The following is a 58,468-nucleotide window of genomic DNA, read 5'->3' on the forward strand; positions in this document are numbered from 1 at the left end:
ACCTCTTCATTCATTCTCATTTCCTCTCTGAACAGCATGAATAGAGCTCATTGTGAAACCTGGGGCCCTGATCCTCAATCCTGTGATGGGCATCTTTTACATCTGCGTGACACTCACTCCACATGTTAAATAAATGTCAAAAATTCAAAAGGTAGCATATTAAAACCACAAAAGAAGTGGAGGACTGGGCACAAAACCCTGTATTCTAACGATGCCTTTCATCCACTGCTTTCCATTTTAATTTCTTTTTTTAATGCATAAATGTGTACGACTACTATCCATCTGTGCTGGAAGAAAAAAGCTAAACGGCACCACACAAATAAAAGTGTTTGTCATCCTGTGACAGGCTAACTCCACGTAAAAATTCTCTCAAGTAAAGAATGTAAAGGTGATGCTAACTAAAAGTAGCACATCTATCAGTTAAAAATTTACCACATGTTGAATTTCCCCTATAGGTTATTCATTTTGAGTCTATTTCAGAAAATCATGTTCATAATTGGGACTGTTATATAGCTTCGTTGCAAACGGGCCGATACATTTCAAGCATTTATTTCTTCAAATTTTGTTAGGTGTAGCTTACAGGAGATGACAAGCCTACATTTAGTATCTTGGGAAACTTAAATATTACTTTAGCCACAACAGCAACAAAATATGTCAGACTGCTGAGTATGAACACGTAGAGCATTCAGTACTTTATATCCCATAGTTCTGCACTGAGCCAAGGCTCGGTTTTCCACAGATCCACAAGGTGTTAATGTTCAAGGTTTTATCAAAAAATACAGTTCCTCATTAAAGTGCCCCTTCTTATGGTTTTTTTTTAAGTTAATGTGGAACATGGAGTGGTGGAATAGGCTTTAAGGGATATGAAACGGAGAGTCAAGGACAGTGTTGCATTCGGGAGATTTGCATGGAGCTTAGAGGGTTTTGTGTTGGAGAGTTACTTTTTGGCAGAGGCCATTCATCTTTACAATAGTATTTTTTTTCAATGTAATTTTGAAAAAAGGTTTAACACATAAATGTAAAATCATGCTAATTAGACACAAAAAGCTGAGATGGCCCCTCTTTAAATCCCTGAAACGTGGCAAACAGTGATGTAGAAGTAGAGGAGCAACAGGCAGAAAAAAGAAGTTAATGAAAATAAGGACAAACAAGGAGAGAAATCACATGATGAGGAGGCTTTGACAGTGAAGAGTTAATGGAGAACAATCAGAAGGAAGAGAAGAAGCACCAGAAAATACAGCAACAGATGGAAGAAGAGTCCTAACAAAAACATGGATTGAGGGGAAATAGAGGACCAGGAACTGGAGGGGAGCAATTGGAAATGGATGAAGAGTAGAGGAAGGAGATCAGGAGATCATTAGCACCTGTCTCAACGGCATTCAAATCAACAAGTTCCCAATCAGAAGCTCTGGGTAAACACTCATGTACATCACATGACGTGTGCTTGCTCCCTTGCATCTGAATCTGGCAGAGTGCTGGAGTACAAAGCTGTGAAATATGTACTGGGAAAAGCCATCATAAGAAACACTACAGAGAGAAGCTAGGCAGCTTCTTCTCTGCTATGGACTCTGAGCGGATGGGCCAAGGTCTGCAACACATCACAGACCACAGAACCATTACATCAGCTAAAGTGCATGAAGCACTGAGGAAGATCAACCCTAGAGGGCAGACAACATCCCTTGGGGGCCCTCAAATCATGTGCTAACGAGCTGGCCGAGGTTCTCACCTCCATTTTCAAACTCACTCAGCCTGATCATCGTTCCCCTGTGTTTGAAGACCACAACCATTGTTCCCCTTCCCAAGAAGCGCCCCTGCCACCTGCCTGAATACTGGCCAGTAGTGCTCATTCATCACAAAGTCTTTTGAGAGAGTGGTGTTGGTGCACATGCAGAGTAATTAACCGGACCCATTATACCACTGACAGTATGCCTATCGGCCACCACTAGTCTCTCTCCCACCTGAAAAATAAACACTCCTACATCAGGATACTCTTTGTAGACTAAAGCTTTGCCTTCAACGCGGTCATTCCCAACAAACTCACCCATAAACACTTGGTCTATACCCCACCCTCTCGGTCTGGCTTCCTCATTTGATCAAGGTCGGTGACAGAACTTCAGCCAGCATCATCGCAAACACTGGCACCTCACAAGAGTGCATCCTCAGCCCCAACCTCTACGTTCGTCCGCGACCGTGCTGCCTCCCACACAGGCAACATCTTCCTGAAGTTCATGGATGACTGTCAAGGTCATAACGGCTGACCCGAGGAAAGCGCCGGGTCTGTCGTCATGGTGTGATGTGAACAACTCTCACCTTCAACACAGACCAAACAAAGGAGATGATATTGGACTCGCAAAAGGAGAGGAGACCTCATCGGCCATTCTACATCCAGGAAGTTGAGATGGTGAGCAACTTTAGTTGAGAGTACACATCAGTGGACCTTTAACATCACACACCTGATCAAGAAGGCCCAACAACATAATTTTTCAGGAAGCTGGAGAAGGTGAGGATGTCATCAAAAAACTCAACTTTTACAGATTCATTGTCATGATCACCCTGACCGGCTGCAGCAAAACTGCAATGGACAGTTAAGGCCTGCAGAGAGTGGTGATGACTACTGAGAAGATCACCAGAACTCTGCAGAGCATCTACCAGCATAGAGTCCTCAGGAGAGCTGCCTCCATCCTTAGCTGCACCCCACCTCCTGCCAATACTGTCCACACTTCTACCCTTAGGTCAGAGCTACAGTGTGAGAAGCAGGATCAAGAAAGAAGAATGGTGTCCCACAAGGCTCCATTCTCTACCCAATGTTGCTCAACATCTACATTCAGGAACTGCCAGGAACAACCTCTACCAACAAAACTGCACAGACTACTTGACCATCATGCTATGATGGAGTTCCTGCAAGCCCTCAACTACCTTGGCGTACACGTGGATCGGACACTGTACTACAAGCAACACCTGGATGAAGTGAAGGCCAAGATTATAGCAAGGGTTTCACTCAGCCATCGCTGCCTGGCAGGATCAACTTGGGGAGCATCCTCCCAGGTCCTACCCGTATCCATACAAGCCCCTGTCCGCATACTGTACCCCTGCAAGGAGCAGAAGTCCACATGCTGCAAGATAGCTGCCATTAACAGGGCCCTCTGGATAATAACGGCATGTCTGAAACTCATCTTTGTGTCCCAACCGCCAGTCCTTGCTGGATTCACCTTGGCCAATCTTTGGTTGGATGCGGCTACCTTCAGCCTGGCAAGAAAAGCCCAGAAGTATGACTAGTACATCCTGCACAGAGCCGCAATAAACCTAGGACTACTACAATAACTAACAATGGCACTAACAGGCACTTACGTCTTGTTATCCCTTCAAAAAGGCAGCTCAAGAAATGCTATAGTCTATCCCTCAGGACTCTTCCAGAGATGCCTGGGTGGCTGCATCATCATTTGAAAATGGAGCATTGTGTCGCTACCTACCGTATCTATGCACTCCAAAAGAAATCCAATCAATGGACTGTAATATGTAAACCAATGTTTACATGCAGCGAATTATATCATTCATGAAGAGCATGTGAAGGCATCAGATTGTTACTATTATCAGGTTTTCATGGTCATGCTCTGTTGGCCTTTATTTATACAGTGTCAAAACTGTCTCTAGGCGCTTTACAGAAACCCAGGACCTTACCCCCTGCAAGCAACAGTATCAAAGATGAAGTAATTTAACAGGACTAATAGTGCTGTTGCTGCATAGAAAGGATGACCTTGGACAACTATAAACACAATTTGATGTCCTATTGCATCATTCACAACTGACTATGATGTATAAATTGGATTTGCTGCTATTTCTTAGATGTCCATGTTTCTTTGTGTTCACCTTAGCCATCGTCTACGTATGTTCAGTTAAAAGGTCCTGGCCATGTAACCCACTCCTGGCCCAGCATTGATTTGTCCTATCAGAACATTGAGGCAAATTTAAAAGATGGATGGTCCACAGACACTTTTGACCTTAGGTCTTAGGTTATTGTAGTACCTTAAAGTTATTGGAATAATGTTAATGTGAACCAATAGCTTATTTTGCAAGATTTTTTTTCCCCCAGGAATAATAAATTGGATGTGTTTCCAGCTATGCAAATGCATCATAAAAGGAGTAATTTCAGTTACTTATTTTAAGAACAGTAAAGTCATTACTCAGCTATAATTTGACCTGTTTGAATTGAATTCATGTTACATAAATCTGCTAAATAGTTAGATTTTTTTGATGTTGTTGCAGCTGCTTTTGCTCTTTGGTTACTTAAATCTCGATCAAATCATGATTAGGATCAAATTTGTTTTAATATCTGCCCATCTTAAATGTTTTGAATCGAAATCTTTATTATCATGTCTGATTTCTGGTTTTTCTGCATGACTGCATTCCTAGCAACCCTATAAATCCTCTGCGGTCGTCTTTACAAATCACAAACTTTACAAAAAACACTTTTTGAAAAGAAAGGAGCACCAAAAGCCATGGCCTTTAAAGGTAAAGTGACAAAAGCTCTAATGCACAAAAGTGTCCAGAAGCTAATTCCATCTAAAGCCGTGAGAAATGAACTGCATTGCTACCTGTGAGAGAATAAAACTATAACCTGCACTAATAGAGAAACATTGGCATCATATGCATATTGTGGCACAGATAATGTATCATCATCTGAGCCTTTGAGCCTTTATGCCATTGATGTACTCAATGTGTTCTTTGTAAAAGAAGCCTTACTTCACTGAAACGTGTACGTACACTTTACTGGAGGTTTAATTAAAACCCACAAGCCTACAATTCATGGTTGGATGGAGGTGAGCGGCAGTCACAAAGCCCAAGGTTTCTCTGAAGGGCCAGAACACACTTGCTGTCGCACTGCTGATGCTGTGCTTCAGGATGCTAAACACCAGTCCAAAAAACAAACTCGCTCAGGTTTGTGTTATTGTTGTACCAAGTAATAATTATAATTACTCCTTTTATTTAAGATGCACCAAGGTCAGAATTTCATTAATCAAACTGGTTTCCTGTATTCAGGACCCAATTTTTCTGTCAATTTACCTCTCAGGTTCTCCCTGATACAGTTTACAAAGCGTGCAAACGCTTCCACCGGCAAGTCTTTTTCCAACCAGCTTGATTTGAGACACATAATTGTAAGGTTTGATGGGAGCATTAACAAGGTTTCTACTATCCAGTTCATTACAAAGAACTCATCTGCCATGTTTCATACTGGGGTGGCCACATTATTAGAACACCTGACTCTTCTGAAAGTTGAGGCCTTTTTGTCTCCATGACTTCATTTCATAGGGTCCATGAAATATGCTGACATTGCTCAAGAAATAGCACTTAAAGTAACTCCTCTTGTTTTAATCCACTGTTTTAAACCTAAATATTATTTATGTCCCCTTTTCGTAGCAGTTACCTCAGAGCATCTCTGAGGAAGCCAAAAGACTTTATTTGAATGTACCGAAGATCTGTTTATTTTGTTACCCAACCCACATTTGTTTTGGTGGTCTAGAGGGGACTGGACTGGAGGGGTCAGAGGGTTCAAGCTCTGGAAACTGTACTGTTAGCAGGAGAGGTGCCAAGATATTTGTATTGCAGATGTGCCTTTGAGCAAGGTACCAACCCCCCCAAATACTCAGATGCAGCTTCCTCACTCTCAGACCTCTCCCTTAATGATTGTGAACATGTTTGTTGTATGTTCAAGCTAACTGAACATCTCTGGAGGGCAACAGCCAGTGTGTAAAAACAGGAATATCCCCTCTGCAGGACTAATAAATCCCCGCTGTAACACAGATTGTGTTGGAACCACCAAAGAAGTTTTTCTTGGACTCATCTTAACTAAAACGCTAGTGGACTGCTGTTTGTTACATTCTCAGTCTGATTAGACAGCTAACAGCACCCACAAAGGGGCACATTTGGCATCTGACCTCACCGTCACCCCCAACCTATCTCCCTCCTCTGTCATTTCAAGCACACAGATTAGAAATGGTGCACATGTTAGAAGGTTCTGGCTAAAGCCGTATATACTGTAGCTTACTGGACACATTTATCTCCAATCAACAGTAGTTTAGCACCTTTGAGAATTCGGGTTCTGAATGACCAGAGACCATGTTTGCACAAGCTAGTGCTGACATCGTACCTTCGTGAATAATAAATGTGCAATTGCATTGTAGCCTGCTTGCCACTAACCCTGTATGAAGCCCGGGCAGTGGCAGTATTAATAAAACATCAGGAAACCAGGTGGGGTCAGATTTGCGGTCAGACTATTGACCTTAAGGTCAACATCCTGTGTGTTTTATGGTCCTGTTGTGTGTAGCACACCTCTCCACAAATTTGTGATAATTGTTGTGTAATTTTTTCCTCTACGTGATGCACATGTGAATCACCCATGAGAAGGTATGTTTGCATGCATCAAAATGTTTTACACACACATACACACACACACACACACACACACACACACACACAAGCTTCCATGTGGAATGCTGGGTCTAGCTAGCTGGCCTGGCTGCAGTGTCGGATTGCAGTAGGTTTGTGACCCTGGCATATCTGTGTTTGTTTTATGTCACAGCCCCTCCCTCCGGGGAGATGACAGTCCAGCGGTGCCCGAAGGATGAAATCCGAGATGGGTTTAGTGCTCCTTAAGCTAAAAGTTTACAACTCCTTTATGAGGCTGAGGTGGCTGCGTTTAAATTTCTTCAGTAAGGACGTGATGGTTGGAGCCACCGGTACCGCTGGAGCCGCAGGGGTCCAGAAAGCAGCTAATAATGCCACAGCTTTTGTTTGAACTTTTTTCATTTCATTACATTCTAATTCAAACTCAGTGCATTTAAACAAATCTGTTTACTCTTACTTTCAAAAGGACATACATTACAACCACGTTTTCTCCTTAACACCCCCCCCCCCCCCAAAGCCACACTTGCCTCCTTTATCCGATACAAAAAATTGTGTTTTATATATATTTATTCATGTAAGTATAATCAGCTGTGCCTAAAACTAGTCGTAACTCATCTTGATTGAGTATTAAAAGTTGTTGTCATTTCTTTTCTGATGTTTTTTACTCTGACATATCTGAGCCAGCTTAAAGAGTTTTTAGGTCTAATGTTTTTTTCTTTTCTTGTTTTTCTTTTTTTCCCCTGTGGCTTCATCCTCTTCCTCCACTGAATAGAATTTAGGCTCCACTTCTTTTCTTTTGTTGTTGAACGCAGCCCATACAGTCCAGCCCCTTCCCCCTCTCCCTCTCTCTTTTTTTCCACCCATCCTCCCATCTCTCACTCTATCCAGGGTGACGCCAGTCCCTCTCACCCCGCCCCGTTCAACTCAGTCCACTGCGTTCATTTCATTCCTGCTCCCATTCCGCGCATATTTCGCATCCTTGGAGAAACGCTGCGCATTTTACGCGCTCTGCGCACCGCTGCCTTTGATCAACCCGAACCAAGAGGACACCCTGGAGTTGGCCGAGCTTTTGCCGATGCTGTAGTAACTCCGATCCGGGAGAAGTGTGGGAATTAAACCACATAAAGGCGAGGTAAGTTCCAAAGGAGGAGGTCGCCCTCTCAGTGTGTATCCTGAGTGCCCCCGGACATTTCGCTCGCTTCTGAAGTGATCACGTAAAACGAATCATCTCAATTTCGCCGACATTGTGACAAAATCGACACTCTTAAACACGCAAACAAGTGTAAATAAGGTTCCTGACGCGCTGCCGTGTGCGCGTTAAGCGAGGACTGTGGCTTTCCGCGCAGTTTGATCAGTCTTTCTCGGCACCTAAAAAAAAAGAAAACACCCAACAAATCCGGATTCGCATCGATTCTTTCTCCCGTGTAGCACAAAGCGCACATTGTTGCGGGATAGTTGTCTGACAGAGTTGGTGTTATCTTCTGTTAGGCGGAGAGAGAAGCCTTCCGCTGCGGCGCAGGGAGGCAGCTTAACAAAGCTGGGAGTGAATGGGGACTTGTTGCATCGCCGAGGTTTTTTCTTTCCAGGCCCCAGTAGTCACGGGAACAGGCCACAGACTGATAACACGCACTGTTGACCCAGTGGACAGAGAGCATTGTATCCTCAGTGAATCAGACAGGCTGCGGCAGCTTGTGCCACTTTTAATCTTAGCAGATTCGGTTTATTTGCACCGATGCCCCGGTGGATGTAAATGCAGCAAAGGCCGATTAAACTGTTTATTTATGATGTGTTTATGTTGCGCAACATATTCTATTACTTTTCGGAAGTTCTCAGTCGTTTGAAACGATCGAATGGTTTCCTAGATTTACACTTTCTCCGTGATTATCTTCTAATTTGTCAAAGTCGAGTAAGAAGACGCGTCTGATATCATCACATTTGGCTGTGACGCGTAAAACAATGAGCAATAATTCCAATCGTCGTTGCTGGAAGGGAATATTTCAGAGTCATTAATCCAAGAATTAAGTTTTCATTACAAAATGAGCTCGAAAACATTTTAATAATTAATATTTCCCCTATTATTTTTCTTGTTAGGTATTTTATTCAACATAATTAACTTCAAACACGATTTAATTTTAGATATTGTCAAGCTGTGTCAGACTAAAGGTCTCTAAAAATCCCCTTTCAGCAGCCTCTGATAGCTCTGCTGTGTATTTCCTTTTAAATATCGTTCAAAGGATGTCTCCGGTCTTTTACAGCAAGAGATCTGTGGAAATGCAGGACAAACCACAATGTAATTATTGGGGGAAATTATAGCCTGTAGCATGGAACACACTAGCAGCATTACTTCTGGTGTAATTGTCTGTCAGGTAAAGGGAGGGGGGGTCACTTATGATTTCAAAGTGGCAGGAAATTATCCACATCGATTGTTTTGTAAATGGAACGTGGTGAAAATAAAACACATTTAGTAAGGCTGTAAATAGTCATTAAATGGAACAGCAGATTCCAAATTTTGGATCATTTTTAATCACGTGTGTATATACTTATATTTACATATGTACATGTGCTCCACCTGCCTTCAGGTTTATTAGATGTGGGCACAAACATGACAAAGTTAACGTGATACCAGCTGCAGCCTCTATGATGTCATCTTTCCATCTTTGTCATGTCATTGTTCAAAACCTGGTAATAAAGTGTTTACGCCCGAGAGCGAATCATGCTTTGGGTTGTTCTCTCGTTTTTTTTTAAAGTGCTTCAGCAGCGTGATGAATCGGGTCATTTTGTAACTGTTTTTGATTGTCTTTGCTGAGCTGAGTGTACAAAGCTTTGCACAGTCAGTCTGAGCAAACAGACCCCTCCAACCCCCCCAGCGCCTCTTCTCCAGTCCGTTGACATCTGCTTTGAGTACACCATGCACCTGTAGAGACCAGGGGCTTGTGTGTGTGTGTGTGTGTGAGAGAGAGAGAGGGAGAGGAATAAAAGGAGGTGGAGAATGCAAATCCAGGCATTTGTTCTGGGCCTAAGCAACGCAGACTGACGACCATTTGCAGTGTATGTGTGTGTGCACACACACACGCATGTGTGTGTGTGTGTTTGCTTGCCTCTTGGTGTCCAGGCCTATTGTTGTTGCAGCAGCAACAGGCGTTGGTGGATGAAGCCGCACCATATGGCCTCTGTGTGTTTTAGCCACAACTGTGCATATGTTTTTGTGTGTGTGTGAGTGTGTGTGTCTACTTCAGTAATGTGATAACAATATGGTGGAGTTTCGCCATTTCCTTGTTTTGTCATGTCTTCTCTTATTTCTAGACAGAAGGCCAAAATCTGGCAGGCATGTTTGTAGCCATTTGGGAATCTTTCTGGCACCAAATGATGTCTTCTAGCGTCGCGACGCAGCCGTTCTTTGCTTACATTTGCACAAATAATGTAGCCAGTGCGGTGAAAGCAGCTCTTATGCAGTGTTTGTGTGGCTTCTCTGCTCGAATGAATCAACAGGTAATCAGGAAAATACTGGAAAATTTCTGGTGCCGAGAGAGTGGACAGTTCCCTCTGACCTTGTAATTCTATTATTTTTTTAAAGCTGTATGCCTTCATGGTTTTCTGTTTTTATTTGGTTTGTTGGCTTGTTTTTTGGGGGGGCGGGGGGGTGCTATTAGCTATTAGCTTTGTTTTTGTTTTTTCAGTAATTTGGTCTGTGTTGCCTTTGAAGGGAATGAAACCGAAAGTGTGTGAATGAAGGAAAACTCGGGCTTGTATGTAATGAAATTTAGGGAGTCGGTTTATTAGGCTAACAATGCTGAGTGGGCGGGTGGGGGCACTAGGGCTGGGTGGGGAAATGGTGGGTGGTGGTTGGGGAAGGCTTTGTTTAAGAGATGGGAGGACAATAGGCATCCTTCTGGGTGGGTTAGCGGGGGGCTGAAGGGCAGGGGGAGCAGGCCTCTGGCTGCAGGAGGCTGTGGAGCCTGTGCAGGCTTGTCTGCTGAAGCTCCTTTACTCCCCCCCCCCTTTACATTTGTCTCTCTGGTGGCCAAGCTATGACAAGAACATGTGTCAATTTTCCGGCACATCGGTGAAGTTTCGCAGAAGAAAAGTGACCAGTTTGTAACTGTGCAAGACAAGTAGGATGGTGGATACATTACATGTGCGCACAACAGGACTGAAAGACCATCTCGTGTTTGTTCCTAATATTCCAGGGCTTATTCCCCATCCCCACGTTAAGCTTTAACACGATCTAAAGCAGCAATATATAAATCTGTCCAATGCTTCCTACCAAACGCCTAATTAACATCTGACAGTAACCATGTCAGGATGAGTCAAATGAAATTTTTTATGTTTATGCTGTGACAGATTAAAATCTGGGGTATTTTACAAATATCATCTTATATTTGCCACGGCAGGAGGTAAACCTAGAGACTAGATTTCACCAACTAGAGGAAGTGATGCTAAAAACAGTGCAGACGGCGAGAAGAGGTCCTAGCTTATTTGTGACGAGTCCTGCAGTCCTCCGATGACACTTCCGCACAAACAAAGTGAAAGAATATTCCTTATTCTACCATCAAAGCAGCTTGAGTGCTCTCTAGTTAAAAACTAGACCCTACCTCCACTTTCTCTGTAGTTGGACTTTCAACTGTCTTAAGACTTAAAAGATCCTCAGATACTTTATATTCACGTTGTTTCGTTTTATTTTATTCTTGTCTGAGTCATTCCATTTCCTCTCTGCATCCTCACTTCCTGGTCAAGAGTGAGCAGAATGTGTGTGCAAATGATGTCACCGGGGCAAGATAGCAGCATGCATATCCTGGAAACTGGATCTCAATGTTTATATAATGAGAGGAAGTGGCCACGTGTTGTCTATACTTTAACTCACTGGTCACAATACAGATGACCTAAACTCAGGTTTTAAAATGGATGTGAGTTTAAACTGTTTAGCACTGGGGAGATCATCAGACGAGCCACGTTGAGTCAGATTTGTGTCATGATTTGTTCAGGAGGAAGAAAGGATGACATGAAATGGGTCGACGGGTTGTCGCTTAAACCGAAGGTGGCACTCGAGTGCGTGGAAAATAATGGCGACGCCATCGAAAATTGCCTTGCAATGAAAACAGGAGTTTCAGAAATCTCTGGTTGTACCAGCAGAGCATTAGAATATCAACCACCTACAACTACTGAGTCATTGCCATTTAAGTGCTATTCTTGGTTCTTATGGAGTACTACAGCAGACCAAGGCTCTCGGTGCCTCTTTTTAATGAATATACCACCTCAGTATCACACTGTGTGGTAGTGTTATGATACCTTGGCCGAGTTTGTTTGAATAAAAATGGAAGGTGCAGATAGGAGGCAGCGTTATTACAAATTCAAGATAATAAGACATGTTGAATGTATGTGGCCGAGCGGTTTTAATGAGCTGCGACGTGAGTGTTGTTTGGTGCAGGATATCAGTTCGTTTCCATCCTGGCGCAGCCTTCCTGATCTCACACTTATTAAAGAGTGTTGGAATCGCCACAACCTGGCCCGGGTCTACCGGTGCGTTTCCTGCTCTGCCATCAGGGCTTCTCAGAGTATATAGATGTGAGGCTCCTGCGTTTCCTCCAATCTTTCATTTCATAGTGAAAACCCCAAATTTAAATTCTGTCCATTTGGACCTGTTGGCTACCCACATTGTTCGGTGCTATTTTCTCGGCTTTACACCCCCCCCACCTCGGGGAGGGACGCCTCACGCTGTGAAAACCACCGGTCTATACTGTAAGTGACAGCGAAGGCTCCTTGGAAGTGGGCAGATAATGGCCTCATCTGAGTCAGCACAAATCTCGGACAGGAACAACAGAGAGATGAGCTACTAGCAAAACCGTTCCGCCACCACATTTCCAGGAGGAAATAAGCACTTCACCACATCATCGTGCAATCTGTGTCCAATTACTGCGTGTGCCTAAATGGCAGAGTCTGTGTATAAAAAAAAAACCTGGTGAAATAATGAGGTCGAGTTACTGTGAATCACAGCCTCTTCAATCATAAAGCAACTCTCTCTTTGGTCCACTTTCCCTCTTTCTTGAGTACGTATTAGGGCAGCGGCTGAATGGATGGAGCTTTTTCATTCCCGTAATGAATGGCCTACATTAAAAAACAAAAAAGTATTCAGGTGGAAACTTCTGAAAGCTAACTAAAGGTGTCTTTTCTGCCTCGGCAGTAATGGATTAGTTAAAATTTTTCACTGAAATGAGTCTTGGCGTCGTAAAAAAGCGTGATTTGTCAGTCTCCTGCACTCCTTGTCATTAGCAAGGAGACAAACTGGGGATTTTTCAAAGTTGACACAATTAATTGGAGTTTTAAACGAGATTCTGCCTCCCTTATTGTTACAAATCACAGTGCTCAATCTCCTAATACCATCCTGATGACTTGAACGATGGGAATGGACAATTTAATCCATAAGTAGCAGTAAGACGTCCTGAAGGTGTGACTTGGGGCTGGTATGATTACTTTAGAATTTCATCAACTGCACATGCAAATGGTTCTGTGTCTGGTTACAATCCTTGTATTAGATTTATAATAAGCAAACGTAGTATGATCAGCATACCATGCTTAGAAAGTACTTGTATATGTGTTCAATCAATAAAACATTCAGAAAGGTGTCATTTTTGTGTGTGTGAATAAATAATATAAATATATCACATTTTAAGGTTGCAGAGAAGAACATTGAAACCTTAAAATGAAACAGTCGATCCAGTCTGAAGAACACCATTTTGTACATTAATTAAAAACAGTTTCAGTGTTATTTTCACATTCCTGAAGCACATTTACGGTCGTCTTTCTCCTGTTGTCCTTACTGCTGTTGACAACACCGTGACCTTGTGTTGTGACTGGCAGCTCCGGAGATGAATGCATGAAAAACACTTTTATCTCCCTTCAGATTATCCCGTTATAAACACGCAACCTGATTAAAGGGAAGGCTGATTTTGTAGGCAAATGAAAGTCACAGTGTTGTTCATTACTTTTTATTTAAGCCAAAACAAACATTTTAATGACTTTAGTGGAAATAAAGTGCACGATGCAATTATATTTTCAATCACTGCTGTGACTGTCCCCTGGGAGCCGGGGGCCAGGCTGTGTGGAGTTTCCATGTGTCCTCATGCCTGTGTGGGACATTCAGTTGAGGGAGGGGTGAACTGGCATGTCTACATTGTCCTTAGGTGGGAATGTGAGTGTGTGGTTGTTTGTCTTTGTGTTTTGGCCCTGGGATGAGCTGGCCACTTGTCCAGGGTGGAGCTCGTCTCTCGCCCCAAGGCAGCTGGGAGAGGCTCCAGCCCCCCCACCCCCCACCCCCCGGGAAAGGAGAGAAAAGCGGATAGATACGTTAGGTTTGTTTTGGTTGTGGGCATCGGGGAGCTCCGGGTCGATGCGATGCCGCTTCAGAGAGTCATGCACGTTAATTCTGCGTCAATAGTGTCAGTTCAGTCCGAACTCTTTTACCTGTTGTGGAGGCTGTTTAAGTGGCGAGACAACGAAGCTCCACCTCACCTAAGAACTACTTGAGAATAGCCTTGAGGGACTATTAAAATATGCTAAGACATTGTGAAGTGGGACAATGTTTGCTTTGAAGATTATAAGAAAATCCTCATGTATGTGTGTGTCTGTGTGTGTGTGTGTGTGTGTGTGTCCAGTAGGACTAAAAGGGGCTGACAAACCTGTGACAACGCCATACAGCATAATTGCCTGGTGTTACAAGACACACATGTTTAGAGCGACACAGACGTGGTGGAAAGGGCTGTAGGAAAAGGTGGCAGGATGGCGACACGGAGCAGAAGAACGAGTGTGGGGCAGTGGCGGGACAGCGGCCTTACGAGTTTTCTCCTGAGGACTACACCATGAAGCCTGCTGTCCGGGCCGGAGCAGTCTGGGTCTGCCTGCTGACGGACGAGAGGTGTCCAGGCTGTAGAGGGCGGGGGGGGGAGGTCAGCCAGGGCCGATTGTTGTGTGACTAATGTCTCTGTCCAGCGTCCATCTGCTGTCGCTGGGCCCCTGTCATGCTCATTTTGCATGATCTTCACTGCGGTTCCTTCTGGTGACCCTGAAAGGCGGGGGGGGTGTATTGTGTTCATCATGATGCAGATATGCAACGTCCACAGGTACTTTAGGGTGCGCATTTTCCATGTTCACAGGCACATGTGACTGTGGAGGAAACAAATGTTACCGACAGTCAACTGGTTGAATGAATCCCTGTTTGAATGGAAAGTAGCTTGGGGAGGGCCAGGGGGAATAAAGGAAGAAAAGGAGGGAAGTTGGAGAGGAAGCAGACACGAGAACAGGCGGAATAAGGACGAGGCCACTGACTTTAGCAACAACTGCGCAACTCGTCATCACAACGCGTGGCTGGGAGTCGAAGTCAGCTAACGAGTTGGTGCAGAGTTTTCCCTGAGGTACGGCGCAGCAGTGACCGAGGCTCGGAGGGGGGGGAGATGCCAAAAAAAAGTGTGAATGTGTTAAAATTAGCCAGGCACGCACATACGCCGCCATGGCCTTTGCGCTGCGGGCTTGCGGAAGCTGTGGAAATGGCCAGAGAATGGTAAGTGTGAACAATGGAAGAACAGACCAATGGTTTGTATTTACCCGAGGAGCTGGCACTGTAACTGTGTGTGTGTGTGCGTGTGTGTGTGCATATGCTGCTCTGTGAGGGTGGCGTGCACTGCGCCAGCCCTGCTGTTTACCATGGGGGATTTGAGAACTGTAGGCAGCTGGCGAGCTCCTTCATTTTGTCTTTAAACTCTGGCTGCAGCCGTGTGCAGCAGCGGTCTCTGTCTCAGCCCCTTCTTCACTGCCTCCACTCCTGTTCCTGTCAGGAGTAGCACAGCGGTTCAAGGAAATAGGCTATTTCCTACATGAAAAGAAGCCCAAAAAAAGTCCCAGTAGCAGCTGGGACACAGATTCTTGGTTGCATGAACACAGGTCAGAGAAAACTAAGGGCCTTTCTCCATTTGTTCTCTATTCTGGGGGAGGAAAAAAATCCCATTTGCTTTGTGCTGCTGTCTGTTTAAGAGCAGTGAGCAGCATGCTGTTGTGGGAATAACTGCGTGCTTAAATAAGATGTGCTTTTAAGAAGTTGAGCTTTCGCCGCAGCCTTGACATAAAAGGAATTGAAACAGTGTATCGGAGAGACAATGGCAACAGATCACATTTCATTGGCCTGTTGTGTCTGATTATATACACAGCTTATGCCCTTTATTGTCTTTTTCTTTTTCCTTTCCAGGAGCAGAGAAAAACTTGCTGCCTGTCGTCGGATGTTGGATCACGGCTGTACACACTCTTCCAGCCACTTGACTAACGGCAGTTGGCATTTTATACCGTCATTCCCGAGGCTGCTGTTAGCATTTGCCCTCCTGTTTGTTATTGTCCATTGCTGGCCGTCCCTACTGGGGGTTAATTATTGTCACCAGCTTAAGCTAGAGTAAATTTGCCACTGCATTTTGCCTAAATCACCAACTTAGGGCAGCTGTCCCCGAGCTGTGAGCGCACGCCATCGGCCTGTCAACGCTAGCTGCCAGTATGGAGCGTAACAGCTGGAGCGGCAGTGAGAGTGCAGGGGAGGACATGGACAGACTTAGTGACTCTGGAGGAGATAAGAACATGGACGGGGATCCTGAAGGAGTGTGGAGCCCTGACATTGAGCAAAGCTTCCAAGAAGCCCTGGCCATCTATCCACCCTGCGGAAGGAGGAAGATTATACTGTCAGATGAAGGAAAGATGTATGGTGAGTATGGTAACAGAAAAAGACTGATGAGAACCGCAGCACCGCGGGAAAACACTGTGTGGTCAACTGGACCTGCTCTTATTTAGTCAACAGCATATTGTGTGTGTCTACAATCTAAAATGTAATTTATTCCAGATTTTGACATTTCTTTAAATAGAAATTCCTTAATTTCATCCTCATGGGGGTTTGAAAGCATAGAAGGACAACTTTCAGCTGACTTGCATCCCACAGATTGCACTTTTGTTTATTTATACGGCGATGAACCTTGTGATAAAATGCAAAGTCCCTGCAGAGCGTCGGCTGTTGCCTCCGACATGTGTGTGTGTGTGTGGGGGGGGGTGCTGACGTGTGTCAGACTGTGAGAATTGCTGGATTGACAGCTAGGCTTCGGGTGTCAGGTATACTGGAAAGGAAAGCGGTCTGTAAAACAGAGGAAATAGAGGTGTTCGCTAGAGGTGTGTGTGTGTGAGTGCATGTGAACTAATAGAGTGAGGAACAGATGGTACTCTGGCTGCCACCAGCTGCGCCTCCCTCCCTCTCCCTCCTGCTTTTTTCTCTCTTTGTATCCAGAATGCACTGTGGCGATTTATCCATCAAACTATGTAAATCTTAGCCTTCTGTGCGTCATATATGTTATATGTGTAACGGGTGCGTGTGACGTGCATGTGTGTCCTTGTGCACACCCAGGAACAGGAACATTTGAGAACAAACCATTCTCCTCATGAGCTTCTGTCTCCAGCAGTTTAAAGCCGCCCCGCGATGTCTCTTATTTTCCTCTAATTTTTTTCCCATTCTTGTCTCAAGGATGGTGCGAAAGGTAATTTTAGTTTCACTTTTGAGGGTAGATCTTCGTGCTCTCTGGATTCCCACGTGACTCATTATCACATTTGGAAGCAACACTTTGTTGAAGAAAAGAAGAAAAAAACCTAGCTAACTTTGGCATGCTAATTTCTCTAATATCAAATCCATAAGCTCTTTTAGCTAAACACTAAGTGTTTCTTGTTTCCTTCTATTTGTAGTTTATTTTAAAGCACCTGAATAATATTTCACATGTCTCCCCTCACAGCAGCACCCTACTCTGCCCGTGGGATGTTTAGCCATAAGACTAGCCATGTTTTTTTTCCTACTGGCATTGATAGAGACAAAACAGGAAATTAATACTGGCCTTTTGTCAGGTGATCCGCCCACCGAATGCAACAATTAATGAAACTAAGAGGGTTTAGTATTATGTGAACAGATGGATACTATGATTGGGTTTTGTAAAAACAGCAGCATGTGCTTTAATCGGAACGTTCAAACAAAAAGGTGCTAAGCTGCAGCGAGAACTGTCGCACCACCGACAGGTTTGATTCCACTCAAGTTTCACAGAGGCTGGATCCCTGGCGTTATTGATCAGACACCAATCAATCAGGACCACTGTGTTCTCTGCCTTGGTGGCGTGTTTCACCTGTCTCCAGGTCCACTGTTTACCCCCATTTCAACCTAATTGTGTTAGATCAGGAGTTATAAGAGTGCTTTTAACATATAATCTGGGTGAATCCACCTCATGGAGGAGCGACTTTACAGGTCTTTTGACAACAAATGTACCCCTTCTTGCTTAAAACTCACCGGTGGCTTCCTGGATGAGGATTATTAAGTGTAGAGTTTAGCCTTGACCCACAATCCCAAACAATGAACGACACTTTTAAAATGTTTGATCCCTCTAACAAACCTGACATAGAGCAAAAATTGCTGAGAAGCCAAACAAAATCTCGCCACTCCTATAGGGAGGGTTTAGGGGTCACTTTGGGAGTCATTTTTAATAGAAGTGCTGCTGAAATGATTTTTTTATGCAGGTTACGCAGCGTCTAATTGCAACAGTTATATAAAGTTGTTTGTCTAAGCTTAAAAAATGCCTCCGGTGATTGAATTTTACTGCAAAAGAAAGAGAGAGGAACGACCGGTCACATGTTTCATGGTTTCAATGTTGATTTTGTCATTATTACCGTCATTATTTTTATATTTTATGAATAATATTAAGTAAATGATTACATTTATGGAATCCATCACCAAAATATTTTGCTTTTATATCAATTCTAAATCTGAAACCACTTAAAGTGTTGAAGAAGTTAATGTTTTGGGTAATATTTAGATAACAAACCCACAAGCTTCCTGCAGTGACGTGCATGTTTTAACCATCCTGCCGCCCCGACCTGTTTAAGAGCTGCTTCCAAACGTGTATCAGGATATAATGAACACAGCCAAGAGCAAACAAATGCAGCATTTTGTCTTTTGGGCCATTGTTGTGACCGAGTTTACACCCCTAAAAGTTGCTGTTTTGTCCCGGTGCAGGTTTTCATTTAATTTCTAATAACCTCGTTTTACTTTTTCCGAATGTTTCACCTTTTTGCCAAGTGCACGTTTGACTCTAATGTACATTTGGCAAATCTGTTTGACTTTTGGCTGTAGGGGAAATCCTGGAGGCCCTGAAAAAGGTTTCTACTCTCCAAGTCTCTCCTGCTGTCAACACTTGTAGCAGCAGAGATGTTAGCGGCACCTCACTGCCTGCTGTCTCTCCACTTAGTTACCAATTTAGAGACACTGTGCTGGTAAATTGTGTAATAAATTAACTATTTTCATTACTATTACATGGATCTTTTGAGTCTATCGTATAAAAGTAGAAAAGAATTCTTAATTGGATCCTGTTGCTGGTAGCACCAGTGCATCGTGCAGCATAATGCAAATACATTTTTAAAAAGCTGCACATTTGGATATTTTCATGCGTTATTTGGTTCACTGCAACTGCTGTCAAGCGTCCAGGTGGCCTGCTAGAACTTCAGGGTTTCACGTCTACGAACGGCAGCCTACACGGACACACTCATTTTCCGTTTGCTCCGAGAAATAGACGGGAAGAGAAGCCGATCGGATCCCACCTGCTGCCGTTCTCGAGCACTTGTTCCGCCACTCGGAGCTTCTATGCACTGCCTCAAAATCACAGAGCTGCCGTATTGTGGGCTTGTAAACAGTGTCTTCATCCTGGAGGCAGAGGTGTGCGTCCATGTGTGTATGTGTGTGTCCATGTGTGTGTGTGTGTTTAGTGGGAAGGTAGAGGAAGCAGGAGACAGAAGGGAGATCCATTCGCTGCAAGAGGCACAGAGGGGAAACAGAGACCGAAACAGAGAATGGAGGGATGGACAGAGCGAGCGTGCACGCGCGCATCCCAGTGTGTGTTCGGGATGTGTGCGCACACACCCGTGTGTGTTTGCACGGAGAGTGAGGAAGGTTGGGAGTGAGCCGTGTGTGCCGCAGGGTTCGTGAAGGATGATAATTCACCGTTAAGCCTCCTAGAAAGACCAGCTGGCCCCTCTGGAGTCAGATGTCAGCCTCCATAGCCAGGACTGTGTGTGTGTGTGTGTGTGTGTGTGTGTGTGTGTGTGTGTGCGTGCGTGTGTGTGTGTGTGTGGTGTGTGTGTGTGTTTGTCCTGGCAGTCATGTGTGCGTAAAAGTGTGTGTTATTGCCAGTGGCAGCTTTTGACTGCTAGAAGGAAAACACCTGCACGGGGATCTGTAGATTTTATCAGTCTAAGCTCCCTATCTCAGCGAGAGTGGAACTGGTCAGTGCATACACACACACACACACACACACACCCACACCATCTGCTTGTTAGTTGGGGCTATTGTTAAGAGCCATTTGGATAGTGTGTAGAGGTTTGGCTTTGTGCTGATCTTGACATCAGTTGGCCAGCTGGCCTGACTTTGGTTTTCCACTTGGTTGGAACAAGAAAACAAGGCGAACTAGTGTATTCTGCCACAAACATGTTATTACTAAAGAGAGCAAATGTGAAATGCATTTCAGGTAATGGAGTCGCGGGATGACGTGCGAACAAACTGTTATGAAACCCGGTCTTTGGTTATGAACGTGCACACATTCCTGTCACGGGTTGTAATTGATGTAATTCTTGTGTGTTTTATTTTTGCCTTTTCTTCTCGGCCACTAATCTATAGTAGCCAGGTCATGCTGAGTCTGCTGTGCTCCTCATTGAATGAGTTGAATTATTCAGTGTGTGTGTGTGTGTGTGTGTGTGTGTGTGTGTGTGTGTAAAACCATTGGTACAGCTGGCCTGCTGGTTCCTTTAATCAGGGGATGGCTGGTCTGCATGAATGCTTGTATTGTTGGGTCATGTGTATTCAGGAGTGTTTGTGTGTGCACGGGTGTGCATGTGTGTGTGTATGTGTGTGTGTGTGTGTGTGTGTGTGGTGGGGGGTATGGAGGTGATTACAACACTACTACGTGCAGCAAAACTCCAGAGGGTCGCTGGGTCAACAACACTAAATCTAGCACAGAGTTGTTTTTCGGGGTCACACTTTCTTTTTGAGAAAGAAAGAGTGTGTGTGTGTCTGTGTCTGTGTCTGTGTGTGTGTGTCAGATGGTGAATGTTTCATTGGTGCATTTTGTGTTGTCTTGCAGGTCGAAATGAGTTAATAGCCAGATACATCAAGCTTCGGACAGGCAAGACACGGACAAGAAAACAGGTGTGTGTGTGTGCGCGTGTGTGTGTGTGTGTGTGTGTGTGTGTGCGTGCATGTGTGTGTATCAAAGAAATATTCAATGAAAATTACTTTATTGAAATTAATATGTGTGACAAACATTTTTCTGGAGACCAAAATAACATTAGGCAGAATATAGTCTATGATAATAATAATTATTATTACGATTATAAATAATATATAGAACATTTAAAAATAAATATACATGCATCCTTTTTAGCTAAGACTGGAAATGAATATTTTAAAAATTGCTGTAAAATCTTTCCGATCACAATGATGGCAGAAATGTCTCATTGTTACGATGAGCGTGTTTTTACTCAGTTTGCCAGATCGCGTTAGGCTGGAATCCAAGATGGGATGTAGGACGCATGTTTGGGAAGTTTTACCATTTTATTTGCCAGAGTTGGTACCAGTAGGGACCCAGTAGGACAGGACAGCACTGGAAACATGAGAGGGATCGACGCAGCAGGCACGTGCTGACAGATCCAGATGTTCAGCACCCAGATGTGCTGGCAGCTCTTCCTGATCCTGATCCTGATCCATCCCATTAATGGATCTAGAATTTCAAATGAAATAGTGAAGTGTAGAACGTTAGAGAGCAGCACTGATTGAGTCACGGCTCCTCTTTCAATCCTGATGATTCCGGGAAGTTACTTCTTGTTCTAACAGTGTCAAATTCACACACACACACACACACACACACACACACACACACACACACAGGAGACAGATGAAAGATCGTTTAAAATGATGGTTTGACTCTACCTGCACACATTTCACTCTCTTAAAAGATGTACGTAGATGGTTTATTCACTGTTGTCAGGGGATTAGTGTGTGTGTGTGTGTGTGTGTGTGTGTGTAGATGAGTCTATGTGCACTCTGTAGTCCCTGTCATAACCATGGCAACTCACTGTTTGATCATTCCTCCTTTCTTTTTTACCCTGTAATCTCTCCTCTCCTCTCCTCTAGAAGAGAAGAGAAAGAAGACTCTCCTCTCCTCTCCTCCCCTCGCCTGACTCTCGCCTTCGAATCGCCTCGCCTAGACGATGCCCGAATTCTTAACTAATGCCTCGCCTCTCCTCTCCTCGCCTCTCTCTCCCTCGCCTCTCCTAGCTCTCGACTCGACTAGACTCTCGAGAAGAGAAGAGAAGAGAAGAGAAGAGAAGAGAAGAGCAGGAAGAGAAGCGAAGGGAAGAAAACTCTCCTTCCCTCTCCCTCCTCTCCTATTCCTCTCCTCTCTCTCCTCTCCTTCCTCTAAGCCTCTCTCTCTTCTCTTCTCTTCTCTTCTCTTCTCCTTCTCTTCTCTTCTTTCTATCTCTTCTCTTTTCTTTTCTTTTTTTCTTTTATTCTTTTCTTTTCTTTTCTTTTCTTTTCTTTTCTTCTCTTCTCCTCTTTCAGGTGTCCAGTCACATTCAGGTCTTAGCCAGGAGAAAGTCTCGTGAGCTCCAGTCAAAACTAAAGGTGAGGTTCTTTGTGCTCATTCGTTCCATTATTATGAGCATTATTTTATCCCAGTGGTGTTTCACACACACACACACACACACACACACACACACACACACACACACACACACACACACGGGTGCTTAGAGAGGCTTTTACAACACAGCGACTAGGTTCTTATGAAGGCTCATGCTGTTTCTGAGACCCTCATGCTGACGGTGACAGACAAACACTGAATTCATTGAGATTTCCACCGGTTGCCTGTCACGCTGGTTACAGTATCCTAGGTGTCTAATTAGGCCTCTTCTCCTTCTCCTTCTCCTTCTCTTCCACCTCCCCTCTTCTCTGCCATTCTGGTATTCATGTACATTCAGTCGTTTGTCCCCCCCCTGCCTTCCAGTCACACTGTCAATCTGTGCCCCCCTCTCCGTCCTCGCCGTCTCTTTTATCCTTGCCCGACTATTTACTGTAAATAACTTGTATTGTGACAAAGCAACGCCTGTTTTCCGGTGAGAGCGATGGATTTGTGTTTGTTGTCGCCAAAAAACAAGCGATCCTTGTGTGAAATACTGCAAAAGCAATTGATACATGATGAATAGGCATGTTTGTGTTCACGTCTGTTTGTCCATTCGGGGCTTGTGTTGAACCCTGGTAGAACAATATGCTAGCACCACATCAGCTGAAGCCGCAGCGTGACGACCACCTAGCGGGAGTGTGCCAATGAGGGATATATAAAAAAGATAATTGCTGAGTCATGTTACATCTTTAATGATTGTCCTTTGGGGACGGTCGTTTAGGGAAAAGCAGTAGAAGATAAGCGGCTGGAAACCATAACATATTTTTGTAAATGTCATGTTGTCTTTTTATCAAAATGTTGTGGTTGTTTGTCACTATAATCGTTGCCCCATTATTTGCATTCGGCGCTCTTGTCCAGTAACCATCGTGGGTGAAGCTCAGTGTACTTGGTGGATAAATGCTGCACGTTCTTTTTTTGTGACGCTGCTCATTAAGAATTTAACAGATTGACAACCGCTGTTGAAATTGCAATAAAAGGAACTTAAGCCCCTCCGGCTAGTAAAATATCATCTTTAACTGTTTGATGGATGACATCATGCGTGCCCCCTTTACACTAAAGTGCTATCTTCATACGGTAATCTGGGTCCACACTTAGCAACGGCAAAGAGAAGCCACATTGTTACATTCATGCCTTTGGGTTGCATTTGATTAGTCTAAGAGAAGTTGGTAAAGACAGCGACCTTGTTCACACCCTGGGCAAAGTGAATAACTGATAAAGTCCTAACAGATTTTCCAACTTCTTATGTACATAATGGATTAGCTCATTATCCGCCAGTGTTCTTCCACTTAAATCCAAACACATGTTTTGTTTTTTTTAAAGAAATTAGTTCAGGTCAAGGATGTTATTAAAGCCATATGGCTGCTGATGCTTAATATGGAAATCCATCAGGCTTCCCATCTTTGTACCCCTGTAATGTTATTACCTCCCCTATGAGGAGAGATTTCCCACCGTGCCAATTAAATTGAGAGAAGCTGCCAATTAGCGTTCCTCCAACTATTGCACAGCTAATTCCATTTCATTTGTCTGTTTTCTTCTTCTGAGTTATAGAGTGAGTTAAGAATGGACCCCGTGAGTTAGGACTGATCAAATCCCGCCTAACGGTAGCAGTCCATCCATTAGTGCTTGCGTTTGCCTCTGGTCATGGTCGTTTTGGAGCATCTTCCCCACACCTAGACAGTGTTTTATAGCTCCAGTCTGACCCTCCCACTCCAGTCTGACCCTCCCACTTTGGACAAAGGTTGAATTGTTAAACAGGAGCCTCCCTTTAGCTTTGCATTAGCTAAGATAAGCATCACTAATGACGTTATTTCAAAGCATCTTGTGCACAGCCTGTTCCATCATTATTATGGGTAGGTCCATTTTCTTGAGTGCAGTGTTTTTGTACCCTCTAAACCTCTGCCGTCTACGTGCATGTCCCTGTTGCCGTGCAGGACCAGAACGCCAAGGATAAAGCATTGCACAGCATCTCCTCCATGTCCTCAGCTCAGATTGTCTCCGCCACCGCGATCCACAGCAAGCTCCTGCCTGGAATAGTTCACGCCTCATTCCCCGGTAACGCACAGGTAAGACTTATTTTTCCTGTAAATACTCAAACCTGCAGGAAAGGCCAGGATGACTAATCTTTTATTTCCATCTCTCTATTTCGCTGTAGTTGTGGCAGGGTATGATCCCTGGAGGACAATCCAGCTCCACGGCAGAAGAGTGAGTCATCTTACCCATTCACATCAAACTTACATGACCATATTCACACATCTTATGGCCATATTCACACATGTTATGGCTAAATGTAAAGGAAGCAGCAGCTACTTTAAATCTCCTAACAACGTAATATTAACGTATTCTTTCTCTGCTGTTTTTATACCCAATGAATACCCAAGTCTCTTAAGATGATAGAAGATTAAATTCAGAAAATAGAGTCACCTGCACACTCACATCTGTGACCAGAAGCATACTTCTATGGTTTATACCCTCATTATACAGTGTTAAAGTCACTGAAGTCTAAATAAATAACACACACACGCACACACACACACACACACTTATATATAGGCAGCTATAACTGGAGCATAAGTGTAAGCATCAGTAACTACCCACAACCGAGATATACACTATCACACGTGTGGTCGCATCAAGCCGGTGTTTTGCTATCGGCATCTTTTGTTTCTTCTCACGTCGTTTAAGGCTTAAATGCTCGTTATGCCATCGCCAGCACCGGTTATTTGAGCATTTGTTGATGGGAATAATGGTAGCGGATGAGATTGGTAGGACTTCCAGGGAAGTTAAAGACTCTCTTGACATCTGCGCTCATACGGTTGCTCACCCGAGACGGAACAGAATTCATTTCCGTATAATTTAGGTCCATTGTGACTGTGTCTTGTATTCTTCTAACCTCTTTTTTTTTGTATCTTCGTCTGTGTCTCTGACTCAGTATCAAGCCGTTCTCTCAGCAAGCCTTCTCCATGCAGACAGCAGGGACCACCACAATCTCAGGTGAGAGCGACCAAGGTGTCATTATCTCCTTTCTGTCATGTGAACAGTCAGTCCTGTCCCCCGCCACTTGCTCTCCGCGGGGTGGTTTTTAACTTTGTTTCGGCTCTCGGGTTCACAGCGAACCCTAACATTATCAGGTCAAAGAGAAAAGTGTGAAGAAAAATGTGTCATGGTTTTCTCTGTTTGTAATGGCTTCCTGTTATTATGGGATGATGTGGTAAAGAGGACAATAGTGAAATCAAAAAGATGTCATTTGTGGAGGGTGGAATCATGGAGACGAGGATAAAAGAAAGAACTTACACAAAGTAATGGTGACCAGAATGTCCAGCCCCGAAAGATGATAAAGATGGAATAAAAATATCAGACAGGCCCACAGTCCAAATCACTTTTATATTGACTCAAGTATGGATAACGTGATGTTGTAAAGTTATTGTAAAGTTTTACAAGTTGTCCTTGACAGATTTTCTGGAACACACTATACTTAACTTGCAAGTCGGCAAGGGAGCAAGAGACATGTCCCGCCTCGCTGGTCCTTGGTCAGCGGAAAAAGTGCCCTCAAATGTGCCTGCAGAAAATAATTAATTGACCATATTTAATATTTAGCCATGTATCTTTTTAGACCGCTACTTTAGGCACATCAGTACCTGCGTTCAGCGCGTCTGATGATAGTAGAGGTCTGACTGACAGCAGTGAAATGAAATGTGTGTGCGTTTGTGTGTGTTTGTGTGTGTGTTGTGTGGGGGTCTAGGCTATGAACCTCCCACTGCAGCCCAAACACACAGAGAGCCAGCATGGCAGGACCGCTCCATTGGCACCACCAAACTAAGACTGGTGGAGTTCTCATCTTTCCTGGAGACACAGAGAGACCAAGAGGCAGTAAGTAACACACACACACACACACACACAAACAGGCACTCACAAACACGCACTCTCTCTCTCTCTTCTCTCTCTCTGCGGTCCCAAAGACAGATGACAGATTGACAGATGGTAATGTTAAGAGCCAATTGTATGTGTCTTTTATGAAAACCCTGGCAGGGCTCGCTCGCTCATCATTCTTCTACCTCTCTCTCTCTTTCCTCTCTCTCATCATGCTACAACCTCTCTCTCTCTCTCTCTCCTCTCTCTCATCATTCTTCTACCTCTCTCTCTCTTTCCTCTCTCTCTCATCATTCTTCTACCTCTCTCTCATCATTTTTCTACCTCTCTCTTTCCTCTCTCTCATTATTCTTCTACCTCTCTCTCTCTTTCCCCTCTCTCTCATCATTCTTCTACCGCTCTCTCTTTCCTCTCTCTCTCTCTCTCATATCATTCTTCTACCTCTCTCTCATCATTCTTCTTCTACCTCTCTCTTTCCTCTCTCTCATCATGCTACAACCTCTCTCTCATCATTCTTCTACCTCTCTCTCTCTCATCATTCTTCTACCTCTCTCTCTCTTCCTCTCTCTCATCATTCTTCTACCTCTCTCATTCCTCTCTCACATCATTCTTCTACCGCTCTCTCTCTCTCATCATTCTTCTACCTCTCTCTCTCATCATTCTTCTACCTCTCTCATCATTCTTCTTCTACCTCTCTCTCTCTCTCTTTCCTCTCTCTCTCATCATTCTTCTACCTCTCTCTCATCATTCTTCTTCTACCTCTCTCATCATTCTTCTACCGCTCTCTCTCTCTCTCCTCTCTCTCTCTCATCATTCTTCTACCTCTCTCTCTCTCTCTCTCTCTCACATCATTCTTCTACCGCTCTCTCTCTCTCATCATTCTTCTACCTCTCTCTCTCATCATTCTTCTACCTTTCTCTCATCATTCTTCTACCTCTCTCATCATTCTTCTACCTCTCTCTCTCCTCTCATCATTCTTCTACCTCTCTCTCATCATTCTTCTACTCTCTCTCATCATTTTTCTACCTCTCTCTCTCTTCCTCTCTCTCTCTCACATCATTCTTCTACTTCTCTCTCTCTCTCTCATCATTCTTCTACCTGCTGGGAGCTTCTCGGGGCGGCGGGGGAGAGACAAGTTGCCAGCTCATCACAGGACCAACATAGAAGGACAAACAACCCCTCACACCTAAGGACAATTTAAATTGCCCTCTCATCCAAATGTGTGTCTTTGTTTATTTAGATTATATTTAAGAAACTAGAGGATTGCTTCTACTGAAGCTGCTTTGACACATGCCCCCCCCCCACATGTTGCTAATGTGCTTCAACCTTAATTTTTCATCTATCGTATATATCAAACGAATAGTTTGCACTAAATTTACCATCAGCTTTAAAGCAACAACACAATTCATTCATTAATAAATTGCATTCTTTATCAGGCGTTGGGGGAGGTGGGGTGCTAAGACGCGTAGCTAACTGGGAAACATGCTAAACTCGTGGATGAGAACAGATTTAATAGAAGATTCGACGTTGACCCGGGCTTTTTTCCTCGTGTCGCCCTGCAGTACAACAAGCACCTGTTTGTGCACATCAGCCAGAGCAGCCTCAGCTACAGCGACCCCCTGCTGGAGTGCGTCGATATCAGACAGATCTACGACAAGTTTCCCGAAAAGAAGGGCGGCCTCAAGGAGCTGTTCAGCAAGGGCCCTCAGAATGCTTTCTACCTGATAAAGTTCTGGGTGGGTACATGGCCACGCTTCCTCTCTGCACCATCACTTTGCAGTAATTACAGTTTATGTTTCATCTTCTTGAACGCGTCTTCTCTCTCGGGGGTCCATATGGGCGTAGGCAGGATCCTAGGGTACCTCAAGGGTACCTCTGCAGTGCGCTGAGATGCTCTGGCGCCTCCAACCTACTACCAGAACTCTCCCATTTTTGTCCACACCGGGACTCGAACCGGCAACCTCAAATATTACTCATACGACATAACTTATATACAGTATAAGTAGACTGTATATTTTATTAATAATATTAGTGTTACTATAGACACATAGAGTTCAGCATATTTTATGCAGATGGTTTTCGACCTTGTCTTTGTCTCAGGTCTTTGTGTGTGTGTGTGTGTGTGTGTGTGTGTGTGTGTGTGCGCGCATTATATCGTTCCACCTGGTGTGGAGGTGGTGAAAGCATGAAAGCTCAGTCACTTTGTTTGAACACCTGCTCGTCTCCAGACTCGCGGGCTGTTGTCACGCTGCCGCTTTCTTCACCCTCAACAAACCCCCCCAACAGCAGCAGACACACTCGCTCTTCCCATGTGGGCAGTTTGTTTGAAAATCCCTGGTAACTGGCAAAGGGAAAAAAAATCTTTTTGGTGATGTCTTTTCCAACACATCTGGCTCTCGTGCGTGTGCGGCGGCTGCATTCACAAATGCTTGAAATACTGGAGGTTTGAGGCCTGGTTGATATTCGATTGGGGGCTGTGGGTGTCCCAACAGTTCACACCCAGAGTGCCGAATGCCCCCCACAGGCTTTGACTTTTCTTTCTTCGCTTTGGGCAGGCGGATCTAAATTACAACACGCCAGAGGACCCGGCGGCGTTCTACGGCGTCACCAGCCAGTACGAGAGCTCTGAGAACATGACCATCACCTGCTCCACCAAGGTGTGCTCCTTCGGCAAGCAGGTGGTGGAGAAAGTGGAGGTGAGTGTGGGTTTACAGGCAGGAGAATCACCATTCCTCCCAGTTCCTCCCAGTTCTTCTCACAGCCAGGTATTCCACAACTTCCCGAGGAGCCACATCAAGTCTAAAAATGTATTGTTAGAAAGCAGATTCTGAACGTTTTAGCCAGCGAGCCTCCACAAACACAACAGATGTAAACCCTTGCATGACCTCTTCGCGTCGAATCGGCCGGTTCCGGGCGGACCGGGTCTCGGGCAGCACTGACCTGGGCGTTTCTCTGGCTCTCTCTCAGACGGAGTACGCCAGGTTCGAAAACGGCCGCTTCGTCTACAGAATCAGCCGCTCTCCCATGTGTGAATACATGATCAACTTCATCCACAAGCTCAAGCATCTGCCAGAGAAGTACATGATGAACAGCGTGCTGGAGAACTTCACCATTCTGCTGGTGAGGACCCCCCACTTCCCCTGGTGGTCATGTGACATGACCAGATCCCTTTAACAGCCTTGCTTTATCCACCTGTGTCCAGGTCGTGAGCAACAGAGAAACTCAGGAGACCCTGCTGTGCATGGCGTGCGTGTTCGAGGTGTCCAACAACGAGCACGGCGCGCAGCACCACATCTACCGGCTGGTGAAGGAATAACGCGCACGTGCGCGTCACAGACTTCACTCCAACGGTCTGGAAGCGACTTTCTGCCCAACGCGAGAAGGAAAATGGCCGCGTTTCCTCTGTAATAATTGGATGTTTTTAATTCATGTCGGATCAGAACTGGTGTCCGACGGACTCCTGTCAAGCAGGAGCGACTCGGCACAGAAATATTAACTGGAATATCAGATGCTCATTAGCTGCCTTAAGCACGGCGGCAGCGCAGCCATGCGAGCACATCCCAATCGCCCCCGGCGCCATCGTCGTGCCTCTGATGTCACCAGGAGATGTCAGCACTCCCCGTAATTGGTTTCTCCCCCTTCCTTCAACTAATATATTTGTATCCCGCAACTCCCAGGATGGAAATCAAGGAGTCAAAAGGGCACCCGGGGGGTGGGGGGGGGGAGTCCAGCCCCGCCAGAGACGCATCTTCACGACCCCCCCGTGTGCAACTGCCAAGATGCTGATGGACACCGAAGGTCAGACCCTGTGTGTGGCCAATAACCGGAGAGGGAACAGAGGCCGTTTGTGTTCTACAAAGAGATGTTTTTGTATCCTGCAAATTGTGTGATCTGCATTCTTGCACACAAGACGTGTTTTTGTCCCAAAGAGAAAAAGTAAATTTTTACCCTTTTGTATATTTAATTTTAAAAAAAGAAGAAAAAAAAGAGGCTAGATTCTAAATTTTGTGGGGGGGAGTAGTTTCTTCATTGTAGCATTGACTATATTTTGATTCCGACGCGATCTAAGACCATGAGGACACAGCTGACGGTGGCTGCACTCGTCCTCCCGATTCAACGGCAACCTTGTTCGCTTCTTCGACTCCGACAGGTGGGGGTCAGATTGTTGGGATGCACTGTGAAACCTGCAGAGCTGACACCGTTGGCGGCGTCCTTAGAGCAGAGATTCACCTGGCAACGGCGAGTCTGGCGGCTCCGGCCGAGCCTTCCCTTTAAACCCGGCACCAATCACTGGAACTGCAGTTGGTTTCTCCCAACCAGATCGCAGCATGCTAGAAAGGAAGTCAGCAATCGTGCGTTCGCAATGCGCCGGCGCCTTTTTTGGTTTGTTCGTCTGCGTGGCGCTTGGCTAGCATGAAGTGCCTTCGGCTGGAAACGACAGTCGGATGTTTCCAGTCCCGACAGTTCGGCATTTTGCATTATTTATTTATCCCAGGCTGTGTAGTCCAGTGTGGTATCGTTAATCATCCAAACTCAGTGTTTCATGGCCCTTTAAAAAAGACGATGAAGACTGAACCATCCTCAAGAATTCCAATTTATTCTAATATCTGCTGGAGGAGACTTTTTCTGGAAGCATTTATGTGTATTTTCATACTTTTACATGTATGTAACGTGCTGCACATCATAGCTGGTGTTAACTGTCGCTGTGTGTGAAAAGAATAACTTAAATATGTGAGTCCCTGCAAAGGTTTGTTAGACACAGACATCATCAAATCTGGCTGTGGGTCTGCCCAAACGGGTCATCCGTGCAATGGTCTTTCCTTCAGAGGCAATTTTTAAAACATTTTGGTCCTTATAAATATCTGTTTCCTTTGTTAAAGCTTTAGTCATGCCAACGTTAGCCTTATAAGCTTAGCATAAAAACGGAACATGGCGACAGCAACTCTCACTCTGTCCAAAGTTAAATTGGGAGGGGGGTGGTATGAGTTTTTAACATTTAACCAAGGCTTGGAACATTTTAAGAAGCTTCTCACCCCTGAGCTGAGGGCTCGGTTAGACACACGTTCCAAATTGGCCGTGTAGCTCAGGTTTCAAATCCTTTCCTCTTTATGCCAGATGAATCTGGGCTAAACTAAAGCACTGTTGGATATCTTATACTGTGGACACACCAGAACTTTTTATACACGTCGCTAATCTGTCTGTAAGTGTTCAGAAAAGTGTGTTTTCTAAAATGACAGCTGAACTACAATGCAGCTAGCTCACAAGCAAACGTGCTTGTTTCTACGAACCAGTTATGGATTCCGTTCATCACTGCTTGTCTGTCATGCTGTCACTGGCTGTTTTCTGTGTGACCAGCTGCAGCGAGATCAAAATTTTCTTTATAGCAGAGATTCCAACTTATTGTGATAGGAGTGACGGATCTGACTGGAAGAATCTCTGCCACAGTCGCCATTGGCACCGGCTCACAGCTTGATTCCTTATATGAATGTTTTGGTGTCCTCTCGCCGCTGCCCTCAAACCTCCATACCTGGTCCTCACACTGCACAGGTTTGTTGTTTGCTGGCAAACTACCGGACCTTCACAGCAGAGTACCAACCTACGACAACCAACCGCAGTCTGGTTTAGTTTGGTCTCTCAAAGGAACATTTTTTCATTTATTAATCTCATCAGGAGTCCTTGTCGTCCCCAAAATTGTGAGCTCTTCTGTCAGAAAGAGAAAGCCCTCCAGCGTTTGGAAGCCGTTCAGAAGGGTCATCGAACTCGTTTGTCACTGTCAACTTGGATGTTCAAGGGGGACATTTTGCTTCTTCTTCTGAATCCACAAAATGATTGAATCAATTACAAAATGTCCTTCGATATTTCTGTTGTTCACTCTAGTGCTCTTAATTGTGCACAGCTGGTTTTTGATAAGGTGCTTTGTATAACGGTGACAATAACATTTATTACAGATGTGATGTATATCGTTGATATTCTAATGTTTATCCTATTTTGTGAAGAAGAAGAGAACATTTAGGAGAAATCAAAAAGCTAGTAGTGTGTATGTGTTGGTACTGCACAGGGTCTGATCTTTGCTTTGTACTTTTTCCCCTCATGGCTAAAAGTATGTTAGATATTTTATAGCTTTGTAGAGACTTTGTACGCATATGCTATTCAGTTTAAATAAATGGTCAATTCTGAACTGTGGTCTGGAGTTGTGTCTTTACCCTGAAGCTCTGAATCACAAATAACATGTATCCATTTCCTTTCCCATATTTGTCCACTTTGGTAATATTGCAATTTTCTTGCAAAAATATTAATATTCCTCTTCTTATGAGGGGAAAATGTAGTTTAGAGTAAATATAGTTATTATTATCTAAGTAATATTATTTTTCCTTGGGCTCAGTCGCCAAACACGTTTTAATCTCTGCTATTTCCGTTAATGGACAGAAGATGGCGTCATTCTCAAACAAACCGGGACAGATTACTCCGCTTCCGACTGTAGCCATTGTTTAAAAATGCACCTTATACTGAGGTTTACTGGACATTTTATTGCATTTGATACGAAACTGTCAATTGCTTACACAAGTTTGGAATTTTTTAACTCAGAAAAGACCTTTACCGAGTAAGCTTCCAATTTTGTTTATTTTTATATAAAGCAAATAAAATCCAAAACAGGTAATCGGGTAGTTTGCTTTGCTTTTCTCAGGAAAAAATACAAATATCCCTATGTGAGGACTTTTTCCATCAATCTGAATTTTACAGGACAGAAAAAGACTAATGACCTCACAGGAAATGAGCTCAGAGACAACAGTGTTATCTCACATCCCAGATGTTAGACTGACGCTTTCCCCCTTTCCTCATGCTCACACTGTGCGTGTGTGTGTGTGTGTGTGTGTGTGTGTGTGTGTGTGTGTGTGTGTGTGTGTGTGTGTGTGTTGTCACAGTCCCAGATGATTTCCAATAAGCTTTTATTTCACCAACCACCACACATGACGCGTCATCATGCATGGCCACCGCCGATAATGGTGCAGACTGAGGGGACAAGACAAGAGTGGCGCGCACGCGTGACCTTTGGCGTCTGTTTTGCTTTTCCCAACCTTGTGAATCTGTGCGCGTACATTTATGTTTTTACTGTATCTCATCTGAGCAGAACTTGTGCAGTTTGGTCACAACAGTGTCAGTCTGAACATGGAGGCTGGGAGAGAGAGAACGAGTGTCTGTGTGTGTGTGTGTGTGTGTGTGTGTGTGTGTGTGTGTGTGTGTGTGAGTGAGTGAGAGAGAGAGAGAGGGGGAGAGAGAGGGAGAGAAAGCGAGAGACAGGGGCGTGTCAGGACTAGAAGTACCTCCTGGGTGTTACGCGCACGTCTCTGGCTTTCAAAGAAACATGTTGTCCCGGGGACGCAGCCGGGACTGCTGCGACACGGACACGACAACATTTTGGGAGAAAGATGGACAATCCAGTGGGAGTTCCTGGGTGTGATTATTAGCGGAGTTAAAGTAGGTTTGGATTCATGTATCACGCAGACTTTCGTTCTGTCCAATTAATCTCCATAGAGACACAGAAGCACAACCAGGAAACAGAACAAGACGAAAGTTTTCCCTCGGAGTTGAGCCGGAGATGGAGGCAGAGGAGGGGAAGATTTCTGTCTGGGTTTGTCGGGAGGAGAAGCTGGTTTTTGGCCTGACGAAGAGAACCACCTGTGCTGATGTGGTCAAAGTCCTCCTGGAGGACCAGAACCTGCAGCAGGGGGCCGCTGCGGCGATGCTGTCCGGCACCCCGCAGTCCTACTGCCTAGTGGAGAAATGGAGAGGATTCGAGAGGATTTTACCCCATAAAACCAGGATCCTGCGGCTGTGGTGCGCCTGGGGAGACGAGCAAGAGAACGTGCGCTTCGTTTTGGTGAAGAACGAAGCTTCGCTGCCCAACAATGGGCCCCGCAGTGCCCAGGCCCGTGTGGTCCAGAGTCGGGAGAGCAGCGGTCCGGGAGGAGCGCTCAAAGGTGCCGCCAGGACAGGCTGGAGCACCGCCACCGCTAACGCGTCGCAGGAGAAACAGAGACGCATAGTGAGGAAGGCTTTTAGGAAGCTGGATAAAATAAACAAAAAGAAAGAGCAGACTGTTTGGAAAGATAAGGAGTCGGTCGAGAAGATGGAGACGCTGGTTCACCTGGTCATCTCCCAGGACCACACGATCCGCCAGCAGATTCAGAGGATCAAGGAGTTGGACCAAGAAATCGAGCGCTACGAGGCCAAAGTGCACTTTGACCGCATTAAGAGACACGGGGTGAACTATGTGCAGGACACATACATGGTGGATTCCACCCCTGGAGACGGCGACGTTCCTGCAGGCTGCAAACTCGGAGAGGAGCGACAGAACGTGCGGTGCGCCGCGGAGTCGCTGGCGCAGTTCGAAGAATACGCGCGCCGCTGCGAGGAGGTGGTGCGTCTGCAGGAGGAGTTGACGGAGCGGGAGGCACTGGTGGAAAGCATCACCGGCGAGATCCAAGAGGAGCTCAACAAGCGGTGGATGAAACGACGGCGGGACGACGGAGGGGCGGACGCAGAGAGCGTTGCGCAGGAGATCCACCTTGCGGCCTCCTCCGCGTCATACTGGGAGCAAGATGTGGAAATGGCGTCTGAGAACAACCTGCTGGAGGAGGAGAGAGTCAAAACACAGCTGGACACCAGTCTGTACATCGGCCTGCGGCTAACGACAGACCTGGGTGCCATCAAGGGAGACTTGGAGCTAAGTCTGGAACTCTGGGAAAGCAAAGAGAGCGAGCTGCTGGATCTGCTGGCTCAGATCGAAAGCATGGAGATCGAGCAGGTAAATCCCAAACTGATGGATGGCGCCGCAGGGGAGGTGAGAGCAGCATGTGACAAGGCTGAACAGGCGGCGCCGGAGAAGAGCGGCTGCTGGGTGGAGCAGGCCAGAGGTCTGTCCAAAGTCTCTCACACCAACGACGAGGACTCGGACACGGGCCTGAGCTCCATGCACAGTCAGGACTCTGACAACCCTCGTGTGTGCGAGTCTCTGGTGTAAACTCAGGAACATCCCCCCACAAACTCAGGGACGGGAAAATCAGTCACAGCCATGGTGCAGCCTCATTTTCCTGTAACAACCTGAGGCTCCTCGGACCCATGAGCAACACAATCAAAGACTGAAGGCAGAACTCTGTAGAATCCGCTCACAAAATGCCATCGTCTGGCGCTCCTCGGGTCAGCTGCCAGCACGCCAGTTAAAGCTCTTTCAATCAGGCAAATGCCCGATAAATGGGGGGATCACAATAGTCCAGTCAGCAGAACGCAACTAATATTAGTTTGTAGCGAAATGGACAAACAAGCGCTCGGTTTTCCGACCGTTTTTGCACCGTCAACTCTTTAAAACCATACATGTTTGTGCAATTTCAGGAAAGCAAATAATCTATTTTTGGAGCATCTCCGAGTGATCAAAGTGGCCTTTTTATTACTGCGTTATTTAACTTCCAACTGTGCATTTGATTGTAACTCAGAGAGAGAGAGAGAAGATATATAGAGACAGGTTATATTTATATGAAATGTAGTGTTTCAGCATCCCGTTCTGTCTGTTTCTCATTTTAAATGGAATCTGACCCAAAAACCTGTAAAGTCTGATTGTAAATGCCAGCAACTGTAAAACAGGAGGGGAATGAGGCCATTCAATAATCCCACAGGCTGCACGTGTCTGAAGAAAGTGTGTCCGCATCGGCACAATCACACACCCGTCTGTCAGTGTTGAAATAAACGGAAAGATCTCCAACGACGTCGTTTGGTGTGTTTTGAATTGTCAGAATTCCGCATTGAAGTGAATTAATGTGTAAAGTAAACTGGAGAATAGTCATACACATATGCAAACACTTTGCTTTCAAAAACTGACTTGCTAAAAAAGCCAAAAGAGAAGAAAACAGGGGCAGCATTAAACATCCGATTCAACAAAACTGAACAATTAGAGTAATTTAACAAAATCCGAAGAAATCCCTTTTTTTAAATGTAACCAAATATTTTCTTTTAAAAAAAAATGCAATTTAAGATACCAACGTCATTGATTCCCAATTGAAAATCAGACACAGGTGTATCACACGGCTTCTTGTTGGTCCTGACTGGCCTGAGACCCAAAGAGCTCCTCAAAGCAACAGAAAAATAAGCTTAAAAGGGCCAAAGCGTCTGTGTGGACACAGGTGAACTTCCTTTAAGACTGAACATTCCTCATTCATCTCGTCACAGACTCAGTAAAGCACCAGTGGGAGTTTCCTCCCACAGAGGCACCGGTTGGCCCTCCTGGTACTGGCACCAGTTTGGCTCGCTGAGCTCTGTCTCGTCTTCAACATGGCCGCCGTCCCCTTTCATTCCTTTTTTAAAAAAAGGCTCAATTGTGATGCACCACTTGACACCATGTGCTGGGTACCACCTTTATCAGGACTGGAAGGACATGCTGAGTGTGAAAATTCCCATTGATCCCATCACTTCACCTTTTAGCCGTCCTCCTTATTCAGCCTCCTCTGGACTGTCAACAGGCTGATTTTTGTTCAGCACGTTGTTTTTATCAGTGTAAAGGAGTGAAATATGGTGATGTTGAGAAAGTGGGACCAGTTGTTGACAATAATCGGGCTCCGTCACTCCCAAGTTCCCAAGATCACACATAAACCAACAAATTGCAGTTTTTGAACAAACTTCAATCCCAAACCATTTAAATCAGTAGTTTAGAAATGACACTTGGCCAAGTGTGACTGAGAAGGTTCTCCTTCCGTGCCTTTCTGGGCAGCCACCACTTATTACCTACCAAAATTTCCAGGGAATCTGGATTTCCAGAGTGCAACAGACCAGATCAAGGGGAAGGATCTTTGCGAAATAAAGAGATGATATAGGAAGGAGGATGGTGGAAATGAGCCGTTATTTGTTGCCTGCTGCTGCCCGGACGTGACTATTTTAGGCAAAGGTTTTTCCAGGATGGGCCGGGGTCAAACTGGGTGGAAAAGCAGGCAAATAGAGGGCAAAAAAAGGTTTGAGCTGCTAAAAATAATCCTTAATCCCACTGCAGCAACATCACCCAGATTTTCCTCGGGTGTTTAAACATTTAGACATTCTTTTTCCAGCCTGTTTTTCTGGCAGGTGTGTCCAGCGTAACTCCATGTCGGGATTAAAAATCAACCAGGAGTCAACACACCTCAACCACGGCTACCTTGACCTCGCGTTCCTCAAACCTGTCCAAAGCAAAGGGGCGTCCTAGCGTCAGGACCACCGGCGTAGATGACCGGCGGGCGTAGCGGCATCCTGCTCCCGAGCATTCAACGATATGACCGTAAATATTCCCATAAAACCCACAAAGCGTCAGGTCACGTCTGGGAGCACATGGGAACAAAAACAAAGTGGTTCCCACAGGTGGGTGGTGGCATAGCTGAGCTCCAGTTTATCAGTAAACACAGTCAATAATGTAACACACACACAGAAACACACACACAGAGTTTTATTATTCAAAAATTCCACATGCCAGTTTTTATGAAAACAATTCCCGGTCTGTGGATGTCCGAGTACAGTTTTCCCAGTTTTCAACACTGGAGCCGGATCCGATCGCAGCGGTCAGCCCTGTCAGAACCAGCTAGATTTAAGTTCTTTACAGTTTTGGTCCTCATCCTTCCCACTCCCGGTTTATATTTGGAACTCTGACATCATCCTGGTCTTCCTGTCAAGTGACGGGATGCGTTCCACCTGTGTCCCACCTGTGTCCCATTGTCTCCAGGTAGTCTTGGACCAGAGTCTCCTTTTGACCTCTGAGCCTGAATGGTTTTGTACCTCTGCCTGAGTATCTGCCGGCCTGGTGTTTGGATTTGGATGGAATAAATGGAGTCCAGCTGAAGCCTGAACTCTGACCTGGTACCAGTGTGTCCAAGCCTTTCCTGAGCCCGATAAGCCCATTGTTGCTTTCACTCTTTTGGTGGCCTTTTTAGGCCAAGCGGCAACAACGCGCTCGACGCAGCGTAAACTGACTCACTAGCTTGTCATCAGTAATTAACCTTGAAGTCTATTTAAAAAAAGAGAAATAGAAGGAAAAAACCCACCTGTTACATCAGGACTAGTCTGAAAATGGAGAAATACGCGTTACACTGCTCCACAGGTGTGAATGACAGAAGGACATGATTCATTTACACAGCACCTGGATTGGAACCGGACCTTCATATCACTGGATCGACCCGAGCTGTCGCATCTATCCGTCCACTAAAATTATACCCCATCACCAAGAGCAGCGGCTGCGCCTCCAGCCGGCGATGGAGACGGCAGGATGTCCACTCTCGACGTTCTGGTCCAAGATGAATAGATGGAAACAGATGCTGCTTTCCCCTTTCCTGTGGCCCCCTGCCCACTACCTCTGCCCCATCTGAGCTCGGTTTAAATCCTTGTTTCAACACTGTTCCCTCGCCAGAACCGTTGATGTGTCTGAGAGGAGGACGGGCTGCATCTCTTCACCTCCCACCACCTTCTCAGCATAAGTGACGCGAGCCCCTGCAAATAAAACTCCCTAGATTTGCCGCATCTGAGGTTAAATTTTGTCAGGTATAAGGGAAAAGGTTCAAAACAAGCTGAATCTGCAATCAGCAAAACGACTGGAACGGGTCCACTTCCTGGTCAATACTGTGACACAGTGTGACTCCAAATAACATGATCTAAGCATGATGACAGCATCCTGCAATGGTTGACACTGATAGCAAGAAATAAAGGAGTCCGAACTTGTATTTAATGTGGCCTCTCTCTTCCTTCCAGAGTTTGCACTGATTTGGCTTGAGGCGATAGATTTGATACTTTATCTTTTGGTGGATTATGAGGCAGCACTGAAACACCAAATGCACCCAGGTATAGCGGCCGTTCTCCCTCGAACAGAGATATCAGGTTCACAGGGACTCTCCACTTTCCCTGCAGTGAAAGAATGTGATTGAAGATTAGCTCAACAGGAGGAATGTGAGAAATTAGTTGATAATCATTAACCTGCAATTTTGTGTCCAGATTTGGTTTTAAAAGGCGATTATTCTGTGGTAAAATCATAATGCTGATCGCTCCTTTTTCCATCCACAAACAGTATAAAAGTACTCATACAGTACATAAAAATAGATCGTTAGTTGTGTTTTGTCAGTAGTGAAATGCACAGAGTGTTAGCAATGTTAGCTTGTAGTGCTGTTAATACTTTAAGAGTCTTACAGTAATGATGTTGATTGTTTTGAAGATTCTTTACTACAAATGTTGACCTTTTTGGGCACTTGAATTGAAATGAACATGAATTTTTGGGGTATAAAAAAGTCAGATATGGCAGCTAGGTGCTAACTCACATGGCAACTAGCACCATACACCATTTCTGACCTCAGGGGGTAAAAAATTACAGATCTAATCTATATGTGCGGTCAGATATACCAGTAAAACAGATCATCTTATCCTGAGTTTACATTCCAATGCTGTTCAAATGTGCATGTCAGGTGAGCAAAGGTATAGCCACCCCCCTTCCCCCAGTTCCAGCCAGGCCGCACAATCTGTCTTTGATCCTGAACTACCGGGTCAGACCATTCCAAGGTCAGAGGGGCCACCCAGTACATTCCACAGGTTTTAATAGTTCACTACTCCACAGCACTTCCCAGTGAAACCATGAACGCTCATCAAAAATGCTATTTTTGAAAGCTGAAGTGGGCTGTTTTTATCCTGATCCCCCCTCCTCACCATGTCTTATCTAAATATTATAGAATATTATTAAACTTGTTCAATATTTATGACCAAAAATCTTTGTGCGTGGGGAGAATTGACGACTCCTGGGTCAAGAACAGAATGTGGCCAGTCAAGAAGCGAGCTGACCGAGGAACAAGAAAGCAGGCGTGAACATTTGGTGGTCGTGCGCAGGTGCTCCACACATCTGTTTCCTGTCCTTGCTTTGTTTTCCCTCCATTTTGTTGACGCACCTGATACACAGGTGACTCTTGATTAGTGTTGTATTTAAACCAGTCTGTTTGTGCCTGATCGTGCCAGTCAGTTGCACGCGCTTCACCTGAGTCTTTATAAGTGTCAAACCTCTGTTTTTTCTGGAATCCTAACAGACATCCTCTTCCAGTTTGCCTGTTGGGTTTTCGAGTTGTTGCTGTTTCTTCTTTTGTCTTTTTGATAGATCTTGTGTGGTCACGTGAGATTTCTATAACTTGCAGACGTCTATAATTGCTAATTATTAGATGCCCTGGATAGGCAGATCGTTTCCACCCCTGGCTAACAAGGTTGCTGTGATCAGACTGTTGCTTCAACTAAACCTTTACTAGATCCTGATGCGTTAGCAAATCATCATATCTGACCTTCCCTTTATCTCCAACGTTCTTGAGAAGGTGAAGGTCAATTCATTATTTGACCGCCTGCAAAGAAACTGTTTCTTCTAAAATGTTCCAGTCAGGTTTCAGATTGATCACAGAACACAAACGGTACTTGTAAACATCAATATCGATCAGACAGTGGACTGGTTTCTGTACTGGTTCTGCTGGTTCAGCGCTGCATTTGATAAGATAATCACAGCATCCTGTTGCTGAGACATTGGGGGGGATGGCAATGTTTTTTTTGTCTAGAAATGCAGAGAAAACACAGAAGTTAGTGAAGCTTCAGATTTGCCTTGAAGATATAAAATCATGGAGGATCCCAGACTTTCTTCTTCTTTATTTTGGACAAAGCTGAGGTGATTGTTTTTGGTCCTATCCTCCTCAGGAGTAGATTAGCAGATCACATCAGCCTCCTGTTGTCTTGGAGGAAGATCAAGGTGACCTTTGCATCGAGCTTTTAGCGATCAGGCCCCCCTGCTGCGGAACCAGGGTCCCGTCAAACAGTTTTAATGTCTACCAAACTACGGTAAGAAAAACCTCTTTATTTAACCTGACACCAGCATTTAACAGTTTCCTCCAAGCCTCACTATTCATCCTAAACCAAGTTCACTGAATTGTTTTTCATATGATAAGAAAACAGAAAAGAAGCAACTTGCGTGTTAGCATGCTAATTAGCATTCAGCGATTTGAGTGGCCGTAATGTGCCGTTGATTGCAAAACTAAAACAACGAAAACTAATGAAACTAATAGTTAATAACAAAATCTAACTATTGTTTCAGACCTTGTTTTGCTGCAGTAAAAAATATTAAAATAAAAACAGCCGAAATCAGAAGAGAGTCTTAAGTTAACCGGTCAGTGAGGACCTGTTGATGTTTCACTGTCGAACAACACGTGCGAAGCAAATGTGTGCAGGGTGGGGGGCAAAAACTGCCAAGATAACTAGTATCTTTCCATATTTTCTTATCTTTAATGATAGAACCACTGTACCCAACAAATACTGCTTGTTTATCTATATCTGTGAGTGTGTGTGTGTGTGTGTGTGTGCCCGTGTGTGTGCATGTGTGTGTGCGCACAAGGCTGAGAGATCTATGGGTGTGTTGTCGTTTACCAACTGTCATCTGGCCTGATTTCCAGTGCGTCTAAATCAATGTGTGCACGGGAAGATTTTCCTGAGCAGGTTAGCTACGGTGGCTTTTGCTGCATGTGGCTGGAGACAGACTGGCTTTGATGGGAACCGCCCATTCACGCCAGTCTGGCCTCCCGAAAATGTCTATGGAGGTTAATTCAATGGCAGAATTGGCACTATGCTAATGGTTCCCTGACACGGGCCCCATGCCAAACCCGTCAGTACCGCAGAACAGCAAAAGCCTTTGGAGCAATGAGTGAGGCGGCTGCTGCATAATGAGGCCACGGGGTTTCAATGACCTTGGGGAGTCGTGTTCACATCGTCACCCCCAACAAAGTCTATTCAAGAAAGTGAGACTATTCTACGGATTCAGAAAAGTATGGCAACACATGCTGTACACAGACCAGTTAGAGAATAACTGCCCCCCCCCCCTTCCCACCGCAGCCCACACAAGCACAAGAACTGTTTAACTGTCTACATTGGTCACGCACAAGAACTCAAATGAAATCTTTCACATGTTGGACACTGACTCTGCCCTTTATTAGATAAACGCTGTAGATAAACGCCGATATGGAAGCGCTGCGTTCAGGTGCGCGCGTTGTCCCCGTAACTCCAGTCACAGGCCCGTATTCAAAATCCTTATTCCTTACTCCTTATTCCCTAAATAGTAAACTAATTAGTGAGTTTGCCCTTTTAAAGGCTGTGAAAATATTTGGTTAGGATACTCAATGGCTCCTCACTGTATCCCATAATGCACTGTGATAAACGACCACAGTAGACAGCAGTACAGTAGCAACTATGTCAACACTGTGTCAGGAGTAACAAAGACACAGGAAACACACTCACATACTGAACACCTGATGTTAATGGTTTCCTCTACAAAGTAAACCATAAACTCTGTCAAGCGCACATATGGCGGAGATTTAGATCGACCGGAGTTGTCGTTGACATCAATGCTTCTTGTGAAAGCATCCTTCAATCCTTATAGCTTCAGGAAGCAATGAAGGCGACACCATTCATGCTTCAGGAGGTGCTAAAACGAGGGCATCCAGGTCGCCTCACATGTCGGGGCTTGACGCTCCATAATGTCCTTATCAACGTTTGTTTTTCTGGCAAGTAGGATTTAATATGTGGTTTTCCGCCACCCGCCATCACAATGGCACTGATGATATGTTAAGATTAGCTGACAAGTCCTTTAACACGCTCATCACTCTCCCATGCACGGAACTGAAATTCTAAATTTACTTTACATTAGGGGTTGGATTAGATGCTTAACCCCTGATCCGACCTCCAGAAGCCACCTGGCGACTTTATTCAGCTGAACTTGTTGTGTTCTGTTGTTTTCCTGGATGAACTCACCAGCGAGGGGGAGGGGGCGTAGCGGCCTGTTGCATTTCTGCAACGCGCGCACCGCAGCGCAGGTCTGTTGTAAAATATTTTGACGGCATCATCGCTCTTGGAAAGGAGAATGAACTGTAATAACCCCTCTGAGGGGTTCGACGGGTAAACCGTGACTCAAAGACGGAGTAATAAATCTCATCAGGTTCTTGTGAAAACAACATGCTGATGGTGTTCTTGTCCTTTTCCCAGCTGGCTGGCAATCTAGGCAGAAAGATTCTTTGACAGATCCGTAATGGGATCCGCCTTTTACAGGTGGAGACAATGCAGCTTTCATTCAGCAGCACTCATTTACAGCCCCGTATCCCTCATCCTGTCCCCAACAGGTGTTTGTCTGGAGACGCAGGTGATGGCAGATACCATCTTCCATGGCGGCTGCGTGAAGTGCGGGGGAAGTTACTCAAAGTTGGAAACCGGGACGGTTGATTGAGAGCGGCGGTGAGTTCGTTGTCTGCGGTCGAGGAGGTGAATGAAGCTGATGATGCGATGCCTCCTTCAGCGCTGCCTTCGTGGGCAGAGCTCTTCGCCATCCCATGCATCAAAGAAAGGGGAAAACTGCGAAACACTGGGAGGAGAAAAAGCATCAAACCAGGTAGATTTTAGCCAAGGAAATTCCCGTTCAAGGCTAATCCTCAACGTTGCTTCCACTGTCCTGTTCCACCTGTAAAAAAAACAACAAAAAAAAAACATCAACACCTTTTAAAACTGTAAATGACACCATGATATATTTGATTAAATATTGAAAATAAAAATAAACAAACCAAAAATCTGCTCCACAATAAAAAGCAAAACTGAGTTAATGCTCTGAGCGGCACTAACGCGATATAATATGTCATCAAAATCTAAGATGGCGCTGCAGGAATCGCATGTTTTACATCCACTGCAAGAAAAGTAAAAATATGATGTAATTAGTCTGTTTTTAGGACAGAAACAAGGCTAAATACAATGAGCCACGTTGTTGTCACCATATAGCATGAACTTATGGCTGAATCTAAAGCTGTTCCCTGAACATTTTCCCTGGGGGAGGATGGGAACAGGAAGAAAGGGTGTCTCCCACAGTGCCGAGCGTGCTGCGGACACCAGCAGAGCATCGAATGACCAGCTTCTGCCAAAACCCAATGTGACGCACGCCCTCGAGCTCCATCTGCAGAACGCCACAAATGTAAGTACTCACAGGTCACGTATGTTTAAATCATGAACACGTCTGCAGTGTCTAGTATGTAAACAGTGTGTGTGTCCTTGTCCATGTATAAAATGATTAAGTACTGTTATTGGAGTCGTGTGAGTGTGTGTGTGTGTGTGTGTGTGTGTGTGGGGGGGGGGGGGGGGCTATTTTTAGGTTCTGGCAAGTTACCATTTTCTGAAGCCAAAGCAAGTGTTTTGGGCAGTGTCAGCGGCGGTGCCCTTCATTCATTTCTATGAAAAAGATGCCAAGAAAAAGAAAATATTTGTTTGTTTGCCTTTAACGCTGAAGCTAGAATAAAGCCAAGCATATACAGACAGCGACCAGATTGCATTAAAAGTTGGAAGAATCTAAAATAATGCGGGCGAAAAACAAATGAACTGGCCGTTAACGTTAGCCTGAACTGCACTTGCTCTGCTTCGTTTCCTGACCTCTGAATCAGTTTCCAAATGAGAAGGAATCCCTCTTTAGGAACCAGTGGTAGGAAGATCACTGCCTCAAGTATAAATGCTCATTATAGCTCGTGCTCTCCATGCAAAGCCAACACACAAGCACAAATAACTAAAGAACATAACTGTCTTTCTTTGATCCCTTGCGAAATGGAGGCAAAGAAATCCCTTTCCAAGGACCCACCGGAGTCAAACCAAAGCTCGGAATGAAGGCGTCTGTGTCGAAAGGCAGCATGAACAAGTTAATAATCAGGTTAGTGGTGTGATTGTTTTTTTTCAAAGGGTTTTTAAAGAACTGAACTCCTAATGTGGTAGTTGGAAAATAGATAAAAGAAATTTTGAATGAAATGTAAAGTGTATATCTAATATTATAGATTATAATGCAGCTGCAATAGTCAGCAGCCCCGTTAAGGGACGAGTGAAAGATGGCTGGATTAGCTGATACAGTCACGCAAGGCGGAATTCATTTGATAATTCTTTAACAATGTGTCTCTAACTGTCAGAATACCAGTTTATCCAGTTGCAATTAAGGTTGTGTTTTTATAATGGAAACTTTGTTTTCCTTCTTGCTTACGTTATCACGTACACGTGACTATAGGTGCACACGTGACTGTGTTAAAAAGATAAAAGAAGAGGGGGGGGAAAAGACAACAATGCAGCTTTATCCCAGGAGATTACGTAACAGCTCGCAGGAGCGTGTGTGCAGGACAGGTTCTACATGCTTGCTACAATTTCCAGCCTCTGTCTTGCTGTCTCCGTCCTTTTCACCTGTGTCCCCTGATCCGGACAGCTTCGCTAACCTGCCTGTGTGAGTCAGTTATCAGTCCAGCCGCGCAAAGCCAGAACTCGCCTGAAAAAGACAAGCAGTGTGTGTGTGTTTATGTCCTTTTGGCTTCTTGGGAGTGTGTGGGGTGTGTAGGCTGTTAAAGAGCAGAGTACAGGACACCCCACCCTGCCGTGCTGTGAAATGCTTCGGGAAAACAACAGGTATTGCTGCTTCTGTCCTCCGTATCTCATAAAACAGTTGAGGAACCCATAAAGTGACGGTGCGATCCACGTGTCTGCAGCCAGATCAGCGCCTGGGTGAGACTGCTGTTGAGAGGAGTGTGTCGCTCTGTTTCTCTTTGAGGTACAGTAAGAGTTGATCGTTAGCACAATAGCAACAGAAAGAGAACAAGATCAGATTGAATGACAGCAGTTTGTAATCCATGATCTTGGACAGTAACTGTGCAGATACTTGACAATCACAAGGAAAATAATCCCAGAAAAATGCAGTTTGCCTTTGGGAGCTATAATGCTACTATGCTCATCAGCTATCTTCAAAGTAAACAGGCTAAAGCCGCAAACACAAAGGAGAGGAGGGATGCGGCTTCCCAGTGCATAAAGTACACATTGAAGAGAAAAACAGTGCTGAAAACATTGTGACCGTAAGATGACTTGCTAAGCTACGATGACTTGCTAAGTTAGGAAATGCTGGATATAATGACCAGTGTTGTGTTTGGAACAGAGGTGTCAAACTCAAATACCCGGTGGGCCAAAATTCAAAACTGGGACAAAGTCACGGGCCAACATTGCTATTTATTGAAAAAAAATCTTCCTCCAGTTATAACACAGAACCTTTTGTTATGGACCCAAACTAGTTTTGCTCAACAACTGAACATGGAACAAGCAAAGCTTCACACAATACAACATATAATTTATTATTGCACACATGCAAAAATCGAAATTCAAATAAAAAAACACATTACTGGCATTCATTTCTTCTCTTTTAAATTTCAACAGAAATCTTTTTCCATTGTAAGTTAATGTAATGTAAATGTAATGCCTTTTCATCTCTTCTACTTTCTAGCACCTTTGAGTCATTTCCAGGTGTTTGTGCTTGTCTTGGTGTTCCATTTTATAGCGTCATCTGTTGTTGCTCTCCTTGTAATGCACATTGGCTCCATATATGACAGGCAGGTCTGTCTTTTACATATCTTAACAGATATTCTGCCTCCTACCTGTTCAGAAAGGTCTTATTTTCTGCCTTTCTTTTTACCATTTTTCAGAGGGGTAGTGCGGTGCCAGAATTAGCATTAGCATATAAGGTCGCTATGACTGCTTCCTCTTTCTTGGTGGTTGGCAAGCCACATATTGATGCATTACCACCATCAACTGATGTGGAGTGTGGATTTTCACACAAAAACACTAGCAGAGCATTCTGGTATTTGTAGTATTAGCACATGCGCTTTAGGCGATAATACCGGCGGGCTAGCTCTAATAATCAATTGGTATGGCTTTGCAGACCAAATATAATTACATTGCGGGCCAAATTTGGCCCACGGGCCAGAGTTTGACACCTATGGTTTGGAAGAAGAGCACCTCTGAGGCCAAATAAGAGCCAAAGTCATCAATGTCCCATAGCAACAGACAATAGAGACAAGAAAAGTTATTAACGTGATAAGAGCAGTACCTCTCGGGATTAGGAATTCCTATTTTAATGGCATTACAAAAAATAGAATCATGCTGCATGGTTAACCGCCTCCAGTCTTAACCCTACCTACAAAATAAAAGGTGGCTTTATTGCTACTGTCAATGCTTTAAACGTCTGTATTTGTCAAAGTAAGATTTTTTTGCTAAAACCGGGAAAGCCAGCAGCCAGTGTTAAAGCAAACACATGCATGTGTGCTGGAATCACAATATTTTAAAATTCATTCATCACAAGTTCATGATCATGAGATCATGAGATCATCGCATGATCAAAGTGGATCTCACACTGTGGGGAGTTTTTCTCACTCTGTTAATATTTAACGGACAAAATCCAGGCTCTTCCTTGGGGACAGCTGTCCTAACTGCATTTGCTGTGAGGAGCACTTGTTTCTGAAGACCTTTAAGGCTGGAAGGAGGATAAAAAAAGAAAATGAATGTCTATTATTCATAAAAATTTGTGAAAAAGTGCCAGTGGAACAATTATTGTAGCAGTGGATGAAGCTTAAAAAAGCTCATTAGAGTCGAGTGTTAGAGTCTGAGTCTGGAGGTGTGGGCTGAGATCAAATATGTACCAATTACAATATTACAAAATATATAATTCAGTGTCACACACTGTCTCCATTTACACCTCAAACAAGACAAGTAAAAGGTGAATCACATTTGAATTTCTTATTGTTGAAGCGATGGAGAGTTTACACTCAACTTAAAGGAACTGTAAAAAAACAGCAACATCTGAATGTGTAAACTGGGAGTGAAACTGAGGGCGTTCTATTGGTGGCAGGGGAGCCCCCGCTATTGTTGGACGGTTCGCTGGAGCTGCCTTTTGTCTACCAGATTCTTCAGAAATTCAACACGTCCAACACAAATTCTAACAGGATTCCTGTGAGACAAAGAGACTGAGACGGCAAAGATCCTTAAAGAATACAGTATTACAGGAGATACATGTCACAGGGTCATGGTATAATGTCAAGTGACTGTGGTATTTACACATGCTGACCCTTGAGGCTTCAGTCCCTGAACTCTGACCCCTTAGCAGGAACTACTAAGCAAAATCCGATACGACCCTGGTCCTGGCTGGAAAAAGCTGTTCCGCTGATGTTTGAAGTGGCTGCAACCTTGGCCCAGAAATCTATACCGTTTATAGTCCTAAACAAATGCGCGTGTGCACGTGCACCAGTTTGAGGGAAGCTTTTAAAAGTGGAGACAATGAAAATGTCATTCCAGTTTGGCAAAATAGAAACGATTGATGGCCGCCGTCAAACACGCATTTTGACACATAACTGTGACGGAGAACGTAAACGTTGCTCCCCTCAGACTATATTAGAAAACATTTACTTTAATGTTCATATCACTTTATTAAGCTTAATGTATTTGTGTTTTTTTTTCTGTCTTCCTCCTATCCTTAGTGCTGCATATGTTCAGCACCGGCCACAATATTGTCCAATACCACAGTCCACCACTAGTTTGTCACCAGGTGTTAATAATCCTTTGGGTGACTCCTGCTGACCTCTGTTGACCCACATGATCGTCAGAATGACATCAGCCACTAAACACAAAGGCTAAATCTGTGAGGAATGACAAATATGCCTGAGCCACATGCACACACATGATGATACAAAGGGCCACTCTGCGCACACGCTCTCAGCATGGAAAGTGACAGGATTCTGTTTCGGGCAGCGTTCCTAACAGGGAAGGTCGTCACAAAGGGAGGATTAGGAGCATATGGGGAAGTGTTGTTGAAGGAAAAGCTGGATTTATTACAAAAAGAAAAACAAAATCTGATTTAGTACCAGAAGCGTAAAAAACTTGATTCATTTAGTTGAAAATAAATAAACCTGACAGGAACTCGATGCAAAAGAAAAGAGAAAATCTAATCTTTTCCCCTTTGGCAGAAGAATATGAGTCTAAATCCAGCTCCATGCAAACATATCTGAAGACAGGACATGGGACAACGTCCAGCACGTCAGCACTGAAGAAACCCACATAAAAAGCACCAAAAGAAAGGAAAAGGCACAAGACTTTAACTGTGCACAGACTGTGTAAAGGTACTTTTGCTGTCAAGTGACTCTATTCCCTTTCTGTAGGATGTGCATGTGTCCTTTTGACCAGGTTCCTAATATACAGTGGATGAGTGGACAAATGGATTTCTAGCAGGAACATGCTAGAATTTGTATGAGGGGGTTTAAAGATGGCATTCAGGTGCAGAGTGTAGGTCAAAACACGGCAAAAACAAACGCATGAGTGCGGGCACGTTGTGTTTGCTTTGCTTTGCAGTGCTCGTGCTTTGTCCTCAACCATCCATTGCTGTATCTGTCACCGGGACAGGCGCAGTGGGGACATGGTGGCTGCCTCCCCAGAACTCCCGGCAAGTTCCTTCTGTGGACTCCTCGTCCACCACCTGGTGCAGTCTCAGACGTCTCTAAACCAGCAGGTTGTGGGTTGGAGCCTTTAACCTTTGACACCATCTCACCAGAGATAAAAATGTTTATCAGTTTTGTAAAACAGACTCAAAAAGCACAATAAAAGGAAGAAGTCGTTTCCATTTACTGACAATTTAAAGACCACAAAATATAGGAAACATTTTGTCCATAGGTTGGTCAATGTTGACCCAAAAGCAACGTTCGGTCACCTTTAACCAGGTCTAGGCACCATTTTCTGGAGGTGTATTACGATCAAGTTACAAAAGCCATCCAACTCGGGGAAATAATTAGTATATCCAATCAAAATCCTCCTGGAAACTTGTTAATAGTTGCATATGAACTCCAATTTTATCTAATTTGTATTTCCTGAACCTCTACGATCGCGAGTGGAAGCAAATACGACATAAATTCAACAGAATTATCATCTCATCAACTCCAGACGAATATCATTTTGTCTGCGAGCCTCCTCTTATTTAATTAACTGGATGTCACTAAACCGTCATTTGTGTTAATCAAAAGTTATGAAACTTGATTGCGTGTTTAAAAAAAGAAAGGGTTAACTTAATCAGTTACAATTTAAAATTTCAATTCTTTCATAGTTGCCTCAATAAATATTCCTTGAAACTTACAAAAAGAGTTCAATAATTTATTGTAATGTGCTTACTGCTTTTTAGGAAGGAATTATATTTATACTCAACTTTCATAAGTAAAAAAAACCCTTCCTTTCATCTCTATATGTAATGGGCGATATCAGCCATGTGTTTTATTAATATTTATAATAACGGGACAGAATTTCAAACATTGCTGCCTTGAGTCTGAATGTCTGCATCAATTAATTAACACAACAGTGACTGAAAACTGGTAACCGACATAATTAAAGCGAGATTATTGTCGAGTTATTCACTCACTGCTGCTGCAGCAAAGGTAAATATATACCGGTAATATATGAGGTAGCAACTGGGACACTGGGTGAAATTCCAGATGGAGCTACAGTTTTGTGACAGTTTATGCATTCCAAAGTGTAGGATAGTTTTACTATCCTACAATTTTAAACAGGGGAAATTCCACAACAAGTGGCTCCCTACATGAGCTAATTTCAGGATTTTATAAATCAGTAATAAATTGAGCTACCAATAGACCTACCGGTAGGTTCCCACTCATTACTGGATATCTAATGTCAGTAATGATAGATATCCTGTTTTTTGGTGCGTTGTTAGATTCAAAGACTTTTATTGTCAAATCGCCAGCCCGGAGGCTTCAGAACCATCTCCCTGAGGGCTGGATGCTGAGGGGGAGATGAGAAGGGCAGTAGTGATCCTCAACAGAACTGATGGGTCATTGCTGAGGTGAGTGAGAGGCACCGACGCGGTTGGTGTCAAAGCTGGGCACGCAGTCATGAGTCCGCAGGGTGAAAGGCAGTGGGCTGAGCACACGCCCTTGTGGAGCCCCAGTCACACAGAGAGGTCTTGAGTTCCAGGTGTGCGTGTTCTAGCTGCCGGGGTTTGATAGTGTTAAATGCTAGACTAAGGGCCTGTTTACACGTTTGTGATGTTCCTTTACACGACAACGGCGCCCAGGGTGCCTCAATCTGCAAACTTTTGAAACCAGAAGTGTCCACAGAATTCATCCAGGAGATGTTGCTCTCACATGTTCATGGAGTCTGCAGTCTCCCCAGAGCTGAAGGCTACGTCCCAAGCTCTCAGGAGCCTGTGGACCTCTGCTTTAAGCCTGGGTTTCCTGCTAATAGCTTTTCCAGGTGACACCTTTGTGATGTATTTGTGTATATTCTTCAGATTCAGCGTATTCTTCAATGTGTGGTTATTGCGTTAAAGCAATACTGAGCACACTGTCTCCAGAAGATGTAGAACCCATCTAGGTGTGTTGTGTTGCTCCCCGGTGGCTTGGTGGAGCACTCAGAGTGCCTTTCTCCTAGCACTGGTGGCGCTGGGTGGAATGTAAACAGTGCCCAGCAGAATCGCTGCCTGTATTCCCTCAGTAGATTAAAGGGCCGACACATTGCAGTAATAAACTCCACCAGTTGGTGGACAGCGTTCATGGACCACAGCAGCATTCCTACTGATGTAGACCCAAGCTCAGGCTTCCCTTCGTCAACAGCATGTAACATGTTAGCCCAGCTAGCTGATACCAGAGTCCAGGATGTTGTCATGAAGCCGTGTTTCCGTAAAAACACAGCAGCCCCTCACATCACGCTGCACAGATCTCAGGAGCTGTATGTGTTCCAGTGTATTATCCAGTGATTTTAACTAGCAAAGACAATGGAACACAAGCACAACTAAAGGAATCAATCCCCACTTACAAAGTTTTAACCAAATACTTTAAGAAACTCAAAACAGGAGGAAGAAAAACCTTTCTGTTTTTTACCATCACATGTTAGCTAAAGAGCCCATGGAAGTGTTTGGCTTTAACAGAAGGATTTGGCATCAAGTTTAAGCTGCTGAAGCTTGTTATGCACTCACTTCTTTCTTTGAGGCTTTCAGACCTCATGTGGGCTGTGTCTTATAGTAGCTTATCAAAACTCAACACGGTTGAGGGGGAATGTCTTCCAACTGCCCCGATGGTCAGCTGTGGAAATACAAGAGGTTTGCAGGAAATGTTTCAAGAGATTAAAAGAGTATCATGTTAAATATTGGCTTATTATTGGCCTGTTTGTTTGCATTGAAGCAGGAGTCCGACTCCTATTGGCCCCAACAGATACTGCTGAGCCAGATGTATAATTCGGGTAAGGACACCTGTCACCTTGAAAAGCAGGGCTAAATCAAAGCGTAGGTGGCAACCATGCGGCCTAAATTTCTGCATTTTGAAAAACAGCCGTCATTTGTTCTCTAGCCTGTCAAGGCCTGACAGCTGCAGTAAAACTCAGCACAGATCATAAACACGTGACGAGAATCATCCTAAGGAATATTATAGTTATTTTTATTATTTTCATGCTAAACCCATTCCCAGACACAGATATAATAATTATACCGTTAGCTGTTGCGCTGAAGTCTTAATTAGTGGGTAGCAAAACTCCAATATGCCTGTTTGTTTATTTGTTTGTTATAGAGAAAAAAAAGTGAATCCTCCACCCTGTTATTGCTGCAGTCCAGGAGCATTTATGTAAAAAAGAACGCTGCAGAGAAATCCAGGAATATCACAAAATAAAAATCTTGGGTAGAGTAAGAAAAATAAAGTTATTTTTTCATTACAGATGGCTTGTGTGTGTTTTTGGTTGCATGAATGTGCCATTGTCATAAACAAATGAATGTTATCAGTGGCTCACCATGTTGACTCAGGGGACAGAATCGGCCTGCCCAGACAAGCTGTGAACACAGCTCCGAAGCACAATGTCATGTCTGTGTTTGTCTACAAGCAGAGTCCTTCATGGAGACGCAGACACCACCACCAAAACTCTACATCACATTACTGTACAAACACGAGACAAAAACATCACTTTTACTGTATCTCATCAAATATATACACTGTTTCAGAATTAATAAAAGTGATAATTTATGCTATATCTGGAGTGGAAAAAATATACTTTAAACTATATTATGGATTACAATATCAAAATTAGCTCTTTTATTGTGGTCCTTAAGAGCAATAGAGATGGTTTCGGTAGTATTTATTTGCAGTCAATACAGACATTTTAGCAACTTTATCCTTCCTGGAATGGGTTGGAAAATGAACTTGTTTCACTGTTAACTAACCGACCAAGGTTTTACTATCTGATGTTAATGGGAATTGAGCAATTTGTGAGGTGTTTAATGCTCTTTTGTGCTGATTTGCAAAAGCCGGATGCCGTTTGTCAGAAAACAGAGCCGCCATCAGCTGTAATCCAGAGATTTCACTCTACGCGATCCAAAGAGAAGTCGTGAGACGTCGCAACGTTGTGAGTTAATGTGTTAACAGGCTTATACATGTCAGCCAGGTTCTTACAGTCCGTATTCACACTGGAAGGTTAATAATGATTTAGTACCGCTGACATCATTTCCTGCGTTACTTATTGAAGATGTCAGTGTCCCAGTTTCTATTCTCTATTATTTTTCCTGCAACGAGGCCGAGCTGTGTCTTTCTCTGTGATCTAAAAGGAAAAACAACAGGCTGCAGTGGTGAAAAAGAATGGAATTCGTACGTTTCTCTAGATTTTTCTGACCGAAAGGTGTCTGCATTGTGGAAAAGAACCCAAATAAACTCAGAATTTTCAAGCACCAAATCGTACATTTACCACAGGGACAAAGTTAGGACGAACAGGACTCGTCACGTGAGAAGCGGGGGCCCCCAGACAGGAAGGGAGAATGATAAAGTGCATAATGCAAGGTCTCTGCAGAGGCCCACGTAAGGTTGTCATCTTTGATCTTAAAACAACTCTACTTCCCACACACACCCTCTGTTACAGCCCACTCCCTCATCTCTCTCTCTCTCTCTCTCTCGCGCTCTCTCTCTCCACTTCCTTTCTTCCCATCTATCTCAATTGCTGTCAGACCTCAGCCGTGCAAGTTTTCGTGCATGACCAACTTGGAAACACCGACATGTAACAGCTTGTCTCTTGTGAACCACCCAAAGAGGAACTGAAAGGTGCAATATGGCGACTGGGATATGGAAGATTCTAATTGTTGGGAATGCAGCCACATAATGCGTCTTTGGATGTCAATATTTTACTATATTATACATAAATACAGTATATTACGTTTAAGTAAGTAGGTCTCACTTCAAGTAATTCATGTTAAATGTGTACGCAGGATGTGTGTGTGTGTCAGATCTTGTGATTCAGAGGCTGCAGCCTCTCAGAACACACTGGAGAGACGTGGCTACACGGCCTGAAGCGACTGGAGGACCGGTGCTGTGAAAAGGACCTAACCCTGAACATCGAGAGTTGCTCATCGACGCCAGGAGGAAGCAGCCAGCTCGCGCGGTGCTCGTCATCCACAACAACGCCGTGGAGGTCGTCACCAGCAGCAGTTTTCTAGGGCTGCGTCTAGTCTGGTCAGTGCAGACCTCAGCAGCACGGGATGAGGAGAGCACAGCAGCATCTGCCCTGATGACCTCCACAGGCACCGTAGAGAGGCGACTGACCAGCTGCATCTCCACCTGGTTTGGCAGTGATGAGGATGGCAGAAAAGATCATTTATCAAGACATTGCTCCTAAACGCTGCCTCAGCAGAGCCCAGGACAGAACCAGGGGCCTCACACCCCCCCAGCATGGACCGCTCTCCTTGCTGCCATCAGGGAAGCTTCGTACCCCAGGTCAATCAGACACAGGGGTAAAAGGAACAGCACAGTCCATAATATGTACACATTCTGTCCGTTCCTGATCTGAACGGTGTGTTTTTTTTAATGCGATAAATTTCAAAGGTGTGAATCATATCAGAACAGGTGACAAATGAAGTTCCATTCCATTATGTTTGAAAGATGGCACATTTAAAACTGAATCCCGTTGAAAAATCGTGCAGATAAACAAGGTGATTCCTCTCCTTAAACTGCTTTCAAATTTAAATGGTGCTTATTTAAGAAAAACATTGCTTATTTATGTCGTTACTTGAGTCAAACTTGAAAGGAACGGTTACTTTTCACTGTTGCATGATTATTTTTATAACCAACCATTCCCCAAAAACAACTTCAAGCAACCACAAATCTGGATAGAATCACTTGATATTACAAGTCATAACTGCTTTAGATTTCTATACCATTTCCTGCCGTTCAATAACCCTAAAACACCGTCGCTGTCGGCTGTATTCCTACAATTTTACTGAAGTCAAGTGCAATTTAATACACACAAGGTATTAGCACAATATACTGATAGATGTGGTCAGAATCTCTGCTCCCCCACCCACACACACGCACACACACACACAGAGGAGAATGCCAGCGTCAGTGAGCTCAGCACCTGGCTCCTGGATGACTCAGGTATAATGAGAAGGTATGAATGACAGTGTGTGTTTTATTGCTCCCTCTCTTGCATTCTCCCAGTCTCTCTCGCGCTCTCACAGTCGGTTTCGGATGACAGAGCACTCTGCTGATTCCTCGCTGATGGGGAATTAACGCAGCCATTTGGAGGTTTTGGTGTGTTTGAAGTGTCTTCGGTCTTCCAGGAGAGACACACCTGCAGCCCCAGCTGGAGAAGCGTCATTCTAAGGATGCACTTGTTGAAATGCTAAAGCCTTTCAGATTGGACATTGGACTTTTTGGCCTGCAAACATCATGTTTGGAGGAATCTCGGCACGACCTGCTGGACACCATACCTACAGAAATGCATGGTGGTGTGGGGTGTTTTTACTGGTTGGGATGGAGAGACTGAGATAGATATACTTAGGGACCAAAAGAGAATTCTAGGAAATAGCATGTGAAACAAGGAGGTGAAGGTTTGGGATGCTTTGCTGCAGCAGGAACTGGTCAGCTCACCACAGAATCCATTAATTCAACCATCATCAGAGGAGGATGGACCCTTCGAGCTGACTGGCCCACCACATTGGGAAAATGGGTCAGCAGCACTCAAGGGTCCATCATTAATCACCTTTATTTATGAACTCTCTGGCAGGCAGTCAGAGGAGCAGCACAGACGTGTTTCGACTGGGGCTTCTTCATAGCTGTTAGCGGGGGGGTTGTCTTAACGTTTCCAGCTTACCTTTTGATCAATGGGTAAAGCAAGCTCATTCCCTGTCCTTTCCAGGGATAATTAAAAGTAAGTTTAGACATTGACAATTAATTCAGAAAGGACTTAAAATTCTAATATCCTCCTTTTTTTAAAAAGTGTTTTTATGTGTGTTCTACAGTTAATTAATAGTTAAAGGAGGCAAATGCAGAAAAGAAGTTTTCATCTTCCAACAGTTTATGAGGGTCGTGGTCAGCAGTGAAGCCCAGACACTTCTGTCCACAGCTGGGTCCCCCAGCTCCACCAGGGAAATCCCAAATGTTCCCAGGCCAACACATCCTCTACAACCCCCCCCCCCCCCCCCTCCCCTCCCCTCCCCCTCCCCCCCCTCCCCTCCCCTCGCCTCCCCTCGCCTCCCCTCCCCTCCCCTCCCCTCCCCTCCCTTCCCCTTATCCTCTCCTCTCCTCTCCTCTCCTCTCCTCTCCTCTCCTCTCCTCTCCTCTTCCTCTCCTCTCCTCTCCTCTCCTCTCCTCTCTCCTCCTCTCCTCTCTTCTCCTCTCCTCTCCACTCCTCCTCTCCTCTACCCTCCTCTCCTCTCCCCCCTCCCCTCCCCTCCTTTCCTCTCCTCTCCTCTCCTCTACCCTCCTCTCCTCTCCTCTCCTCTCCTCTCCCCCCCTCCCCTCCCCTCCCCTGCTTTCCTCTCCTCTCCTCTCCTCTCCTCTCCTCTCCTCCTCTCCTCTCCTCTTCTCTCCTCTCCTCTCCCTCCTCTCCTCTCCTCTCCTCTCCTCCCCTACCCCCATCATCTCCATGTTCTGTCATCTTACACAAAGTTTAATATTAAAAAGTGAAACAACAAAAAATAAAAATATTTTCTGTAAATGGACATGGAAAGTAAAAACTGAGGAACAAGTCTCAACATTTTAATGGAACGTTTAAATAGCAGTTTAAGTGACCTGAAGAGACGCAGCTAAAGTCACTAGTTCCTTATCATTCAACATTAGTATCTGGCCCAAGGGTCTTAACACTCCATCTGTAACCTGCTATTTAACTTGGAGTTGAACAAAACTCTTTCCAGGTCACCTGGTGTAGGATTTACTCAAGAAGAGAGTCTACATTATGTTGCTTAACTATAATTAAAGTGTAAACTGTGTTCTAGACTGCAAAAAAGTAACATGTTCCCTAATTCTTTAACCATATTTCTTCAAGCATCCACAGCAAACAACTCAACATAATAAGTATGTATTGTTGTAGCTGGGCTGATAAAGATTCTAGCAACTGTGCAGGATTTGTGCAATGCTGGGTCTTTGACTTGTGTTTCAATCAGACTTTTCTTGCAAAGTAAAATGTGCTTTGAGATGCTTTGGATAATATGGAAGAGATAGGGGTTTGTTTTCTGGCCTAAGGCAGAAGAAGCATTCATTCAGCCTTTGGAAACAAATGGAGATGGAGGTGGGATGACAACAAACCTCTCACTAAAGACAAAGCTTAATTAAAATCAGACCACGACTAAAAGGTCATAGGCAGGGCCTGTGGCTAAGAAGCCTTATCAAGGTCAGAGGGGTGACATTCTTGTGAGCTTAACACTTGTAATCCAAACTCAGCAGTCTCACACCCCAAGGCTGAATAAAACTTAACTGTGCTTTGCTGTGATGCTCAGCAGCTTATATTCTGGTTTGGGCATGAAGAACCTGAAGCTGTGAAATGTTGAGCTGAAAAGAATTTCATCTCAGTAAGATAATATCATCTCGCGACCCCTTGGTCAAATCCTGGTGTCAACAAAAGTATTGTTGCATAAGGAACTTTACCTGCAGGTCATAATCACCTTTACCCACTTCCACTTCATTTTGAGCCCTAAGAGACACAGTTTTGCTCGTTCAAGTTTATATAATATGCCCATTTTTCCAAGTCAATTTCCATTTTATTCTGATGACCTTCCTCTCTCTTTCCCTCTCTTTCCCCATGGCTCTTTCCCTCTCTCCTTTTTCTCTTTCCGTGTATGTATGTGTATTGACAGAAAAGCTCTAAGAAGACACATAAATGCTGCAGGGCCCACGCTGGAGCCAAATAACAGATGGTTGGTATTGTCAGAAATGGTGAAAAAGAGGGATGGAACAGAGATTTGCTGAAACAGATGGGTGAAGCAAACAGGGCCAGAGAGAGAGAGAGAGAGAGTCTTTAACTAGAATCTATTTATAGCAACACTGACTTTAAGGACTATTAAACGTTCCAGAGAGAGATACATGTTGTTACAGTGTTAAGATTCTATCAATGATCTCAAGAATTTTCTTATAGTACGGGGCGACAAACTGAACTTCCATTCATCCTGACACAGCAAAAACACTGACAAAGTCCGGTAAACTAATAAGGATGAATGTATAAGGTGTTTAAGGACTAGTACAATGTGAGAGGCAGGCTGTGAGGACACAGACAGGTTAGACCTGACACTTGAAAAAGGAAAT

The 58,468-nt window shown here is 44.4% G+C and overlaps 2 protein-coding genes and 1 long non-coding RNA gene across 7 annotated transcripts; all 3 read left to right on the forward strand.

Moving 5' to 3' along the window:
* Window positions 1-6,986: 6,986 nt before the first annotated feature.
* On the forward strand, window positions 6,987-32,226 carry LOC130536938 (transcriptional enhancer factor TEF-1-like). 2 transcript variants are annotated; one of them, XM_057053263.1, is made up of 12 exons: window positions 6,987-7,534; window positions 15,635-16,135; window positions 20,583-20,647; window positions 22,061-22,123; window positions 24,113-24,244; window positions 24,334-24,383; window positions 25,111-25,172; window positions 25,921-26,048; window positions 27,611-27,784; window positions 28,604-28,744; window positions 29,016-29,168; window positions 29,251-32,226. In XM_057053263.1, the coding sequence occupies exons 2-12, from the start codon at window positions 15,931-15,933 to the stop codon at window positions 29,362-29,364; spliced, it is 1,287 nt and encodes a 428-aa protein (XP_056909243.1). In that variant the 5' UTR covers window positions 6,987-7,534; window positions 15,635-15,930; the 3' UTR covers window positions 29,365-32,226. The 2 variants fall into 2 exon arrangements, with proteins under 2 accessions (XP_056909243.1, XP_056909244.1); XM_057053264.1 differs by lacking the exon at window positions 6,987-7,534 and adding an exon at window positions 14,550-14,953.
* Window positions 32,227-33,334: 1,108 nt separating this feature from the next.
* On the forward strand, window positions 33,335-35,808 carry rassf10a (Ras association domain family member 10a). Its single transcript, XM_057053262.1, has one exon. The coding sequence runs from the start codon at window positions 33,646-33,648 to the stop codon at window positions 35,068-35,070; it is 1,425 nt and encodes a 474-aa protein (XP_056909242.1). The 5' UTR covers window positions 33,335-33,645; the 3' UTR covers window positions 35,071-35,808.
* A 6,269-nt stretch (window positions 35,809-42,077) lies between these two features.
* Window positions 42,078-49,542, forward strand: LOC130536812 (uncharacterized). Of its 4 annotated transcripts, none has more exons than XR_008953471.1 (5): window positions 42,078-43,491; window positions 43,926-44,061; window positions 44,688-44,784; window positions 48,893-49,061; window positions 49,326-49,542. It is a non-coding gene; the product is annotated as an uncharacterized LOC130536812 (long non-coding RNA). The 4 variants fall into 4 exon arrangements; XR_008953470.1 differs by having other exon boundaries at window positions 48,893-49,045; XR_008953468.1 differs by having other exon boundaries at window positions 48,893-49,542.
* Window positions 49,543-58,468: the final 8,926 nt, after the last annotated feature.

The sequence above is a fragment of the Takifugu flavidus genome, chromosome 13, assembly GCF_003711565.1.
Source record: "Takifugu flavidus isolate HTHZ2018 chromosome 13, ASM371156v2, whole genome shotgun sequence".
Classification (NCBI taxonomy): Eukaryota; Metazoa; Chordata; class Actinopteri; order Tetraodontiformes; family Tetraodontidae; genus Takifugu; species Takifugu flavidus.

Coding starts and splice junctions, on each gene's coding strand:
- LOC130536938 (XM_057053263.1), top strand. CDS start 15,931: ATGGAGCGTAACAGCTGGAGCGGCAGTGAGAGTGCAGGGGAGGACATG. Junction 16,136..20,582: donor AGATGAAGGAAAGATGTATG/GTGAGTATGGTA, acceptor GTTGTCTTGCAG/GTCGAAATGAGTTAATAGCC. Junction 27,785..28,603: donor TCTACCTGATAAAGTTCTGG/GTGGGTACATGG, acceptor CGCTTTGGGCAG/GCGGATCTAAATTACAACAC.
- rassf10a (XM_057053262.1), top strand. CDS start 33,646: ATGGAGGCAGAGGAGGGGAAGATTTCTGTCTGGGTTTGTCGGGAGGAG.